This window comes from Pelodiscus sinensis, chromosome 22 (assembly GCF_052426305.1).
Source record: "Pelodiscus sinensis isolate ZL-2025 chromosome 22, ASM5242630v1, whole genome shotgun sequence".
In the NCBI taxonomy this organism is placed as follows: Eukaryota; Metazoa; Chordata; order Testudines; family Trionychidae; genus Pelodiscus; species Pelodiscus sinensis.
Window position 1 is genome coordinate 19,257,773 of NC_143073.1, and position 70,508 is coordinate 19,328,280.

Sequence of the window (70,508 nt, forward strand, 5' to 3'; positions counted from 1 at the left end):
TCTTCTGTAAGTAGGATAAAGTTGAGATAAATCTATTACGTTTTATTGTTTTATGGTTTGGGAAATGGGATCTGATGGCTGTGCATTTAAAATGGGTTTTGCTCTCCTTTGTAACTAAGCTGCACATAGGAGGCCAGAGAGGCCTCCCCACCACACACACCATGTTCCTGCTCCAATTGCTAGGAACCCCAAACAATGGGTGCTGCAGGGATGGCACCTGTGGGTGTGAGGGCAGCCCATGGAACCTCCCTGGTTTTTACCCCCTCCCACACAGCAACCCTTGCCCCAGCTTCGTATGAGTGGGCGTGTCGTTGTGAGGAGATGGAGCGAGTGGGAGCAGGGCTTTGGGGAAGGGATGGGGCGGGGTGATCGGGTTTGTGGGATTTACAAGCTGGAAGCCCTGTTGATAGTGCAGGAAGCGAGTTGACCTTGGGTTTTTCTTTTGATTGTTTTTCATTTTGATCGCTCTTTGGCGCCTTGAGACCTGGCATGGTTAAAACTGAGATCAGGGCCCTGTTGTGCTGTATCCTGGAAATCCCAGATACCATCTTGAAGCTCCCTTCCTGTTTCACCTCCTGGGGTTCCCTGGGGAAGGACAGAAACCGGCTTTAGGAACTCCATCAATTCCTGTAGCAGAAGAGATCCAGGTTCCCAGGCTCCCTAGGTCTGCTGACTCTGGGGGTATGTCTACACTACCCCGCTAGTTCGAACTAGCGGGGTAATGTATGCATACCGCACTTGCTAATGAAGCCCGGGATTTGAATTTCCCGGGCTTCATTAGCATAAGCGGGGAGCCGCCATTTTTAAATCCCCGCTGCTTCGAACCCCGTGTAGCGCGGCTACACGGGGCTCGAACTAGGTAGTTCGGACTAGGGTCCTATTCCGAACTACCGTTACTCCTCGTGAAACGAGGTGTACCGGTAGTTCGGAATAGGCACCCTAGTCCGAACTACCTAGTTCGAGCCCCGTGTAGCCGTGCTACACGGGGTTCGAAGCAGCGGGGATTTAAAAATGGCGGCTCCCCGCTTATGCTAATGAAGCCCGGGAAATTCAAATCCCGGGCTTCATTAGCAAGTGCGGTATGCATACATTACCCTCCTAGTTCGAACTAGGAGGGTAGTGTAGACATACCCTGGGTGAGGGCAGCCACTCCGCACAGGCTGGACAGAGCATTCGGGCACCCAAGGCTGATCTTAGGAAAAAGGCAAACTTAGATTACATGCCTCTGGCTCTTGCAGGTGTGGCACCTTTGCCCCTGGCCCAGTGGGATCCTCAGATGCCCAAAGCCATGTTCCCATGTTGGGCTAGTGACCTGGCTGCACAGAGCAGCTGCATTGCTGCCCCCACAACACAGCCCATGCATCCCTAGAGGCTGTCCTGAGGGGCATGAGCCGCAGCCAGGTCACTTGTCCTTCCTGGACTGCTTACAGGGTAGGCAGGAGAGCTGCGGCTAACAGCCCAGCCCAGATGGGGAAAGACCTTTGGCAGCCTCTTCCTCCCTTCCATGGTGCCCTTTGGTGCCATCACAGTGCAGTATCAGCCACATGGCTCCCAGGGAGAAATCCCCCTCTCCGTGTGACTCTCCCCACCAGCAGGAGCAGTTGCTCTACATCCACACAGCATTCCCTTGCACCATAAGCAGTGACTCAAAGGCTGGCACTGTTGAGCTGAAACCCCCTCCCCCCCCCCCAGCTTCCTTTTCTTTTCATTTGCTACCAAGCTCTTCCAACACAGCTCTGCCAGTGTCATCTGCTCCGGGCTCTTCTACTGGTTGCCTGGCCCCAGCTGGGTTCTGGGTAACCTACAAGGTTCCTTTTAATGTTCCAGTGCTGCTAACATGCCCCAGGGCCTATGGAAAAACACAATCACGTCTCTCTTTGCAGAGCCAGAAGTGTCATTAAGAACCCGCCAGGCCCTGCCCAGGATCTGACTGGTCCTAGACACTGTGCATCACCAAAGACATCTTGTGGTCATACTCTGTAATTCACGGTGTGCTTCCCATGGCACAGCACTGCCACCAGGTGGCAAGCCCTGGTAAAGCACAGTGTAGTGGTTTATTCTTAACATTTCTACCATCCGGGTTTACTGTCACTGTGCTAAGTTGGGGGTGGGCATGCGACAGGCAGTGGAACTGCTCTATTGCCTTCAGCACTTGGTAGGTTTTTGTATTTCTTTCTGCCTCTCCCCCAATGTAGGTTCTAATCATATAGAGTAGCCCACAGTGGCGCTCAGCTGACTTCTGCACCACTCAGCCGGGCCGCTGCATGGGAGCAAGTGGCGCAAGTGACCATTTAGGCTCTGTGGTCCCCCGAGTGAGAGACAGGAGGGGGAGGAGAACAGAAAGAGAAAGACAGAGAGAGAGGCAGGAGGCAGAGGAGAGCTGAGAGAGAGAGGGGGGAGGCAGTAGAAGGAGGGGAGGGAGAGAGACGAAGCGAGAGACTGGAGGCTCAGGAGAGAAGACCCACATGAAAGAGCGACCTTTAAATCCCATTTTATGACGGGCTAATTGGCTAGTCATATATATAGTAGCCCAATGTCTGTGAGTCTGGAATGCTGAAACGCTGGCTGTTCCCTCTGGGTGGTGGTGCTTGGCTGACTTTTGTGCTGCTCAGCCGAGCCGCCATGGGGGAGCAAGCGGAGCAAGCTGCTGTTTGGGATCCTCCGTGGTGGCCCCACTGAGCAGCGCAGAAGTCAACCAAGCATCATGGCGGGAGGCGAAGGGGGGGGGGCAGGGCGGTGACATGCAGCATGACAGCGGCTCCAGGCCTTGCCCCTGGCCATGAATGTCACTGCCTCGCCCCCCTTAGCCTCCCTCAGCAGCGGTCGGCTGACTTCTGCACTGCTCAGCTGGGCCGCCGCATGGGAGCAAGTAGCGCAAGCGACCATTTGGGCTCTGCGGTCCCCCAAGTGAGAGGAGGCAGGAGGGGGAGGTGAAGAGAAAGAGAGAGACACAGAGAGAGAGGCAGGAGGAGGAGAGCTGGGGCGGGGGGGGGGAGGAAGTAGGAGGAGGAGAGAGAGACTGAGCGAGAGACCAGAGGCTCAAGAGAGAAGACTGAGGTAGAGGAGAGACCTGAAAATCCCGTTTTATGACTGGCTAATTGGCTAGTATACTAATATTAGGCTCCATTGTATCCAACATTTTCGTCTAGTTGTAGATTTAACTTTAAGCTTTTTTAAACTGCCCCGAGTACTATGTTAGCACACAAAAGTTGAAGCCTTTGAAATAAGGCTATTTTCTCAATATTTCTTGTTTTCAGTCATATACTGTAGGAGTTGGAAAATCATTCCCTTCCTCACTCATCTGCTGATAAACTACATTGGCGCTGCTGGAGCAGAGAAATGGAGGCTCGTTACTATGTATCCTATTTCTTTTTAACAGTAATACTTAAACAGCAGCTGTACTGTGTGATTCATCCACCGGCACCAACAGTACTGGTTGGAGGAAGCTGCTAGACCAAATGTTGAAAATCACATTTTGAATGTCTTTCCTTTTCCTTTTGAAAGGGCCTTGGCATTTTATATTTCGTGTCACCTGATAGGTAGGTAATCCTAGAAACAGAAAGTGAATATATGACCCTAGATCTTATGACTGATTTTTATTTGGCCATATTTATCAATCACAAGCAAAAGAAAAACACACGAAGAAAACAAAACGTCTTTTTTCACTTTGTGGGACATTTTTGCAAACAACAATTCTTGAAGAAATACATGTGACAGCATTTTATATAACTTCAGTGTCTTCTCATAAACACCTTTGTTAGTCAATATTGTATAACTAGACAATTAGCCCGTCATAAGATGGGATTTTCAGGTCTCTCCTTCATGTTGGTCTTCTCTCCTGAGCCTCCGGTCTTTCTTGTCTCTCTCCTCCTCCTTCTACTGCCTTCCCCTCTCTCTCAGCTCTCCTCTGCCTGCTGCCTCTCTCTCTGTCTCTTTCTTTCTCTTCTCCTCCCCCTCCTGCCTCTCACTTGGGGGACCACAGAGCCCAAACAGCCATTTGGGCTCTGCACTCCCCGTGCTGCATGGGGATTGTGGAGCCCAAACGGTCGCTTGCGCCACTTGCTCCCATACAGCGGCCCGGCTGAGTGGCGCAGAAGTCAGCCAAGCACCACGGTGGGAGGTGAAGGGGGGCGGGGCGGAGACATTCACAGCCAGGGGGCAGGGCCTGGAGCCGCTGTCATGCCACACATCACTGCCCTGCCCCCCTTTGCCTCTCGCTGTGGCACTCGGCTGACTTCTGCACCGCTCAGCTGGGCTGCCGCGGGGGAGCAAGTGGCGCATGCAGTCATTTGGGCTCCCCCATGGCAGCCAAGCTGAGCGGTGCATTAGTCAGCCGAGCGCCACGGCGAGAGGCGAAGGGGGGCGGGGCGGTGATGTACATGGCCATGTCCCGCCCTCTTGCCATGTACGTCACCGCCCCGCCCCCCCTTTCCCCTCCTGCCGTGGCACTTGGCTGACTTCTGTGCCACTCAGCCAGGCCGCCACAGGGGAGCAAGCGGTGCAAGCAGCCATTTGGGCCCCGCACTCCCCATGCAGCACGGGCTGCCCAGAGGGAATGGGCAGCATTTTGGCATTACAGACACTGAGCTACTATATATATGATTGCAGGAAGTTCATATTAGTTTTAGTTGATAATTTCATGAAAAAAACTAGAAAGCGATTGCAGCATGTGCATTACAAAATTTGGAACGTTGCATGTCTACATTGGCGGAACTTATAGCAGTGGCGTCAATTTGGCGGGCAATACAAGCAGTCTTAAACGTTTTCAGGTAGCATTTTCCCCAGTTGCATCAACCACGTTAAAGCTTGTCATCACTGATGGTGCTAAATCATGCAAGGACGCAATTACATAGTTTAGAAAAAAACTGTAGCCTATGTACAACATTGGCGTTAATAGTGCATTTACATCATTGAAGACACGTTCTACACTAATGCACTGATCTCGTGTAACTTTCGATTCTGGGGCATTTTAAGCACTTTTCCACAAACCTAACTTGGTCCCATTGTGGAATCATCTACAGTATAAGACAGCCCACATGTCAATTTTTGGTAGTTGTAGTTAACAGGAATACTCCATATTCTTAAGAACGCAGTTAAAGCCTACACGTCTCTAGTCTTATGTACATTTTGGTGTTAGGGCACTTTTAGCGGAAAGAAAGAAATTTCTCACAGGACATTGCTTCCCCTCGGACTACACAAAATTCTGTTAGTCCTTAGGGATTTGTTTAAGAAGAACTATTTTTCCTCTGGAAACCTCATTTTAATTAGAATTTGTTAGCTGACATAAAATACCTGAAACTTTGTTCTGGGCAACTTTCAACAAAACATTCCGTTTGCCTCAAAAACTATTGAGCTTTTTGTACAATGCTACATTAAGCACACCTCCTTCATGTGACTTTAGGTTGATAACTCCAGTTGCTCTAAATTGCTGTTAAATCCGCTGTATGTCGCTGTCCTCTCATATGGATTTTGTTTGTCGGTATTTTGAAATAGAAACACGAGGTACCTCAAAAGGCAGGTAAATACACTGATTGCTTGATCCTCTGTCGTAATGAAACGCTACAAACATGTATATTTTAGTTAAAAATAATATATTTTGCCTCTTATCTCTAGTAAAGCTATTGTAACCATACTACAGTTAGGAACAGTTTCCTCTCAGAAAACATTCATTCAATTCTGGACAATTTTAGTGCGGTCTACATTAATCACAGTGTTTCCTGATACGTCAGTTTCAGTTATGACCTCTTTAATGAGAAACACTGAGTTAAACCTTTGATATTCAAGTCTTTGCGCAACTTTCTTCAGTAATCTACAAGTATCACAGGTGAAAGGCGAGTCTAGAATGCTTCAAACAGGAACAGGAAATTTTCCTCTAAACTGAGATAGCTACCTGTGACCGGGCGGCGGGGAACACGAGCCTCAACCCCGCGCCCCGCACTTGGGCGCCGCGGGGAACTGCCGCCAGGAAGCCGGAGCAGCTCTGCCGCGCCTGCTCTGCAGCGGCTGCGGGCGCAGGCGCGAGAGACTCCCCGGCGCCCGACCCCAGAGAGCTTCCGGCGGCCCAGGGCGCAGGCGTCCCAGGCCAGGGGCGCCGGATTCAAAAAGCCGGGCGGCCGTGAGCAGGAGGGGGAGCTGGAGCTCCGGCTGGGCGGCAGACGTTCCAGGATTGGCAGCGGAGGCCCCGTGGCCGGAGAGGGTGAGTCTCACCCGGCGTCCTGCCGAGCCAAGCGCGGCAGGGCGGAACCGAAGGGGTCGGAGGAAGCAGCCCAGGATGGGTTCGGAAATCCCCGGGGACCAGTGAGTTGCAGCCATAGCCCCCCTGGTCGGGCGGTGCGTTTCGGATGCCCACCCTTAGGGTCCTGGGATCTGGAGAGGGGGCGAGCCCAGGTCCCCCTGCGCCCAGGTCGGTAACCAAAGGACTAAGTGGGACCGAGACAGCTGAATGTGACTAAGCGCCCCTATCAAGCGGATCCGAACGTTACACTACCTTTTAGGGACTTTAACAGTAAATGACCCTGTTATACTGTGGTGTAGTGGGCTGTCTGCTCTGTGACCTGGGGTCCCCCTGCGCTGTGATGGGAGATTCTCACCCAGACACCCAGGCTCAGCCTCCCAGGGAGGGAGACAAAGAAAAGAGGGCAGAGACCAACACCTGGCTGGCAAAAGCTATACTGACTCACTGGGGGGAAAAAAGCAAGAGAATTTTAGTACAACATATGGTCACTCTATACACTAGTAAGGAGATTAGCATATTACAGTTGTTGGAGGGCTTTATTTAGTGGTAACAGGGCTATAGGAAAGCCAGTCAATATTTTTTGTGTCTCTGATTTAAAAACTGGCCCACTCCCTGCCCCAAGCCAAACTTGTCACAAATAATTGTCAACAACTTAATTTTCTGTTTTTGGCTAAGATATTGATTTTAAAAATACTGAAATTGGATTCAGGATTGTTAGCAAGCACTTTTAGCAAACAAAGTTATTAAATGACAATCTAAATGGCAACACAGTACTGCTTCTATGCCTGGCTTACCCCCCAGGTTGCTGGTCAAACAGCTGCAGTAGAGGAGGAGCTAGGTGGAAAGCTGCAGGATCCCAAAATTCACCTCGTGGGGAGCAGAGTGAAAACAGCAGCAGCAAATCCTTGGGTCCGATCACATACCACTGGGCATCGCCGCCAGCACCATGGACCATGGCGAAGTTAGCACAGCATCTGATCTCAGGGACGGGGCACCCACTCATCCTACCTTGCGCAGCTCCCCCCGGATGAGATGGATTCCTGCCAACCCAGGGCGAGAGAGACACGCTCCCCAGCTAGGGTGACCAGATGTCCTAATTTTATAGGGCCAGTTGCGATATTTGGAGCTTTGTCTTATATAGGCACCAATTACCCCCCACCTAGGGTGACCAGACAGCAAGTGTGAAAAATCAGACAGACAGGCGGGTGGGGGGTAATAGGAGCTTGTATAAGAAAAAGACCAAAAAATTGGGACTATCCCTATAAAAGTGGGACATCTGGTCACCCTACCCCAACTCCCGTCCTGATTTTCCACACATGCTATCTGGCACCTTATCCCCAGCCCAGCCAGCTGTGTGTGATAATTCCAGCCAGCCCCTGTTGCTTGAGCAGGCTGTGAAGTGTGAGTCACTTTAGCTTTCATTTCCTCAGCATGCAGCCAGCCAGCTCCACCCCCACCCAGCACCTCACCCAACCCAACCCAGCCCTGCTGGAGGGGAGGGGGAAAGACGGGGGTGCTCCGTCTGGCGGGGGAGAAGAATGTATGTTATGGGGGGCAACAAAGGATACTGCCAGAGCTGCCCCGCCTGCCTCACCTCATGCTGGGGGAAAGAGTCACACTCACAGGTGAGTTCCTTCCCCCCCACCCCCTTCCCAGAGACCCCAGCAGCCAATCCCTTCCCTTACACTGTGCTGCAGGCAGCGCATTCGGCTCTCTCTAGGATCCAGACCTGCTGTTACATGCTCCACTGCTTCCTGTCCATCCCAGCAGAGTGGTGCCCCAGAAATACTGGTGCCCTAGGCAACTGCCTATTCTGCCTATGGCTAAGGACAGCCCTGGGGACATAGTTTGAAGCCAGCAGGAGGGCTCAGGGATGCAGGGACAGGTATGCATATGCGATAGCAGGACAGCATGGGAAGGAATGAGTGACACACAGCTGCACTGACCCTAGGAGGAGCGCAATGAGCTGGGGCAGAGCAATCCCAGTCAGATGGCCTGAGCAGTCCTTAAGACCTTCATCTTGGGGGGGGTCTAGGAGAGGACTAGGGCTCAGGGGCTACCTTGGCTCAGGTCTGCTACAGTTACTCTGCTGAGGGTGTTTAGATCTTTCACATCAGCCGCTGTACAGTTTATAGGAGCCCACCAAAGACTGGAGCCAACAGAGCAGTTCCAGTGCCTGTCCAATGGATTGGGGAGCCCATGCCCAAATTAGCACAGTGACAGTGATGGCAGAAATGTTAAGAGGGAACCATTACACTGTGCACTGCCAGGACCTGCCACCTAGTGTCACTGCTGTTGCATGAGAAACAAACTGAATTACAGAGAATGGCCAGAAGATGTCCCTGGTGATGCACAGTGGCTAGGAGGTGTCAGACTCTGGGCAGTGCCTGGCGGGTTGTTAATGACACTTCCTGCTCTGCACAGAGCAACCTGATTGTGTCTTTCCATAGGCCCTGGGGCATGTTAGCAGCACTGGAACATTAAAAGGAAGACACTGGCAGAGCAAATAAAAAGAAGAGGGGCCTCAGTTTTACCCATGCCAGGTCTCATGGTGCCAAAGAGCAATCAAAATGGTTACACAATGGAAAGAAAAACAAAACCCAACCAGCTGGGCTTAGAGAAATCAGGGTCCCTGCGGGCTGAAATACAAACCTGCCTGCTGAGAATCATCATCAGCAACAGTTTGCACAAAGCTAACAAAGGTCAACTTGCTTCCCGCACTATCAACAGGCTGCCAACTTTCAAATCCCACAAACCTGATCATGCCTATCCTGCCCCTTCCTCAAAGCCCCGCTCCCACTCGCTCCATACCCCTGCATCTGATGCTCCCACTCATGAGAAGCTGGGGCAAGGGTTGCTGTGTAGGAGGGATAAGAGCCAGGGCAGCTCTGTGGTCTGCCCTCACACCCACAGGCACCATCCCCACAGAAACCATTGGTTGTGGTTCCTAGCAATTGGAGCAGAAACTGTGTGGCTATGTCTAGACGGGCATGATTTTCTGTTAAAAGCATTTGCGGAAAAGAGTGTCTAGATTGTCACAGATGCCAATTTTTTCTGTGTGGAAAAGTGTCCGTGCCAATCTAGATGCGGTTGTGCGCAAGAAAGCCCTGATTGCAGTTTTCACCATCAGGGCTTTTTTGCGCAAAACAATACCGCGTTGTCTCCACTGGCCCTCTTGTACAAAAGCATTTGCGCAAGAGGGCTTTTGCCCGAACAGGAGCAACATAGCATTTCCACAAGAAGCACTGATTTCAGACAGTAGGAAGTCAGTGTTCTTGCGGAAATTCAAGTGGCCAGTGTAGACAGCTGGTAAGTTGAAAAACTTGCCAGTCTAGACGCAGCCTGGGAGTGGGGAGGGAGGGGAGCCTCTCTGGCCTCTCATGTGCTATGGGGGGGGGGGGGGGGTTGCGGGAAACTGGGAGCTGCTTCTCAAAGTCACATGGAGCCCTGCCTTTGCCCTGGACCCCTGTTGTGGCACCAACCGGACTTTTAATGACACTGGAGCCTCCAGGATCCCTTTTAAACAGTGTATTGTGGTCAAAACAGGACATCTGGCCACTCTAGCACCTGGTGATCAATGTTCTCTTTAATCTTTTCCATCCGTATGCAGAATAAATGTTATGTGCACTGAGGCGAGTGTGAATGCACACCACCAGTAGCAACACAAAACTTTGCTGTGGGAGCTCTGCTAATCACAGCATTGGAATCTCTGCTGAGTGGGTGCATGAGCATCCAGCTTACAGAGAATCACCTAGGACCCTACACAGGGGTGAGGTGCCCCTCAGCCTAAGTAACAGGGTCAGGGTGTGACCAAGAGCTTGTAGGCTGACGAGACAAAAACTTCAGCATGGATCTCAGAGGTATTTAGTTCCAACCCTACTCATATACAATGTATGTAGCCCTGAAGGGCACCATGACACTTGTTGAGGTGCCCTTGTCACAGAGCATCGGGGAGTCCCCGACCCTGCACCGCCATCTGCAGCTAGATGTGAGACTCAGCCAGCAGGTAGAACAGAAGGTTAATTGGTTCATAGGGACACAACATAGCATAGGATTGATGGTCACACAGGGACCAAGAGCAGGCAGCCTTATTCCTCTTGGGGAGCAGGTGTCTGGGCCCAATACACATCTGCAATGAGTCATACCCAGTTTCTCCCACCTCATGCAGAGGGTGCTGCAGTGTGTGTGTGTGGGGGGGGGGAGGAGCAGAGCTGAGGTACATGTACATACAGCATAATACAGCAAAGAGTACCACCATGTGAACTCCTACTAGTGAATATAACAACCCGGCTGTGTCTAAACTGGCCAGTTTTTCTGGAAAATCAGCTGCTTTTGTGGAAAAACTTGCCAGCTGTCTACACTGGCCACTTGAATTTCCGCAAAAGCACTGACAATCTCATGTAAGATTGTCAGTGTTCTTGCGGAAATACTATGCTGCTCCCATTTGGGCAAAAGTCCTTTTGTGCAAAACTTTTGCACAAAAGGGCCAGTGTAGACAGCTCAGATTTGTTTTCCGTAAAAAAGCCCCAATTGCGAAAATGGCGATCGGGGCTTTTTTGTGGAAAAGCGCGTCTAGATTGGCCACGGACGCTTTTCCGCAAAAAGTGCTTTTGCGGAAAAGCGTCTGTACCAATGTAGACACTGTTCCGAAAACGCTTTAATGGAAAACTTTTCTGTTAAAAGCATTTCTGTAAAATCCTGCCAGTCTAAGCACAGCCCCCCAGTATGTCACATCTCTCCCCGCTTCCAGACCGAATGGAGCAGGGTCACTCTGTCAGTGTCCTGGGGAAGTTCAACCCCCTACTGCCAGGATAAAGCATCAGCTGTGACATTGGTGCTCCTCTTAGCATGGACCCTTCATGGCGGCAACCTGCAGGAGCAGGTTTCACCTTGTTTGGCTGCTTGGCAACCTTGAAGGGGCCTCCCCAGGCTGCCTGCCGCTTGTTCTTCTGCACAGGGATGAGACCCTCCTAAGGGGTGCCGGTGTGGGTCCATGCGCTGCTGTTGTACCAGCCCTTCCACTTCTCTTCGGGCACCTGTCTGTGAGCAAACAGCAGGTGGGGCAAGTACTTGTCCTGGGCTTGTGAGTGCTGGTGCATAAAGGTTTTTAGCATCTGCTTTAGTGTCCTGTGAACCTCCCCACATGTCCATTGGATTGGGGATGATATGCTGAGGTCCAGGAGAGCCCGCCCCTGTACTTCTCCCACAAGCACTAGAGCAGAGTGGACATGAAGTAGAACCCCTGGTTCTTGAGCACCCCCTTGGGGAATGCCACCCTGCTGAAAATGGCCAGCAGCACGTCTTCCACAATGTTTGCCTTGATAGAAGGGTGGAGCCATGGCCTCAGGGTGGTGAATAGTGAAATCCACCACCAGCAGGATGTATTTCTTCCCCGACCGGGTCGCCTTGACAAGGGGCCTCACTAGATCCATCTCCATCTTCTGGAAAGACTTCTCTATGATAGGAAGAAAGCTGCCTTGAGGCCACTGCCTATCTCGGGCATTCCCCACCCATTGGTAGGCGGTGCAGGACCTCCACCAGTAAAAGTTCTGCAGCAGCCTTTGCTGGGTGCCCCAGATCCCCTGGTGCCCCAAGAATGGGACGTCATGGGCCAGGTGCAGCAGCCTGTGGCGATACCTTTTGTGGAACTACCAGCTGCCGCTGGACCCCCGCCCCTGACTCCACTTTCCCTGCGGGGAGCCATTCCCAGTACAGGAATTCCCTCTCCCACAGGAACCTCTCCCGGCAGCCTCCTCCAGGGGCTGAGCTGCGCGGAGGCCAGCCCGGTCTCTCAGCATCTCCAAGGAGGGATCTGCCTGCACCTTGACCTGGAATCAAGCAGCTGGGGAAGGGACTGTTCCCTGCCACTGCCTGTGTCTGGGGTCCCAGCTCTGTTGAGCCTGGCCCCCTGGGGCTCCTTGTCTGCTGGGATGAGGACCTGTGCCCCCTGCAGGCTGCCCTCCCCTGGGGTCAGGGCCATGGGCCCTTCGGTGGCTCTGGCTACAGGTAGTGACCAGGGCACTGTGATGTCCTTCTGGTCAGTCCTCAAGGTCCCAGCCCATCAGCACCCCAGTAGGCAGGTGCTGGTGCAACCTCACTTCTTTGGGGCCCTCCTTAGCTCCCCCATTTCAGATGCACTTGCGCCACAGGCACCTTGAACAGCATCCTGCCTATGGCCATCAGGATCAGGTGGGTGCTGGGCACCATGCAGTCTGGGGCCACTAGCTTGGGCTGGGCCAACGTCATCTCTTCCCCTGTGTCCCAGTAACCAGAACCTTCCTGACATCCACCTTGAGGGGCATGAGGCACTCTCTCCACAGGGTGCCGCCCTGCTCCCACCCAGTACAGGGAGAAGCCTGCCTCGGGAATGTCAGGTCTCCCAGATGAGCTGCCCTGAGCAGCCTCCCCCACCTGAGCTGAGGGCAGCCTGCTAGCCCCTGCCACTGGGCGGCTTGCTTCTCCTCCAGCCCCACCCAGTTAACCCTGGAAAGTCTCAGGTTGTGGAGCTTGTCCTGGGGTTTGGGGCACTGAGTCTGCTTGTGGCCCTTTGCCCACAGAGATGGCAGGTCAGGGGCCCAATACACACCTGCAGTGAGTTGTGCCCAGCTTCTCCCTCCTCATGCAGCGAGGAGGGAGGAATTGAGGGGAGGAGGGAGGAACTGAGGTACACACACACATACAGCACAATACAGCAAAGAGTGAATGTAACAACTGAGTGAACACAGGACTAGAAGAGTGGATAATACCTCCACTCTTGTCACAGCCCTATGCAGCTGTGCGCTGCATATGTGGCACCTCTGGCTCAGGCAGCCAGCCCTATCCCCTGGCTGACCCCCAGTACGGGGTGTGTCCACCAGGCCATATGGGCCCAAAGACACCCCTGCTTAGCTCCCACCCCGTTTCTTCCCACCCTGCCCCCACTCCAGCCCATCCCTCAAATCCCCTCCTGTGAGCCACGAGGCCTGGGTGACTGGCATGAGTCCGGGCACTGGAAGCAGGGGCAGGAAGCAGAGAGACCCGGCCTCAACCTGGTCTGCTCTATGTTCTCTCAGTTGTGTTGCTCCACTTCCCACCACTGGTGGCCAGGGGAGGGGGGAGTTCCTCCTCTTCCCCCAACCTTCCCAAGTGATGTGCCTGGGAGCCAGAGGAGCCGCTTCCCAGGAGGTGCTCTGGGAGGCAGTATGGGTCAGTGTCTGGGGCACTGCCCTGGTAAACAGGCTGCTTGCAGTCCATTTCCCACCTTCATCTGCAGTCATTTCCCAGCTCCAAGCCTGTGATTCCCCTCCCAGCTTGTGCCTGTTTAGACTGGGAGCATGGGCACCCAGCAAAGCAGAGCTCTGATCTTGGTTGGTGGCTGGGCAGTGCCTGGTGCTGTTTGCTTACCTGCACTGGGAGCTGAAACAGCCTTGACAAGTCATGAAGGGGAAGTGTCGGGTTGGTCCTTGCACATCTCCAGCAACCGACCCTTGGTCATTTCCAACCAAAGTGCTCTGGGCTCACAGGGTTACAGTTTCTAGGGGTAGAGATTCCATCCCAGTGCTGTTTCCTAAGGAAGCAGTTCTTCCTAATATCCAGCCTAGCATCTCTGCCCCTGCCCACTGGAGCTTGAGGCCATTGCTCCTTGTTCTGCCACCTACCATCACTGAGAACAGCCTCTCTCCATCTTCTTTGGCATCCCACTTCAGGAAGCTGAAGTCTGCTATGAAATCCCCCCTCACTCTTTTCTTCTGTAGACTAAACAGACCCAACCCCCTCAGCCTCTGCTTATAGGTCATGTGCTCCAGCCCCGGGATCATTTTTATTGCCCTCCACTGGACTTTTTTGAATGCGACCACATTCTTTCTGTAATGGGGACCCAGAAATGGACACAATACTCCCGATGTGGCCTCATCAGTGCCGAGTAAAGATCTGCTGGCAATGGTCCTCCTAATGCACTCTAATATGCCATTAGCCTTCTTTGGGTATGTCTACACTACAAAGTTAATTTCAAACTACCAACTGTTAGTTTGAATTAACTTTCATAGGGGCTACACATGCAAAATTTAATTCGAAATAGCAGAGCGCTTAATTCGAACTAGGTAAACCTCATTCTACGAGGAGTACCGCCTAGTTCGAATTAAGTAGTTCGAATTAAGGGCTGTGTAGCCACTTAATTCAAACTAGTTGGAGGCTAGCCCTTCCCAGGTTGCCCTGGTGGCCACTCTGGGCCAAACCAGGGAAACTCTTCGGCCCCCCCCTCCCAGCCCCGGAGCCCTTAAAGGGGCATGGTCTGGCTTCAGTGCTTGTGCCAGTTGCAAGCCTGCCAGCACCCAGCCAGCAGACCCTGCACCTGGCACACCATGAGCCAGCCACCTGCTGCCACCCAGCCCTCCGCCTCTTCCCGGGACCAGGCTGGTGGCTCCCAGGAGCCTGCCCGGGGCTGCAAAAGGCGGGTGCCCGCCTGGTCTAATGCGGAGATCGTGGACCTCATTGAGGTTTGAGGGGAGGGCTCCAACGTCCACGATCTCCGCACTAGGCACAGGAATGCAGCCGTCTACAGCTGCATGGCTGCCAGCCTGGTCACCAGAGGCCACATGCGGACCCAGGAGCAGGTCCGCTGCAAGATCAAGGTCCTGCGCCAGGCCCACTTCAGGGCCTCCCAGTCAGGGGCCGACCCAGAGGTGTACCCACACTTGGATGCCCTGGACCTCATCCTGCGGGCTCATGGAGTCCATGCCTCCCGGGTGGTGATCGACCCCGGGGCAGAGGGACCCGTCCCTGACATTGAGGAGGAGGAGGAGGATGCAGAGAGCCAAGAGCCTGCAAGGAGCCTGCCCAGGACCCCTGAGGCATCCCACAGAGCGTGGGCGAGTGCTGTTTCAAGCCGGTCGTGTCGTCTGAGGCCGGGGAGGGCTCCACATGTGAGTGCCATTTTGCTCCACTTATGTGTATGGGAGGGGAAAGGGAGCCCAGGAACAGTGCGCCTGGGCCTTGCCAACCATGGAGCAGCAGCTGGGTGTCATGCAGGGGCCCTGGCCCGTTCCCCACACGCCGACCTCGCCTTGCAGAGGGGGCTGGGTTTCACCCACAATGTCCCCCTAGAGGCATCCCACAGAGCACATCGGCTGTGTCGTCCGAGGAAGGGGAGGGCTCCACATGTGAATACCATCATGCTCCCCTTATGTGTATGCGGGGGGTGGGAGGACAGGGAGCCCAGGGACTATGCGCCTGGGCCTTGCCCACAATGGAGCAGCAGCTGGATGTTATGCAGGGGCCCTGGCCGGTTCCCCACATGCTGACCTCGGTCTGGAGGGGAGGGCTGGGTTTCACCCACTGTGTTCCCAGGGAGAACTGACCACTGCTCCTGTTTCATTACAGCTGCAGCAGCTGGGCCTGCAGGGAGCACCACCCCGCCTGCAACAGCCACCCGCACCCGGGTCAGCAGGCACACCAGGAACCTGGAGGAATACCAGTGGCGGCACCTCCGGCTCCTGGAGCACCAGCTCTGCACCCAGGACCACTGGGTCCGGGAGGACCTGCAGCTGCGGCAGCGGAGCTTGGATGTGCTCGAGGAGCAGGGCCATGCCCTCCGCAGCCACTTCCAGACCCTGGTGAACAGGTTCCTGCCACCTCCTGCTCTAGCCCCTGCTGCCACCCCAGCTCTCGCTCCCCCTCCTGCTTCCTCTGCACCCCCCATCCCTCCTGCCCCATCCTCCACACCCACTCCCCCCCGACTCTCCTGCACCCGCAGTGCGGTGAGATGAAAGAGCCAGCAGGACCCCCAACTCTGAGCTTTCCCTTCCCTTTCTCCCCCTTCCAGCTCCCTCCACCCAGGTTTCCCCCTTCCCACTCCCACCCTCAGTCCTCCCTCTCTCCACCCCAGTTATGTAAAATAAAAAGAGATTTTTTTTGCCAAAACAGGTGTCTTTATTTGACATTAGGAAGGGGGGTTAAGGAGTGTGACGTAGTGGGGGGGGGGGTAACCTGCTAACTCTCTGGCTGCTGTCTGTAGTTCCACCAAGCAGACAAGCGATGAGTCACTATGCAAAGAGGGTATCCCAACTAGTTTGGCCAGCTGACCCCCATGGAGAGGAACACAGGAAGGTGGAATGCTGCCCTGGCTGGGGGGCAGGGCTGGAGGAGAGTGAGTGAGTTCCTGGCTGGAAAGCAGGGGAGAAGGGGCTGGGATTCCCCTATCTCAAGGGGGGCACTGAGGCCTCTTAGCCCCCAGTTCCCGTAACCAGATTACATCTGTGCTATGCTGTATCCTGGAGGAGCAATAAACCACCCTCAATTCTACTGGGTGGTGGAGTCTGTGCCATTTCGGGGTGCAGGAGATGGGGGACCCCAACGCGCCATCACAAGGAGGGGGAAGGAGGGGAGGGTGGAATAAGGCCCCAGTGGGGCATGCAGGGAGAATTCAGTCCTCCTCTACATGGAAGCTCTCCCGCAGGGTTTCCCGGATCTGGACAGCCCGGGTTGCAGGCTGGGCTGTGTGTACTGGCCAGCCACGCGGTCAGCCTCAGCCATCCAGGCTGGCAGGAAAGCCTCCCCATTCCGTTCGCATAAATTGTGCAGCACACAACATGCTGTGACAATGGGAGGCAGATTGTGCTCGATGAGGTTGAGGCGGGTGAGGAGGCACCTAAATCTGGCTTTCAGTCCGCCGAAGGCCCCCTCGACCACAATCCGGGCCCTGGTCAGCCTGGCATTGAAGGCCTGCTGGGAGGGGTTGAGGTGCCCCGTGTAGGGCTTCATCAGCCAGGGCTGTAGGGGGTAGGCCGCATCCCCCACCAGGCAGATGGGCATGTCCACGTCCCCGACCCCGATGTGGCAGTTGATGAAGAAGGTCCCAGCGTGCAGCCTCTGGCACACGGAGGAGTTGCAGACCACCCTGGTGACGTGTGCCTTGCCGGACCAGCCCACATTAATGTCTGTGAACTGGCCCCGGTGGTCAGACACAGCCTGCAGGATCACGGAGAAGTACCCCTTTCGGTTGATATACAGGGAGGCCTGGTCTGGAGCACGGATGGGGATGTGCGTCCTGTTGATGGGATGCCCCCCCCCCCCGCAGTTGGGGAAGCCGAGGGCGCCGAACCACTGGATGACTGCATCCAGGTCGGCAAGGCAGACCACCCTGCGGAGGAGCACACTGTTGATGGCCTTGACCACCTGCAGAGAGACACAGCAAAGCGTGAATCAGTGGGGTGTCTGGGAGTGTTAGTTCCCTGGCACTACCCCTCGCCCCACTCCCAGAAGCAACCCCCCCGGGTGGCGTGTAGTACAGGTGGGACAAACCGAATCCTCCCATGCAGGGCACTTTTGCCTCCTCCTGCTCTGTTTTCCCTGGGGTGGCCCATCCCCTCCTTGCATCCCCCCTCGTCCTCCGGCCAAGTGGCCGGTGAGTGCTGTACCTCCATGAGCACAGCTCTGACAGTAGATTTCCCCACGATAAACTGGTTCCTGACGGATCCGTAGCTGTCCGGCATGGAGAGCTTCCACAGGGCAATGGCCACACGCTTCTGGAGGGGTATGGCAGGCCTCATGCGAGTGTCCCTTCTGCGCAGGGCAGGGGCGAGCCACTCGCAGAGCTCCAGGAAGGTGTCCTTCATCCTGAAGTACTGGGTCCATTGTTGAATAGTGATAGAAATGTAGCCGTGTTAGGCTGGTGTAGCTGAAACAAAATACAGGGCTATGAGGACTTCCCATACCTCCAGGACAATACGGTCCCACCAGTCACTACTGGTGTCCAGACACCAGATGCGGCAGGGCACGCTGGTGTCCGGGCGGTGTTGCGGCTCCTCCACGGCCTCCAGGGAGGCCAGGGGGAGGGACAGGGGGCTGATGTGCACCAGATGGTGTCAGGCAGTCTCCAGCCATTGCTGGCAGGCTTGCAGCAGCAAGTCCAAAAACTGGAGCAGAATGCCCAGGGTGAGCTGTGGCTCCATGGTGCCAACTGCAGCGGCATCCCCAATGGTAACCACCGACACAGACAGACGGAGAGGAAAACGCTTCACTGTCCCTCGGTGAGGTAGGCAAGCAAGCGAAAAGCTGAGAACTGGCTGTCCAGGGGGGTCCCTTTAAGCACGAGCCTCAGATAGCCCCAGGCAGCAGCCACACAAAGCAACTACTGACCTGATGTTCTGCTGGAACCGGTTTTAGCTGCCCTTAAATGCAACCTAGCATCCAATCAGTTTGGACGCGCTATTTCAAATTAGGAAAACGCTAATTTGAATTAGTTTTTGGGTCTAGATGCGTTATTTCAAATTAGCTTATTTCAAATTAACTAGTTCGAAATAAGTTAGCTTGAATTAGCACTGTAGTATAGACATACCCTTGGCTACTAAGGCACACTCTTGACTCATATCCAGCTTCTCATCCACTGTAATCCCCAGGTCCTTTTCTGCTAATCTGCTTATCCAGTCGGTCCCCAGCCTATAATTCTGCACTTGTCCTTGTTGAACCTCATCAGATTTCTTTGTCCTCGTCCTCCAATGTGTCCAGGTCACTCTGGACCCTATCCCTGCCTTCCAACATATCTACCTCTCTCCCTAGCTTAGTGTAATTTGCAAACTTGCCGAGAATGCAACCCATCCCCTCGTCCAAGTCTCTAATGAAGATGTTGAACAAAACCAACTCCAGAACCGACCAGTGGACTAGAAACCAACTGCCAACCAGACATCAAGCTGTTGATCACTACTCGTTGAGCCCGACAATCTAGCCAGCTTCCTATCCACCTTCCAGTGCATTTATCCACTCCATAGTTCCTAACCTTGCTGGTAAGAATACCATGGAATCCAAAGTTTTGCTGTATCCAAAGTTTTGCTAAAGTCAAGATATATCATGTCCATTGCCTTCCCCATGTCCACAGAGCCTGTTACCTCCTCATAGAAGGCAAGCAGAGTGGTCAGGCAGGACTTGCCCTTGGTGAATCCATATTGACTATTCCTGATCACTTTCCTCTCTTCTAAGTGCTTCAAAATGGATTCCTTGAGGATCCGCTCCATGGTTGTGTCTAGACTGGCCAGTTTTTCCAGAAAATCAGCCACTTTTCCGGAAAAACTTGCCAGCTGTCTACACTAGCCAGCTGTCTACACCGGCCGCTTGAATTTCCACAAAAGCACTGACTTCCTACTGTAAGAAATCAGAGCTTTTTGCGGAAATACTATGCTGCTCCCGTTCAGGCAAAAGTCTTTTTTGTGCAAAAGGGCCAGTGTAGACAGCTGAGATTTGTTTTGTGCAAAAAAGCATTTCCAGAAAATCATGCCAGTATAGACGTAGCCCAGGATTTTTCCAGTGACTGAGGTGAGGCTGACTAGTCTGTAGTTGCCTGGATTGTCCTTCTTCCCTTTTTTAATGATGATCACTGCATTTGCCTTTTCCCAATCATCCAGGATCTCTCCTGATCTCTGAGTTTCCAAAGATAATGGCCAAAGGATCTGCAATGACATTTGCCAACTCCCTCAGCATTCTTGGCTCCATGGATTTGTGTATGTCCAGCTTTTCTAAATTTTCTTAACCTGTCTTTTCTCCACCATGGGCTGCTCACTTCTTTGTGAAGCTGCCTAGTGGAGCTGCCTGGGAGCAAACCCTTTAGTGTGAAAGGAGTGGGGGAAACATTGAGTATTTCAGCTTTTCCCACATTACGTCTAGACTGCAAGCCTCTTTCGAAAAAGAGCATCTAGACTACAACCAGTACTTTCAAAAAAGCAAGTCACTTTTACAAAAGAGAGCACTCGGGCTACATCTAGACTACATCCCTTTTTCGTAAAAGGGATGTAAATTAGACGTATCGCAATTGCTAATGAAACGGAGATTTAAATCTCCCCAGCTTCATTAGCATAAAAATGGCTGCCGCTTTTTTTCTGCGCGGAGCTTTGCCGGAAAAAAGCGCCAGTCTAGACGCTGATCTTTCGGAAAATAAAGCCTTTTCCGAAAGATCCCTTATCCCTCTTGAAATGCCTCATTTGCATAATTTATGCAAGGCATTTTTGCACAAAGGGTTTTTGTGGAAAAAAAATACTGTGGACATTTTCTTTTTGTGCAAAAACCCCTTTTCCCGCCAGATCGGCAAACCTCCTTTTTTGAGGCATAAGGATCTGGTGGGAAAAGGGGTTTTGCACAAAAATAAAATGTCCACAGAACTTTTTTTTCCACAAAAACGCATTGCATAAATCATGCAAATGAGGACGGTGATATGCTAATCTGCAACTCATTTGCATACTCGATGCCGGCAAAACCTGCAGGGTAGACTAGTGAGTGGAGAGTTCTTCCATGTGATTGCAGTGGGGTTATACCTGCTTTACACCAGAGTTACTGTGCCCTGAGACTTCAACGGGATCACTCCTGCTTCACACCAGGGTCAATGAGGTGGGATTTGGCCCCAGGGATTTCAGTAGGGTCACTACTGATTTACATCAGGCTGTCGATAAGATAGGTTGTAGTGCAGCCTTTCCAGGCCTGCAAATCATTCGCCTCAGCTGCCAGCGCCTCGGATGTAGGGATCTGGTGTTAGAGTAGAGAATGGGAGCCAAGACAGTGCCTCAGTTTCCCCTTTACTCTGGGTTGCGAGGACTGGAGCGGGACAATGGAGTGCGGCTCCTCCCAGCAGCTCGGGATTCAGCCCGGGCAGGTTTGCCCTCAGCCGCACTTCCTCTGCTCTCGGCTCGTGCGCAGGCGACAGGGAGCCCCCCAGGGGCACAGACACAATAGCCCCATTGAACGAAGGGAGGCGGCCGCGGGAAGCGACATTGCCGGGAAAAGGGAGGGGGCACGAGGGGAGGGACTTCCTGGCCAGGCTCTGCTCCCAGCGCGGGGATGGAATCCAAGCGTCCTGGCCCCAGGTTCCAGGTGGCCGGAGAACCGAGAAGTGCTGGCGCTCAGCCCGGCCCGCTCTAACCGTTAAACCCCACTCCCCTCGAGTTACCTCTTCCCTCCCACCGCTGCTGTAGCCTCCCCTCAGTGTCCAGCCCCTCCACAGGGGCAGCCCAGGGCGTGCCCAGGTGTTCTGCAGCTGCCGTTGCCATTGGGCAGCCCTGCCCGGCCCCTCCCCTCGCTCTGCGCTCCCCTCCTGGCCCGGCCCTGCCCGCTCCGCCCCAGGTGAACCATAGCACCACGGAGTTGCTGCCCTGGCCGGTGCCCTGCATGGTGGCCATTCCGTGCTCAGCCGCCTAGCTTCGGGAGCCCGGCCAATCGCATGCGGAGCCACCCGCTAGCCGGCAAGGAAGGGACGTATCACCGGTAAGGACCTTTCGCTCGGGCGCTGGGCGCCGCGCCCCAATAATCCCGGCCCGGCCCCTCCCCTGGCCCCGCCCCATGCACATTCTTCCTCCAAGCATCATGCTCAAATGCCTCAACACACACTTCACTGACCACCGCATCTCAAAACTCCTGGGCCCAGACCTCTCACAGCCCAATCTGCGCCAGATCCCTCCCACCCTGTCCCCCACTGTGCACCCTGCGCCAGATCCCTCCCACCCTGTCCCCCACTGTGCATCCTGCGCCAGATCCCTCCTACCCTGTCCCCCACTGTGCACCCTGCGTCAGATCCCTCCCATCCTGTCCCCCACTGTGCACCCTGCACCAGATCCCTCCCACCCTGTCCCCCACTGTGCATCCTGCGCCAGATCCCTCCCACCCTGTCCCCCACTGTGCATCCTGTGCCAGATCCCTCCCATCCTGTCCCCCACTGTGCACCCTGCGCCAGATCCCTCCCACCCTGTCCCCCACTGTGCACCCTGCGCCAGATCCCTCCCACCCTGTCCCCCACTGTGCACCCTGTGCCAGATCCCTCCCACCCTGTCCCCCACTGTGCATCCTGCGCCAGATCCCTCCCACCCTGTCCCCCACTGTGCACCCTGTGCCAGATCCCTCCCACCCTGTCCCCCACTGTGCATCCTGCGCCAGATCCCTCCCACCCTGTCCCCCACTGTGCACCCTGCGCCAGAACCCTCCCATCCTGTCCCCCACTGTGCACCCTGTTCCAGATCCCTCCCACCCTGTCCCCCACTGTGCATCCTGCGCCAGATCCCTCCCACCCTGTCCCCCACTGTGCATCCTGCGCCAGATCCCTCCCACCCTGTCCCCCACTGTGCATCCTGCGCCAGATCCCTCCCATCCTGTCCCCCACTGTGCACCCTGCGCCAGATCCCTCCCACCCTGTCCCCCACTGTGCACCCTGTGCCAGATCCCTCCCACCCTGTCCCCCACTGTGCACCCTGCGCCAGATCCCTCCCACCCTGTCCCCCACTGTGCACCCTGAGCCAGATCCCTCCCACCCTGTCCCCCACTGTGCACCCTGCGCCAGATCCCTCCCACCATGTCCCCCACTGTGCACCCTGCGCCAGATCTCTCCCACCCTGTCCCCCACTGTGCATCCTGCGCCAGATCCCTCCCACCCTGTCCCCCACTGTGCATCCTGCGCCAGATCCCTCCCACCCTGTCCCCCACTGTGCATCCTGCGCCAGATCTCTCCCACCCTGTCCCCCACTGTGCACCCTGCACCAGATCCCTCCCACTTTGTCCCCACTTTGAACCTTGAGCTAGATCCCTTCCACCCTGTCCCCCACTGTGCACCCTGCACCAGATCCCTCCCACCATGTCCCCCACTGTGCACCCTGTGCCAGATCCCTTCCACCCTGTCCCCCACTGTGCACCCTGCGCCATATCCCTCCCACCCAGTCCCCCACTGTGCATCCTGCACCAAATTCCTCCCACTCTCTCCCCACTGTGCACCCTGCGCCAAATCCCTCCCACCCAGTGCCCATTGTGCATTCGGGGGCCAGATCCCTCCCGCCTTGTTACCACTGGCACCATGTGCAAGATCTCTAACATCGTGTCCCCTAATGTGCACTGTGTTCCAGATGCCTCCCACCTTGTCCCCTAATGGGCACTATGTGCAAGATCCCTCCCATTCTGTCCCCCAATATGCACCGTGTGCCAGATCTCTCCCATTCTGTCCCCTAATGTGCAACATGTGCATTATCCTTCCCAACCTTTCCCCCACTGTGTACTGTGGGCAAAATCTCTACCACCTTGTCCCCACTGTGCACCCTGCACCAGATTCCTCCCAGCCTTTCCTCACTGTGCATGATGTGCAAGATCACTCCTACTCTGTCCCCCATTGTGCACTGTTACAGAGCCCTCCGACCCTGTCCCCCACTGTGCATCCTATGCCAGATCCCTCCCACCCTGTACCTCACTGGGCAACCTATGCCAGATCCCTCCCACCCTGTCCCAAGTGTGCACCCTGAGTCTGAACCCTCCCATTGTCTCCCCCACTCTGCAGCATACATCACATCCCTCCCACCTTGTTTCAACAGTACACCCAGTGCCAGATCCCTCTGACCCTGTCCCGCACTGTGCACCCTACACCAGATCCCACCCACCTTTTCCTCCATCGTGCACTGTGGGCCAGATCCCGCCCACTCTGTTCCCAACTGTGCATTGTGCACCAGATCTCTTGTACGCTGTTCCCCACTGTGCACTGTGTGCCAGATTCGTGCCACCTTGTTTCCTATGTGCACTGTGCAACAGATCCCTGCCACCTTGTCCCCATTGTGCACCCTGCCTCAGATCCCTCCCATTCTGGCCTCGACTGTGCACCATGCACCATGTCCCCACTGTGCACTCTGTGCCAGATCCTTCCCACCCCTTCTTCAACTGTTCACCATGCACTAGATCCCTCCCAGCTCATCTGCTACTATTCACCATGTAGATACTGCCCCTCATAGAATCATAGAGCTGGAAGAGATCTTAGGAGGTCATGAAGTCCAGCCCCCTGCCCAAAGCAGGACCAGTCCAACTAAATCAACCCAGCTAGGGCTTTGTTGAGCCAAGACTTAAAAACCTCTAAGGATGGAGATTCCACCCCCTCCCTAGGGAACCCATTCCAGTACTTGACCACCCACCTAGTGACATAGTTTTTCCTAATGTCCAACCTGGACCTCTCCCACTGTAACATGAGACCATTTCTCGTTGTTCTGCATCTGTCACTACTGAGAACAGCCTCTCTCCATCCTCTTTGGAACCCCCCTTCAAGAAATTGAAGGCTGCTATCAAATCCCCCCTCACTCTTCCCTTCTGCAGACTAAACAAACCCAAATCCCTCAGTCTCTCCTCTTAGGTAATGTGCTGCAGCCCCCTAATCATTTTGGTTGCCCTCCACTGGACCCTCTCCAATGCGTCCACATCCTTTCTGTAGTGGGGGAGCCAGAACTGGACATAATACTCCCACCCTGTCCCCCATTGTGCACTGTGCACCAGATCCCTTTCCCCTTTCTTTGACTATTCACTATGCACTAGATACCTTCCACCTCATCTACCACTGTTCACTATGCACTAGATACTGCCCCTCATCTCCACTGCACCATGCCCCATATGCCTCCTGAACTGTGCCTTGTTGTGCACCGTGCAACAGATCCCTCCAACCCTGTCCCTCAGTGTGCACCCTGCGCCAAATCCCTCCCATCCTGTCCCTCACTGTGCACTGTGCTCTATATCCCTGCCACCCTCTCTCACTGTGCATCATGCACCAGTCCTGTCCCACCCTTTTCTTCACTGTGCACCATGGGCCAGATCTCTCCCACCCTGTCACTCACTGTGCATGTCTAGCAGTGTATCGGTGAGTCTCTGACTCTGCACCCCCATCCAGAGCCAGATGTGACTCTCAGCCAGCAAGTAGAACTTCTGTCAGAAGGACACAGAGTAGCATAGGCTCGCTGTAACACAGGTCCTGAGAACAGGCAGCCTTATTCCTCTTGGGGTGGGGGGGGAGGGGGAAGGGGCTCTGGGGTCCTTCACCCCCCCTTTCATGCTCTAAGCCTCATCTTTCATCCTAGCCCAGCGGAGACTGACTTTTCTCATTGTCCCTACCCCCAGCCTGGTGCAGCCCCGCCTATCCTTTGTCTCTCTTTCCAGGTAAGAGTTATCACCTATGTCTGGCCCTCATGTGTCTGAGCCCAATACACATCTGCAGTGAATCATGCTCAGCCACACACACAACACCCCCACTATGTCACATCTCTCCCTCCTTTGAGACTGAACTGAGCAGGGTCACTCAGCCTGTGGCCAAGGGAAATTCAGGCCCCCTGCTACAGGATATCGCTTTGGCTATGACATTGGCATACCCCTTAACATGGATCCTCCATGTCATAATCCTGCAGGAGCAGGCTCCATCTCAGGAGCTTGGCATTGGTTCCCTTCATTTGGTGCAGCTAGGTCAGGAGGCAGTGGTCGGTGTACACTGTGAAATGCGGCTCAAACAGATACGGCTGTAGCTTTCGAAGGGCCCATACCATCGCCAGGCATTCCTTCTCTATGGCTGCATAGCTTTGCTCACGAGGCAGCAGCTTCCTGCTCAGGTACACGATGGGGTGTCACTCCCCCTTCTCATTCACCAGCATAAGCACCGTCCCACACCCCTTCCTGCACAGCTTCTTGATCGGGGCAGTGAGGGAGCTAAAGTGGGGCACAAACCTCCGGTAATACCCCGCCATCCCAATGAAAGCCTGGACCTGCTTCTTGGTCTGGGGGGCTGGCCAGTCTCTGATGGCCTCCACCTTGGCTGGTTCTGGCTTTAAGCAGCCACTCCCCACCTTATGGCCCAGGTAAAACAGCTTGGCCATCCCCACCTTGCACTTACCAGCCTTGACAGTCAGCCTAGCCCCCTGCAGCTGGTCCAGCACTTGACTGTCCTGGGACACATAGTCCTCCCAAGTCTGGCTGAAGATGCAAATATTGTCGATGTAAGCCAGGGAAAAGCTCTCCATCCCCTGCAGCAGCTGGTCCCAGGTGCTGGAAGGTGGCTGGTGCCCCCTTGAGGCTGAAGGGAAGGGCCAGGAACTCATAGAGGCCCACCGGGGTCATAAATGCCAATTTCAGCCTGGCCTTGGGGTCCAGCGGCACCTGCCAATAGCTCTTGGTGAGGTCCACAATGGTGAGGTAGCGAGCTCCACCCCAGCTTGTCCAGGAGCTCATCAGGCCTAGGCATGGGATAGGTGTCAGACACAGTGATGGCATTGAGCTTCCGATAGTCCATGCAGGACCAGATCAACCTGTCCTTCTTGGGGACCAGCACCACCAGAGAGGCCCAGGGGCTGGAGGATTGTCGAATCACCCGTAGAGCCAGCAGGTCCTGGACCTCTCTTTCTAGGTCCAGGGCCATCTTCCCTGTGATGCTGAATGGGGAGCAGTGCACCTGGGGGTGGGTGCCCATCTCTACCCGATGGACAGACAGGATGGTGAGACTGGGTTTGTCAAAGAACAGCTGCTGGTAGGAGCGCAGCACGTCTTGGATCTCTGCCTGCTGGGTGGGGGTGAGTTGGTCCGAGAGGGGAATTGACTCCAGCAAAGAGTCCACTCCAGTCCCAGGGAACAGGCCCACCAGAGGGTCCTCTCCCTGCTCCTGCCAGTGTTTGCACATGGCCAGCACCCAGTTCTTCCTGCCCCTTTATGGCTTCATTATATTGATGATACACCCGCTGGTCGTGTGTCTGGCTGGACAGCTCCACGGCATAGTTCACCTCATTCAGCTGCTTGAGGACCTTGAAGGGGCTATCCCAGGCTGCTTGCAGCTTGTTCTTCTGCACGGGAATGAGAACCATCACCTGGTCCCCAGTGGTGTAAGCGCAGGCCCATCCGTTGTGGTCGTACCAGACCTTCTACTTCCTTTAGGCCCTACCCAGGTTCTCTCTGGCCAGGCCCATGAGCTCAGCAGGCCTTTTCCAGAAAGCCAGAATGTATTCCACCACCCACTCTCTGTCAGAGGAGGCCTTCCCCTCCCATTCATCTCTCAGTAAGTCCAGGGGTCCCCTCGCCCTTCTCTCGTACATCAGCTTCAACGGGGAAAACCTATGGACTCTTGGGGCACTTCACTGTATGCGAACAGCAGGTGTGGCAAGTACTGGTCCCAATCCTGTGGGTGCTGATGCATAAAGGTCTTGAGCATCTGCTTTAGTGTCCCATTAAACCCCTCCACCTGTCCATTGGACTGGGGGTGATACTCTGAGGCCCAGGAGAGCCCGACCCCACACTTCTCACACAAGCCCTAGAGCAGGGTGGACATGAAGTTGGACTCCTGGTCCACGAGGACCTCCTTGGAGAACCCCACCCTGCTGAAAATGGCTAGCGGCATGTCTGCCACAGTGTCTGCCTCCATGGAGGCCAGAGCCATGGCCTCGGGGTAGTGGTTAGCAAAATCCACCACTACCAGGATGTATTTCTTCCCTGTCCGGGTCGCCTTGTGGGGGATGTGTGGGTAGATGCAGAGGTGCATGGGGATGGGAGGATGGATGAGGTGGGAGATGTTGTGGGATGTACGAGTGAGGGGGTGCTTGGGGGATGGGTGGGTGGGTGGATGGAGAGATGCATGGGGTGTAGGGATGCATGGTTGGATGGAGGACTGGCAGGAAGTTGTGAGATGGTGGGATGGCAGGATTTGTAGGGGGATGGGTGGATAGATGGCGCGGTGCATGGCACTGGGGGGAATGGGTGGGGTGGATGGTAGGATGGAGGGGCACATGGGGGTTGGGTGGGTAGATGGTGGGTGAAGGGATGTTGGGGTGAGGGTGTGCATGGGGAGGTGGGGTAGATGGAAGGGTGCATGGGGGTGAGGGGATGGATGGATGGGTTGGCGGATGTTAGGATGAAGGGGATCATGGGGGGATGGGTGGGTAGATGGTGGGGTGCCTGGGGAGGGAGAATGTTGCGGGGATGGAGAGGTGAGGGAGTGCATGGGGGGATGGGTGTGTAGATGGAGGGAGTACATGAGGGTTGAGGGATGGCGCAGTGGAGGATGTTGGGGGGAGGGTGGAATGGAATGGTTTGTGGGGAGTTGGGTGGGTAGATGTTGGGGTGAATGGGAGTGGGGGGAATGGATGAGATGGAGGAGTGGGGGATGTTGGGGGGATGGTGGAATGGAAGTGTTTGTGGGGGGATGGGTGGGTAGATAGTGGGGTGGGGGGAAATGGATGGGGTGGGGAGCTGTTGGGGAGGGATGGGGAGGTCCATAGGGGAACATTTTAACCAAAGCAACAGGGAAGGCTTGGCCATGGTTGACTGGATGCTGTGGTCATCTCCCCCCAAGGTGGCTCATAACAGATTGCAGCAGAGGGCAGAGTTGCTGGCCACCCCCACGCGGCATTGGGTGAGGCTGTTCCCCAGCTGCCCTGTCTGAGATGGCTGTCTCTCCGCTCTGGGGGAGGCAAGTGGTTTGGGTCTCTGGCAGAGCCTGGGAGCCCTGTGGTCACTGCCCTACTGTGCTCTCTGTCCCCAGAGTGCAGGCCGGCCCAGTGCCAAGGGAGCGGGGCCTTTCTGGCCCGGCCCAGCGCCCCAGTCAATCATTAACCGCAGCAAGGAGATGGCTGAGAAAGACGGTGAGTAGCAGGGGAGCTGGGCAGGGGGCTGCTTCTGCCTCAATCCCATATCTCACCACAACCTGTCCCAAGTCAGTGCCCTCGCCCAGTACCATACCCCCTGCAATCCCCTATGCCACACAGCCCCCCAATCCCTGATCCCACCCATGTCCATGCCCTCTCCCCAGTCCCTCCTTTCCCTGACCCAACTCTCCCATCTCTAGTATCTCACTCCTGCCCAGTCTCCAATTACCCTTCCCCTGTTCCATAGCCCCCACCCTCACCCCTCCCCAAACCCAGATCCCACCTCCTCCCTCTTCCCGGTCCCATAGCCCACACGCTTACCCCTCCCCAAACCCGGATCCCACCTCCTCCCTCTTCCTCGTCCCATAGCCCACACGCTTACCCCTCCCCAAACCCGGATCCCACCTCCTCCCTCTTCCTCGTCCCATAGCCCACACGCTCACCCCTCCCCAAACCTGGATCCCATCTCCTCCATCTCCCAGTCCCATAGCCCACACGCTCACCCCTCCCCAAACCCGGATCCCACCTCCTCCCTCTTCCCTGTCCCATAGCCCACACGCTTACCCCTCCCCAAACCCGGATCCCACCTCCTCCATCTCCCGGTCCCATAGCCCATACGCTCACCCCTCCCCAAACCTGGATCCCATCTCCTCCATCTCCCGGTCCCATAGCCCACACGCTCACCCCTCCCCAAACCCGGATCCCACCTCCTCCCTCTTCCCTGTCCCATAGCCCACACGCTTACCCCTCCCCAAACCCGGATCCCACCTCCTCCCTCTTCCTCGTCCCATAGCCCACACGCTCACCCCTCCCCAAACCTGGATCCCATCTCCTCCATCTCCCAGTCCCATAGCCCACACGCTCACCCCTCCCCAAACCCGGATCCCACCTCCTCCCTCTTCCTCGTCCCATAGCCCACACGCTCACCCCTCCCCAAACCTGGATCCCATCTCCTCCATCTCCCAGTCCCATAGCCCACACGCTCACCCCTCCCCAAACCTGGGTCCCACCTCCTCCATCTCCCGGTCCCATAGCCCATACGCTCACCCCTTCCCAAACCTGGGTCCCACCTCCTCCATCTCCCGGTCCCATAGCCCATATGCTCACCCCTCCCCAAACCTGGGTCCCACCTCCTCCCTCTCCCGGTCCCATAGCCCATACGCTCACCCCTCCCCAAACCCGGATCCCACCTCCTCCCTCTTTCTCGTCCCATAGCCCATACGCACACCCCTCCCCAAACCTGGGTCCCACCTCCTCCCTCTCCCGGTCCCATAGCCCATACGCTCACCCCTTCCCAAACCTGGGTCCCACCTCCTCCCTCTTTCTCGTCCCATAGCCCATACGCTCACCCCTTCCCAAACCTGGGTCCCACCTCCTCCCTCTCCCGGTCCCATAGCCCATACGCTCACCCCTTCCCAAACCTGGGTCCCACCTCCTCCCTCTCCTGGTCCCATAGCCCATACGCTCACCTCTCCCAGTCCCGGATCCCATCCTTCCCTCTGTTCTATATCCCACATCTCCACCCCTCCCCTCCCCAAACCCTCATCTCACACACCTCTACTCCTCCACCACTGCCTCCCTTAGTCCTATATCTTACACCCTGACCCCTTCTCAATCCCACCCCTCTCTCAGTCTTGCATACCACACCCCTCTGCCTCTTCCCAATCCTACACTGCCCTCCCCAAACCATGCCCCTTTTCTGACCCAGCCCTTCACTCCACAAACTGTAGCAGAAGTTGATCATTAACTGTGCCAGAGGCCTGGGCAGAGGATATGAGAGAGTCATGCTGGCTGAGCTGAGCTGCCTGTTGCCCCCCATTCTAGTCTCCTCCCCCAACCCACTTCAGAAGGGCAGTCTGGGGAGAAAGAACAGGCCCGGAGGGGGTGGGGAGGCTGGTGCCTGGCTAGAGAGGGAAGGGAGTTAGCTGGCAGAGATTGGAGCAGGGATTTAGCACATGGCTGGGGAATTGGGATAGAAATCACAGATTAGGGTTGGAAGAAACCTCAGGAGGCATCAAGTCCAGCACCAGGACCAACCCCAACCCCAACCAAATTATCCCAGCCTGGGTTTTGTCAAGCCGGGACTTAAACACCTCTAGGGATGGAAATTCCCCCCACTCTCTAGGGAACCCATCCCAGTGCTTCACCACCCTCCTAGGGAAATAGTTTTTCTACTATTCAACCTAGATCTCCCCCACTGTAACTTGAGACCACTGCTCCTCATTCTGTCATCTGTCACCACTAAGAACAGTCTCTTTCCATCCTCTTTGGACCTTCAAATAGTTGATAGCTGCTCTCAAATCCCCCCTCACTCTTCTCTTCTGCAGACTAAACAAGTCCAACTCCCTCAGCCTCTCGTAAGTCAGGTGCCCCAGCCCCCCCAATCATTTTTGTTGCCCCCTGCTGGACTCTCTGCAATGTGTCCACATCCTTTCTGTAATGGGCACAAACTGGACACAATTCTTCAGTCAAAGCAGGGAGTTGGTGCATAGCTGGCTGGGGAGGAACAGGTTCAGGCTCTTGGCAGACTCAGGCAGTGTTAATGTATAGGTCACATTCAGGACAGCTCTTCCCTGGCTCCAGCTCTTAGCAGACTCAGGGTATGTCTACACTACCCCGCTAGTTCGAACCCTGTGCCGCGTGTAGCCGTGCGGCACGGGGTTCGAAGTAGCCGGCATTTAAAAATGGCGCCGGCCGGCTTCATGCAAATGAAGCCCGGGAAATTCAAATCCCGGGCTTCATTTGCAATTGCGGATGACTACATTACCCCCGCTAGTTCGAACTAGCGGGGTAGTGTAGACATACCCTCAGGCAGTATCACTAGTGGCTATGTCTAGACTGCAAACCTCTTTCAAAAAAGAGCGACTAGACTACAACCAGTACTTTTGAAAAAGCAAGTCGCTTTTTCAAAAGAGAGCACCCAAGCAGTCTGGATGCTCTCTTCCGAAAAAGCACAGTTTGCATTATATAGCACCTTTCTTCGAAAGAGCACTTTTGAAAAAATGCATTTTTCCTCATAAAATGAGGTTTTCTGCAGTTGAAAAAACTGCTGCGTTCTTTCGATTTACTTTCGAAAGAATGTGGCAGCAGTCTAGATGCAGGTAAAGATTTTTTTTAAAAGGTCACTTTTTTTGAAAAATCCCTGTAGTCTAGACACACCCACTAGGTCAGTCACACTCAGGGCAGCTCCCCCTTCTTCCAGTGATGGGCGCATGCTCTTGGCAGACTAAGGCAGTGTCATTGCTTCTCTCTCTTGGACTCCCTCATATTTGGGGTTTGTCCAGGGAACTTCTCGTCTCCGTATTTTGGGCTCTCTTCAGCCCCATTGGATCCGCTGTTGGGCCCCGGACAGGCCCTGCTCAGACCCATTCCCAGTCTCATCTTGATTGTGCTGCTGAGGCTAGGCCTGGTGAGAGTTGGCCTTAGCTTTGTCCATATCTCTACTGGTCTCTGGTTTGTGTTTGTTCTGCCCCCAACTCACATGGCAAAGTTTTAGTCACTGCTCCTGCTTCCAGGGCATCTTCCTTCCAGTACCCAGTACTGTAGCGTAGAGTCTAGTGTAGTGACTCCACTACATTCGGATCTGTACAAGGGGGAGTGGCTAGTTTGATTAACTCAGGAACTGGACAGAGGAGTTCAGTGTTTGTCTCACCAGTGCTCTATGCAGAGGGGAAATCTGCTCATCGCTCTCCTCCATGTACAGCCCAGGGTTGTGTGGTCTTCTTGCCGAGGAACTTAGTGTGCCTGAGGGCTGGTTGCCAGAAACACAGAAACCTGCTGGGATTTTGTCCTCAGCTGTGCAGCTGGTGCTCAGAGCTGGGCCCTGAGATGTCTATGAGGATCGGAGCAGGCGATGCTATTGCATGGCTGAAGTTAATGGCAGTTTGAGATGGCTAGTTAAGAGACTCAGCTGGAATTTGCCGTTGGAGGTCGGTGTAGAAAGAACAGATTCAGCCCCATGCCAGGTAGAGGGGCAGAGCAGCTGTCTCCCTTCTCCACTGCAATTGGTAGGGTGTGCAGTTTCATGCTCTATCTTATGGGTATGGGGGTCTCTGTGGCTGTTAGACATAGAGACCTCCACCCCAAAGTCTGCTCAGAGCTAGGCATGCTGGGTGTGAAGCAGTTTCATTATATCCAGGGTTTAGTTTGCTTCAGTGGCTCTCAGCCCCCTGCTCTACACACTGTTTCAGCCACCTGGCCCAGAACCATCTGTTCTGATGGGATTTTTCTGTCTGAGCCATTCTCACTTGACCCGATTGATGTTTGAGGTTATGCACAGTGGAGAGGACCAAGGTGGTCCAGGACAATCTCCCATCCTCATTCTCCCTGAGTGACTCCCCTAGGAAACATCACATCCCCTCCCATCAATTATGGATTCATGTGTGCCTATGTTAGCCCGACCTCTATATTAAGGAAATATCTGGAGTTCTGTAGGCATGGAGTCACCACAGATTATGAGAGAGTCTAACACATAATTCCTGACTAGGGCTACTCAAAGGACAAGGCCTAGTGTCTATCAGACATCTCTTTTGTTAATATCATAAGCATAGTTGCTATAGAAATGAATCAAATATACAGAAAGTTAAGGGTGAAAAGGGTGAATATTTACTAACAGATACGATAATGTCAAATGGTCGCTGAAGTAGTGTTACTCACAGGTGTTATCAATTTAGGGTTTCTTCTTGGTGCCTGGAGATGTAGTGAGCTGATAGTTATATAATAAGTACATGTGCCCCTTTCTCCATCTCCACATGCATTCCTTGCATCCTCACATGTATCCATCCACCTCTTCCTACAAATACCTCTTCATCCATTGTTCTTCCATCTCCAGCTAGTCCTACATGCATCCATACATTCCTACATACAGCTCTCCATCATTCTGTCCACTCGTCTCCACATGCATCCCATCCATCCCCACATAGATCCATCTATCCATCCACCTCCACATACACCCACCTCCAGCCAGCCCACATAGAATCATAGAAGTATAGGATTAGAAGAGACATAGAGAGGTCTTCTACTCCAGTCTCCTTCACTCATGGCAGTACTTCATACTAACTAAACCATCCCTGGCAGGTCAAACCTCCTCTTAAAAACCTCCAATGGAGTAATTTTAACAGATTTACAACTTCCCTAGGCAATTTATTCCAGTGCTTAATCACTCTTACAGCACCGTCCTCTTGGTTTTCAGCCTTTTAGGTACTTGAAAGCTGTTATGTCTTCTATCAGTCTTCTCTTCCTGTGACTAAGCAAATCCATTTTTTTTTCAAAATTCCCTCACAGATCAGGTTTTCTAGACCTTTAATCATTTTTGTTGCTCTTTTCTGGACCTTTGTCAATCTCTCCATATCTTTGTGGAAATGTGGCACCAAGAATTGGACACAATATTCCAGTTGTGACCTAAACAGTGTGGAGTAGAGTGAAAGAATGACTTCTCATGTCTTGCTCACAACACTGCTGTAAATACATCCCAGAATCATGTTTACTCTTTTTGCAACAGTGTCACACTGTTGACTCGAATTTAGCTTGTGGTCCACTATGCCCCCTAGATCCCTTTCTGAAGTACTCCTTCCCATTCTGTATGGCTATGTCTAGACTACATAAAATGTAAAATAGTTTATTCGGGATAGGCAAATAATAAAATTAAAATGGCCACCATGCTGTGCTGATGATCAGCTGATCCGGCACAGTGGGGCAGTCTAGATGTGCCGCGGTCAACAAGGGAAGTCTTTGTCGACCGCTCCAGTATGCCTCATGAAACAAGGTTTACCGGAGCGGTCAACAAAGGCTTCTTGCGTCTAGACTGCCCTGCTGTGCCGGATCAGCTGATCGTCAGAACAGCACAGAAGCCATTTTTATTTTAATGAAGCGGGGATTATTTAAATTCCCTCTTCTTTGCCTGTGCTGAAGAAACTATTTTACATGGTTCTGTCGACGGAGCCATGTGGTCTAGAAATAGCCTATGTGTGAAACTGATTGTTCCTTCCTTCCTAAGTGGAGCACTCTGCATTTGTCCTTACTGAATTCATCCTGTTTGCCTCAGAACATGTTTCCAGTTTGTTCAGATTATTTTGAATTATGACCCTCTCCTCCAAGCACTTGCCACCTAAGTTCCTTCAAAGCTGAGCAGCTGCATGTCAGTCTAGGAAGCACCACACGGGCGCTCAGGGCTAAGGTGGGGAAGGATCTTCTCCCCCAGCCCTGGACCTGCTACTATTAGGCTGGTTTGAATTGACACATTTTGCTCTTGACAAATCCATGCTGACTATCACTTACTCATGACCACCTAGGTGTTTGCAAATTGCTTGATTATTTGTGCTATTATTTTTCTAGGTACAGAAGTTAAGCTTACTGGTTTGTAATTCCCAGGCTACCTTTATTTCCCTTTTTACAGATGGGCACTATATTTATTCTTTTCCAGTCATTTGGAATCTCTCCCATCTTCCATGACTTTTCAAAGATGATAGCTAAAGGTTCAGATACCTCCTCAGTCAGCTCCTTGATGTATTTTATCAGGCCCTGGTGACCTGAAGATATCTCACTTGACTAAGTTGATATCTCACTTGTCTAAGTAATTTTTAATTCATTCTTTCCCGATTTTAGCCTCTGATCTTACTTCATTTTAGCTGGCATTAGCTATGTTAGACCTACAATTGCTACTAACCTTTTTGGTAAAAACCAAAACAACAAAATCATTTAGCACTTCTGCCATTTCCACACTGTCTGTTATTGTTCCCCCTCTTCCCTCATTTTTTAATGGGACTACTCCATCCTTGGTCTTCCTGTTGTTTCTAATGTATTTGCAGAATGTTTTATTTTTTATTGTTTATGTGTCTAGTTAGTTTAATTTTGTTTTGTGCCTTGGCCTATCTAATTTTGCTCATCTATATTTGTAATCTACTATATATTTGATAGAATTTGTGCATCAGTTTGTCAGGGTGTCCATCCATCCATCCATTGGTGAGTCTGTTCAAGAACTCCTCCCAAATGGTAAGATCTAGGACCACCAAATCTGGTCTGCAGTTTCCTCTTATCATAACTTAAAGCAAGGTCAAGATTTGGTTGTGCCAGGATAATGAGATGTGCCTGGAATGCAATTGTTTCTCATCAAACAGAAAGGCATGAGTGATAGCAGGGACAGTTACATTCATTAATGACCACATTGGGGCAGTAAGCACAGGGGACAGTTATATCCCAAAATGACCACAGGGGAGCAGAGCCCCATTGTGCCTGGCACTGCCAAGACCTCAACCAAGATTAGGGCTGCGCTGTGCTGGGCACTCCTTAAATCCGTGTGTGTGAGCTTCTCCTCCCTCAAAGAGTTCACCAGAGCTAGATTAATTCTTCTGGGGAGCCAGGACTATTACATTTTCTGGGACCCTTTAGGCTCCAAGGTGAGGCCAAAAATGAGGGGTTCAGTGTGCAGGAGGGGGCTGCGGGTTGAGGTAGGAGGGGGAGTGAGGGCTCAGGATGGGGTGTAGGGTAAAGGATGAGGCATTTAGGGTACAGGAGGGTGTTCTAGGCTGGGGTCAAGGGTTTTGGAGTGTGGGAGAAAGCTCAGGGCAGGAGGTTGAGGCAGTGGAGGTCTGGGCAGGAGTTAGGATGCAGGAGAGCACTCAGGGCTGGGACTCTGGGTTGGGTTGTGGGGTCTGGGAGAGAGTTAGGGATATAGGGGCAGGAGGAGACTCAGGTTTGGGCAGAGGATTGGGGTGTAGGGTGCCTACCTGGGCAGCTCCTATTTTGGGGGTCAGGGAACAGGGGACTAAGTGTTCTCTACTCTGTGCACCACCTGTGCAAGTCCTATTGACCATGATTCCTGGCCAATAGGAGCTGTGGGGAGGGCAGCAGAGGACCAGAGCTTCCCAGCACTCATGGAAATGCAGTTTGAGACAAGCCGTGGGAAATAGCAGCCACCTCTGCCAAGAAGGAACATGGGCTTTACTGGGTACAACCAAGTGCCTGAGGCTCCCTGCCATGTCCACAGACTGGATCTAGAGATTCAGTGGGCTGGATGTGGCCCATGGGATGTATTTTGCCATCCCTGCCCTAGGGCGACTACGTGTACGCACATGGCCCTGCTGAGCCTCCACAGGGTGACTGTACATGTGCACACATGGCCCCGCCTAGCCCCAGACTCCCCACCTCAACCCTCAGCTCTCTCCCACAATCCAAATCTCTTGGCCCCAGCCAGAACACCCTCCTGTACCCCAAATGCCTCATTCCCTGCCCCACCCCCAGCCAGAGTCCTCACCCCTTCCTACTTTAACTCATAGCCCCCTCATTTTTGGCCCCAACTTGGAGCCTAAGGGGCCCAGAAAATGTAATAGCCCTGGGTCCCCAAAAGAGTTAGTCCAGCTGAGGTGTACAGTTACCCTGGGGCGGGGGAGGAGGAATCACACAAAGGGGTCGCCCTATCGGGTGACCCTAGGGTGACTGTACCCACGCGCGCACACAGAGACTATATGCATATGCACACATCCCCATCATGTGACCCTAGGGCAGGGCTGGGGGTCAGATCCAGCCTGCCAACCTACCAGATCCAGCTCATGGACCACCCTGCCAGGACCCTCAGGTACATGCAGCTGTGTGGTTTAAAGCACAGTCCATGGAGCTCTCTACTTTGCAGAGTGGGGGAAGCTTTGTGTGATCACCCTGCCTACAGCCCAATCCTTAGCTCCTATTGGTCAGAACGAGGTGTACCGGTAGTTCGGATTAGAGCACCTAATCCGAACTACCTATTCCGTGCCGCGTGTAGCTGCGGGCACAGAGTCTGAACTACTAGGGCTTTAAAAATGGCGGCGCCCAGCAATATGCAAATGAAGCCCGGGATATTTAAATCCCGGACTTCATTTGCAACTTCGGTTGCCTACATTAACCACCCTAGTTAGAACTAGGGTGGTAGTGTAGACATACGCTCTGGGTATGTCTACACTACAAAGTTAGTTCGAACTAACGGACGTTAGTTTGAATTAACTTTGATAGGCGCTACACTAGCGTTCCGTTAGTTCGAATTTAATTCGAACTAAGGGAGCGCTTAGTTCGAACTAGGTAATCCTCATTCCTTGAGGATTAAGCCTAGTTTGAACTAGCTAGTTCGAATTAAGGGGTGTGTAGCCCCTTAATTCGAACTAGTGGGAGGCTAGCCCTCCCCAGGTTTCCCTGGTGGCCACTCTGGCCAACACCAGGGAAACTCGTCTGCCCCCCTCCCGGCCCCGGACCCCTTAAAGGGGCACAGGCGGGCTACGGTGCCCGTGCCAGGTGCAAGTCTGCCAGCACCCAGCCACGAAGAGTAACGGTAGGAAGTAACTAGGAAGCCTAGTTCAAACTACTTAGTTCGTGCCGCGTGTAGCCGCGTGGCACGGGGTTCGAAAGAGCTGGGATTTAAAAATGGCGGCGCCCCGCTTATGCAAATGAAGCCCGGGAAATTCAAATCCCGGGCTTCATTTGCAAGTGCGGTATGCCTACATTACCCTCCTAGTTCGAACTAGGAGGGTAGTGTAGACATACCCTCTGTTACTAGTTTGAAGCCTGCTACCCATTCCTTTCCTTTGGTGTCCTCTAGTCCTTCTTTATGGGAACTAATGAAGAACTTTTCTGTATGCACCCTCTCCACCCAACCCCTGCTTTTAGAGACCTCTATCCTGTCCCCCCCTCCATCTCCTCTTTTAAGCTGAAAAGTCCCAGTCTCTTTAGCCTCTCTTCATATGGGACCTGTTCCCAACCCCTGATCATTTTAGTGGCCCTCCCCTCTCCCAGCCTCTCTCTTCCCCTCTCCCACCTCCTTTTCCCAGTCTCCCCCAGTTTTGTTCAATAAAGACAGATTCCATTTTGGAAGACACGTTATCTTTATTTTGTACATCAAGAAGAGGGGCTAGGGAAGGGTAAGTGGAAGGAGGTGAGGGAGGAATGGGACACGAGCCCCCGATGGGGAGGACTGGGCTGGCTCTGCGGGCTTCTGGGGGTGGAAGCTCTCCTGCAGCCCCCCAATTGCCCCCTCTCCCCAGATGGCAGCCTGCGGCAAGTGCAGCAGGGCTGATGGTCGAGTGCTGTGATGTGCCCAGTGTGGGTACTCTGGGCACTCCAAGCCAGGACTGCTTTGCAAGCGGGGCACCCCTGAGAACTGTCTGTCTGGGGTGGGGGTCGGGACCCTTTAAGCACTGCCCTCGGCTAGCCTGACACAGCATCTCCACGCTCTAAGTCCTCCTCTGATGCCCTGCCGGCACTGCTTCCGGCCATCCTTAACCCCGCTTCAGGGTCCACTTAATGTGGACGCGCTAGTTCGAATTAGCAAAATGCTAATTCGAACTAGTTTTTAGTTCTAGATGCGTTAGTTCGAATTAGCGCTGTAGTGTAAACATACCCTCAGAGATTAGTGCTCACCCTGTGGTGGAGCAGTCATGAGGCTGAGCCAGGTCCTGGACTACCCCACCCTTACTCACCACTGATTCCCATTTCCCAGTTGCAGGCTGGCAGCCCCTACCCCCACCTAAGCCAGGCTGCTGATCCTCCCAGGCCAGGAATGAGGAGATCCAAACACCCATCCTGTGCCCCTTCCCTGTCTGGCCCTGCACAGCATCCTCAGCCTCTCCCAGATGTCCCTGTGCTTGGAGCAAAGCCCAACACATGGCTGGCACTGCTACCCTTCAGCCCTACACTGGGCATGGGCTAGATTGAACTGCACACCCCCAGAACCTCCATGCATCACCAGGACTCCTGGTTTCTGTCCCAGCTCAGAGAGTGTGGGTGAGGGATCTAGTGATTAGAGCAGGGGGGCTGGGAGTCAGTAAACTAAACTGAATGGTGCTGCCAGGAATACAGTTATCTCCAGAGCCACACTGGGATGTGTGAGGGCAAAACAACTCCTGCTCCCTGCAACATGGAACCCCATTCAGGGTATGTCTACACTACCCTCCTAGTTCGAACTAGCGGGGTAATGTAGGCATACCGCACTTGCAAATGAAGCCCGGGATTTGAATTTCCTGGGCTTCATTTGCATAAGCAGGGCGCCGCCATTTTTAAATCCCCGCTCGTTCGAACCCTGTGCCACGCGGCTACACGCGGCACGAACTAGGTAGTTCGAACTAGGAAGCCTAGTTCGAACTACCTAGTTTGTGCTGCGTGTAGCCACACGGCACAGGGTTCGAACCAGAGGGGATTTAAAAATGGCGGCGCCCTGCTTATGCAAATGAAGCCCAGGAAATTCAAATCCCGGGCTTCATTTGCAAGTGCGGTATGCCTACATTACCCCGCTAGTTCGAACTAGGAGGGTAGTGTAGACATACTCTCAGAGCTCCCAGCTCCAGAGCATGGAGCCCCCTACAAAACCTGCCACCGGAACACAGTGCCTCGTGTAGGGGCACACAGGGAACTCAGGGTGTCTACACTACAGAGTTAGTTCGAACTAACTTAGTTCGAATTAGTTAATTCGAACTAAGCTAATTTGAACTAACGCATCTGGAACTAAAAACTAGTTCGAATTAGCGTTTTGCTAATTCGAACTAGCATGTCCACATTAAGTGGACCCTGAGCAGGGCTTAAGGATGGCCGGAAGCAGTGCCGGCAGGGCATCAGAGGAGGACTTAGAGCATGGAGATGCTGTCTCAGGCTAGCCGAGGGCTGTGCTTAAAGGGACCCGACCCCCACCCCGGACAGACAGTTCTCAGGGGTGCCCCGCTTTAAAACCAGTCCTGGCTTGGAGTGCCCGGAGTGCCCACACTGGGCACATCACAGCACTCGGCCATCAGCCCTGCTGCACTTGCCGCAGGCTGCCATCTGGGGAGAGGGGGCAATTGGGGAGCTGCAGGAGAGCTTCCCCCCCCCCCGAAGTCCACAGAGCCAGCCCAGTCCTCCCCATCGGGGGCTCGTGCCCCATTCCTCCCTCACCTCCTTCCACTTACCCTTCCCTAGCCCCTTTTCTTGATGTACAAAATAAAGGACAATTGTGTTAAAAAATGGAATCTGTCTTTATTGAACAAAACTGGGGGAGACTGGGAAAAGAAGGTGGGAGAGGGGAAGAGAGAGGCTGGGAGAGGGGAGGGCAACTAAAATGATCAGGGGTTGGGAACAGGTCCCATATGAAGAGAGGCTAAAGAGACTGGGACTTCTCAGCTTAGAAAAGAGGAGACGGAGGGGGGACAGGATAGAGGTCTCTAAAAGCAGGAATTGGGTGGAGAGGGTGCATACAGAAAAGTTCTTCAATAGTTCCCATAAAGAAGGACTAGAGGACACCAAAGGAAAGGAATGGGTAGCAGGCTTCAAACTAGTAACAGAAAGTTGTTCTTCACAAAGCAAAGAGTCAACCTGTGGAACTCCTTGCTGCAGGAGGCTGTGAAGGCTAGAACTAGAACAGAGTTTAAAGGGAAGTGAGATCAAGTCATGGACGTTGGGTCCATGGAGTGCTATTAGCCAGGGAGTAGGAGAGGTGTCCCTGCCCAAGGTTTGTGGAAGGCTGGAGAGGGATGGCACAAGATAAATGGCTTGGTCACTGTCTTCGGTCCATCCCCTCCAGGGTTCCTAGGGTTGGCCGCTGTCGGCAGACAGGCTACTGGGCTAGATGGACCTTTGGTCTGACCCAGGACGGCCATTGTAAGCTCAGGGCTCAGGGTCGGGGGTCTCAGTGGACCCCCTTGATTTTCATGCACACCTGCTCCTGGGTGGCCAGGCCGGCAGCTCTCCTGCCCAAGCCGGCCACTTTCCTGTGCCTAGTGCGGAGATCGTGGACAAGGTCCACGATGTCCGCACTAGCCCAGGCAGGTGCCCACCTCTTGCGGTCCCGGGCAAGCTCCCGGGAGCCGCCAGCCTGGTCCCGGGAAGAGGGAGAGGGCTGGGGGGCATCGGGTGGCTGGCTCGATCCGTGCCAGGTGCAGGGTCTGCTGGCTGGGTGCTGGCAGGCTTGCACCTGGCACCGTAGCCAGCCCGTGCCCCTTTAAGGGGTCCGGGGCCGGGAGGGGGGCAGACGAATTTCCCTGGTGTTGGCCAGAGTGGCCACCAGGGAAACCTGGGGAGGGCTAGCCTCCCACTAGTTCGAATTAAGGGGCTACACACCCCTTAATTCAAACTAGCTAGTTCGAACTAGGCTTAATCCTCGTAAAATGAGGTTTACCTAGTTCGAACTAAGCGCTCCGCTATTTCGAATTAAATTCGAACTAGCAGAGCGCTAGTGTAGCGCCTATTAAAGTTAGTTCGAACTAACATCCATTAGTTCGAACTAACTTTGTAGTGTAGACATACCCTCAGTCTCTAAGAGTCCATTTGCTGGGCTGCGGGGCAGGCTGTGCCTGTCAGTGGCACTGTCCTACTGGGTCTCTCCCTGTGACCATGCTGTGCCCAGGGGATGGAGGGTGGGGGTGGGGAATCCAATGATGGGAAAAGTCGCTTCAGGCACTTGCTGGCGTTGTGTCCGTGTAGGTCACTGCACCCGGCCTAAGGGCAAAGTCTCTCTGGACCAACCCCCACTCTGCTATGCTCAGTCTGCAGTATACAGAATTCACATTAACTCTTCACCACAGGGTTGGGAGCCAGGACTCCTGAATTCTGTGCCAGGCACTGGGCAGGTGGGGATGGTGGTGGGGTGGTTTTAGTGGGTAGAGCAGGAGGCGCTGGGAACAAGGACTGCAGGGTTCTGTGCCTGGCTCTGTGTAGGTGGTGGTGGTGGTGGTGGTGGGAGGTTTGTGGGTAGAGCAGAGAGAAAGGACTCCTAGGTTCTGGTGACCAGCTCTGGGAGAGGAGAAGGGCCTAGGAGTTAGGACACCAGGGTTCTAGTGTGTGTTTGGAGGGGGGAAGGGAGTGTTCCACTGGCTACAGGGATAGGTACTTGGAGCTTCCCTCTAGTCTACAGGCCTCTGTTTCATCTGCCTGTCTCCCCTCCCCTCTCTCCGTCCCTCTGTCACCACAGCACTCCTGGAGCTGGCTGAATGGGTGAGGGGGAGGCAGGGGGCCACAGGCAGGCAGGTTCCCAGGCTGAGGCTGCAGGATACTGGGGTCAGCCCCAGAGCCATGTGCTGAGATGAGGGTCCTGACCAGTTAGGGGGCTCAATGCAACAGCCTGTGCTAAGGACCAGGAAAAGGGGTTGTTCCCAACCCCATTAACCCCCCTCCTGTTTCAGGGGGCCCTACGGTACCATGCTGGTCGCTGCCCAAGGTTGTGGCTGTTGTGACTGGTGGCTTCCTGCTTTTAGCCGGCATCGGAGCCAGCGTGTGGGCCATAGGTAAGAGCCTGGTCCCTTAGGACCTCTAAACCCCTGCTGTCCCAACCCTGGGCTCCCTACACCCAGCTGTCCAGTGCCCCTCACTCCTAACCTGCAGCCCCTCTGCTAACATTCCCTGATGCCATCTCCCCATTCCTCCCAGTCGCCAATCCATGAGTGCACCTGAAGCTCCCCATCCTGCTGCCCCCTGCTGGGCATGATGTGCTCTGCATGTAGGCTAAGGTTCTCTTCTCTCTTGCAGTGACAGCTGTGCTGGGGAGCAACAGTGAAGGGCTGTATGGTGGTAAGTGGGGTAGCCCACAGCTCAGGTCCATATGACTGGGAACTTAGGCCCCTTCATGATGAGGACTTGACGGTCTTCCCCCCTATCCCAATGCATACCAGAACTGGACCCAAATCCCTCTTTTCAACCCCCACCCCTGAGAGACAGGAATAGAACCCAGGAGTCCACGGTTCCAGTGGAGAGCCCTCATTCCCTGGATCCCCTGCCACTCTGCAGGTGTTGGCAGGAAACTGGCTGCTCTGGGAACAGCCCAGACCCCTGTTTGGTGCTGGGAGCCCTGGGATAGCTGCTGTAGTTCTGAGAGTGACCACTGGCAGGAGACATGGACATAGGCTGACCCGGGGCACTAGTGGCAGGGGGTGGTGGCAGGTGAGATTCTTTGATCATTGTTCAGAGTTGCCTCCTCCCATGCCACAGTCCAGGTTAGTTCGGGTGACCTCCGGGTCACATTGTATGACGAGAGTGAGGGAAAATGGCGCCTCATCTGCTCCACCCCCTCCAACGCCCTGGTGGCTGCGCTGAGCTGTGAAGAGATGGGCTTCGTCAGGTACCAGCCTGCGCTGGCAGCAGCTGCGGGGTGGGAGTGAGGGGCACTGGCAAAGCTGGGGGAGTAGAGCTTGACTGGTAGGGGCTGTGGGGTGGGAGTGAGGGGCCCTGGCAGAACGGGAGGGGCCAAGGCTGGGCTTGCAGGGGTGAGAGTGAGGAGCACTGATGGAGCAGGGGGAATAGGGCTGGGCTGGCAAGGGATGAGGGGCACTGGCAGGGTGGGGAGGCAAGGGCTGGGTTAGCTGGGGCTGCAGGGTGGGATTGAGGGACACTATGTGGGGGCAGTTCTCTGTGGGGGCTGGCTGCACGGGACTGACACTGTCTCCTCATCAGGTCTCTCTGGCACTCAGAGCTGGATGTGGAGCTTGCAGGTGCCAATGGGACATCAGGATATTTCTGTGTGGATGAGTCTCGCCTGCCCTTGGCCCAGAGACTCAGTGAGGTGGTCTCCATTTGGTGCGTGGAACAGGGCGGGTGTTTCAGCAGAGGGCACCATGCTGCTAGGAGGGGGCGAGGAGGAACTCTGTGGGCAGCCCAGCTGTGCTGCTGTATGCCTGGGACCCTGTTACTCTTATATTGGCTCAGGTGCATTTTGTGGGACCAGTGCATGTGTGTGTCTGTCCTGCTATGCGTGTGCGTGTGTCCTGTTCCCCTGCTGGAGGCACTGCTGTCTGTCTGTCTGTGTTCTTCCATGCCTGAGTGAGTGAGTGTTCCCTCTAAGATTTCCCATCGGTGAGTGGAGTGAGATTTCTTTTGTGCACCAGTATTAGGGATGTAAGAGACTAGTCAATTATCCAATAAACAGAAGCTTATCAGATAGTTGACTAGTGATGCAACTAGTCGCTTCCCCCCTCTTGCTGCCTCTACTAGAGAGGCAGCAAGGGAGGAGGAGCAGAAATTGGTGCTGTGGGAAGCCAGCTTAAAAGCTGTTTCCCCCCAGCACCATCTCCGCGGCAGGCAGGGGAGGTAGAGGTACAGGGGAAAGGATGTGAGTGAGGACGGAAGCAGTCTCCGCTCATGCCGCTTCTGTTTCAGTTCTGCTTTTGAAATGTACAAGAGCCTCAGTGGGGGTATGTCTACACTAGCTCGTTAGTTTGAGCTAGGTAGGCAAATGAGGGCAACTGGAGTTGCAAATGAAGCCTGGGATTTAAATATCCCAGACTTCATTTGTCTCTTCTTGGGCACTGCCATTTTTAAATCCCCCTTAGTCTGAACTCCGTGCCTGCAGCTACACGCAGCACGGAGTAGGTAGTTTGAATTGGGATCTTCCACGAGGAGTACCGATAGTTCGAATTAGAGATCCTAATTCGAACTACCTACTCCGTGCCGCGTGTAGCTGCAGGCACGGAGTTCGGACTAAGGAGGGTTTAAAAATGGCGGCGCCCGGTAAGATGCAAATGAAGCCTGGGATATTTAAATCCTGGGCTTCATTTGCAACTCCGGTTGCCCTCATTTGCCTACCTAGCTCGAACTAACGAGCTAGTGTAGACATACCTTACGTCTTTTGTACATTTCAAAAGCTGAAGCCCCACAGGGAGCACGGGATCTGAGGGGGACTCCTCACTGGCCCCGCAGACCCTGGGGGCTTCTGCTTTTGAAATGTACAAGAACTCTTGCTACAGTTGAGAGGCGGAGGCGTCCTTATAGGCTAATTGAATAGCCAATAGAAATCCCGTTGACTGTTCAATTAGTTAATTCATCTAAATTTAATATCCCTAACCAATATTGAGGTCATGTGTGCTTGTTCAGATGTGTGCCACCATGGCCCCCACCAGTTACTGACAAAAAACATATACGTTAAATTGATATGGAAGAAAAAATTCTAAAAAATGGATAGTTAACAAGGTGCAGGACCCTGCAAGTACCCACCCTGAAAACCACCCACCCACCATTCCTGCATCCATGGGCTCCCCAGCCCCTGCACCCCCATCCTGTGCACCCTTTACCACTAACCCTCCATTGTGCCCCTTTGTCCCTAACTTCCGCAAGGTCCCCCTGTCATCCCAACCCCTGTACTTTCCTCCCAGCTGTGCCCCAACCTCCACCCTGCACTTCCAGTATGTCCTGCCAAACTGCCCCTCTGGCCAGTACCCTCCATCCCCTTTGCCCAGCAACACCCATGCCCAGTTGCCCCTCACCCTCTGGCTACTGTGCCCTAGGCATGGGCCCAGTTTGCTCAGCTCTAAGGCCGGCCCTTCCCCTGGTCACTGTGGGCTGCTCCACTGCAGAGCGGTAGCTCTGAGAGGTCACACTGGCTTTGAGCTCAGGGACTGTGACTTCCCTTCTTACCAAGCATATGGACCCCACAGCAGGAAACTGACTTGGATGTCACTGAACTCTAAAACCTAGTGAAGCAGGTGGAACTTGGAGACACTGAAGGGAAATTATAGGCAAACATTTTATATAGATCTGCACCCTCTCTGGCTTTATTTTCCTTGCCATTTTTGGGGTAGGCAGGTTGTCTTGTCTTGCCAGTGAGTCCCAAAATCCCTTAGAAGGGGGCCATTTGTTTGAGAGTTTTTCAGAAATGAAATGGGTTTGGGTCACAAATGTAGAGTGACAGTTATGAGTTTAGAGTGGGTGATTCAATATTGTAGAGGTGATGGCTTTTTCTTCCTCAACCAAGAAAATAATCCAAAATAACCCTTCAGTAGAACAAAACAAGCATGAGGTTGAATAAACAAATTAAACAAAATAAAAATAGTAGAAGCACTAAATGCAGAATGGCAGAGAAAGCAAGATGCAGCAGCATGTTACCCCCTCTCCTCCAAATCAGGCACCAGCTCCTTGTAAAGTGTCAGGACTCCTATTATGAACAATCATGGAATCGTAAAGCTGGAAGAGACCTCAGGAAGCATTGAGTCCAGCCCCCTTCCCAAAGGAGTACCAGCCCCAATTAAATCATCCCAGCCAGGGCTTTGTCAAACCAGGACTTAAAATAGTTTAGTGATGGAGAGTCTACCAGTTCTCAAGGTAAATCCTGTTTTAGCTTCATCTTGGACAAATACAGTCTCACACGCAGCTCCTCTGCTCATCTGCCAAGGGTGTCTGCTTGCAGATCTCTGATCCCAAGGCCATGGAGAAATGGGGGATGGGGGAGGGCTTTCTCTGAGTGAGCCCCCAACACATGCTTCATCAGGCCACCGGATGGTCTTCAGGGACATGAGGTCATCTCATTTCTCCTGTTGGTCAGAGTATCCTGAGGATCCCACCGCCCAGGCTCTGCACAGCCCATATGGGGAGGGACCATTTGATATTCCTCCCTATGACTGAGTGTAAAACAGTGCACGAGTGTGTGTCTCATAATGGGTGGGCCATGCTAATGGGGAGAGAAGTTCCTAGTTAAATCTCTCCTTCTCTCTGCCCAGGCAGCATCCACAGAGACAATCCACAGCCCCCTGTGTCTGGACAGCGATCAGCCAATCTCCTGAGAACTTTTGCAACTGTATGCCACACGGCCCTGCCAGCTGGACCACATGGCAGCCACTGGAGCTGAAACTGGGGCCGCAGTGGGGCTTCAGTAGGGACATGGGGCTCCATGTGGCCCAGCCAGATGGGACCGGAGCTGTGTGGCAGCTGCTGGGGCCATGGTACTGAAAATAGCCCTGGGGCCCCGGGCTCTAGTCCAGGCACATAGACTCATAGAATACTAGAACTGGAAGGGACCTTAAGAGGTCATCGAGTTTAGTCGCCTGCCCTCATGGCAGGATCAAGTACCATCTAGACCAGGGCTACTCATCTTTGGAAGCCCCAGGGGCTACAGTGAAACAGCACATGCCGAAGGCCACAACTTAAGTGTAGTTGCATATACATGAAAATTTATATGCAAATAACTTCTTTCACACTAACGATCATGAATACAAAGATTAATGCAAGATTACACAACATGCAGGCCCAATTTAAGACAGTTCTGCTGATATTAATAAAATGCAATATTTACCCATTTTCCACTCATATGGCAGCACTTTTAATGAGCAATGAAAGTCCAGGAATTTAACTACTAAAAAGCATATCAACAGAAGATCATTATATTGACTTGCCATTGTGGACTGTGTTCCCATTGGAGGCCATGTTCAAAGGATCCCGCTCATGGGCTGCTTGTTGAGCCCTGCGTAAACCCAAACTGCACCATGGGCCAGAAACAAATGGGCTGTGGGCCGCAGGCTATGTGTTGAGGAGCCCTGGTCTAGACTATGCCTGATAGATGTCTATCTAACCTGCTCTTAAATATCTCCAGGGACAGAAATTCCACAACCTCCCCAGGCAAATTATTCCAGTGTCTAACAACCCTGACAGGAAGTTTTTCCTAATGTCCAACCTAAACTTCCCTTGCTACAGTTTAAGCCCATTGCTTCTTGGCCTAGTCTCAGAGGCCAAGGAGAACAATTTTTCTCCCTCCTCCTTGTGACACCCTTTTAGATACTTGAAAACCGCTATCATGTCCCCTCTCGGTCTTCTCCTTTCCAAACTAAACAAGTTGAATTCATTCAGGCTTCCCTCATAGCTCATGTTTTCGAGACCTTTATTTATTCTTGTTGCTCTTTTCTGGACCTTCTCCAATTTCTCCACATCTTTCTTGAAATGTGGTGCCCAGAACTGGACACAGTATTCCAATTGAGTGGAAGAATGACTTCTCATGTCTTTCTCACTTCTTTCTCACAACACTCCTGTTAATGCAGCCCAGAATCATGTTTGCTTCTTTTGCAACAGTGTCACACTGTTGACTCATGGTTAACTTGTGGTCCACTCTGACCCCTAGATCCCTTTCTGCAGTACTTCTTCCTAAGCAGTCACTTCCCATTCTGTAGGGCTAGGTCTACACTTGCCCTTGAATGCAAATGTAGACATTCGAAATTGCAAATTAAGCGTGGATTTAAATATCCCATGCTTCATTTGCATAATCGCGGACTGCCGCTTTTCCGCAATAGTGCTATTTCGGGACATCAAACTCTGTCCCCACAGGGTTATTTTGAGAAAAAATCCTTCCCTCAAAATAACCCTTAAACCTCATTTTTTGAGGAGGAAGGGTTATTTCGAGGGAAGGGTTTTCTCTTGAAATAACCCCGCAGGGACCGAGTTTGTTGTCCCGAAATAGGGCTATTGTGGAAAAGGGGCAGTCCACGATTATGCAAATGAAGTGTGGGATATTTAAATCCCCTCTTCATTGCAATTTCAGATGTCTACATTTGTATTCCTCCCTTAAAGGAGGAATCAAGTGTAGACATACCCTAGGTGTGAAATGGTTTGTTCCTTCCTAAGTGGAGCACTTTGCATTTGTCCTTATTTAACTTCATCCTATTTACCTCAGACCATTTCTCCAGTTTGTTCAGATCATTTTGAATTATGACCCTATCCTCCAAAGCAGTTGCAACCCCTCCCAGCTTGCTATCATCTGCAAACTTAATGGCTGTGTCTACATTGGCATCCCTTTCCGGAAAAGGAATGCTAATGAGACGAGTCGCAATTGCAAATCCACGGGGGATTTAAATATCCCCCGCGGCATTTGCATTTACATGGCTGCCGCTTTTTTCCGGCTTGGGGATATGCCGGAGAAAAGCGCCAGTCTAGATGTGATTCTCCGGAAAATAAGCCCTTTTACGGAGGATCTCTTATTCCTACTTTCAAGCCAGAAAAAAGCGGCAGCCATGTAAATGCAAATGCCGCGGGGGATATTTAAATCCCCCGCGGATTTGCAATTGCGACTCGTCTCATTAGCATCCCTTTTCCGGAAAGGGATGCCAATGTAGACGTAGCCAATATCTCCTGCCAAGATCTCCTGGTTAAGCCAAGGTGGTCTTTTGCCATGCTCTCTATCTTTCCTACCCAGAAGACTAGCTTGCTTTTGGGCCCTTAATAATTACCTTTTGAAAAACTGCCAACTCTCTTCAGTTGTTTTTCCTCTTAGTCTTGCTTCCCGTGGGACCTTACCTACCAGCTCTGAGTTTACCAAAATCTGCCCTTCTGAAATCCATTGTCTCTATTTTGCTGTTCTCCCTTCTATCATGCCTTAGCTTAGAATCATGAACCCTAGGATTTCATGGTCACTTTCACCCAAGCGGCCTTCCATTTTCAAATTCTCAACTGGTTCCTCTCTATTTGTTAAAATCAAATCTAGAACAGCTTCCCCCCCCCCCCCCCCATCGCTTTTTCAGCCTTCGGAAATAAAAACATTGTCTTCAATGCAGTCCAAGAACTTATTGGATAGTCTGGGGCAGGGTTGCATGGTGGGCGACTGCCCTGTGTGCTGGGACAGGAGCTGGGGCCACTGTGCAGCTGCTCCTGGGCTGGGGCCGTGGTGCTATTTTTAGTACCGAGGCCCCGGCTCCAGCTCCACCAGTCACCATACATCCTGCCCTGGCCACAGCTCCAGTACTGGTGAAGGGTTGGAATTAGGGCCAGGGCTGTATGGTGGCTGCCCAGCTGCTCCTGAGGAGGACCAGCTGCCTGCCATGGAGCAGCTGAACAGCCACTGTGTGGCTCTGCTGAGGAGGAGGGCAGGTTTTGAATTCTTTGCGTGGGCCTGCGCAAGCACAAACCCTACAGGGAACTATGGTGTGTGTGCCTGTGCCTGTACCCTCCCCCCCTCCGCCCGCTGGAAGGGCTGCTGTTTGTCGATCTGTATCTTTCCACCCCCTGCTGTGTGTGTGTCTGTGCCTATCCTGCCCAGTGCTGAAAGGGCATCCCCTGACCATCCATCACACCCTACTGTGTGTGTGTGTGTGTGTGTGTGTGTGTATCTGTCCCTCTGCTGCCCCGCCTCACACCCTCATTCTATCTAGCCTTGTCTCTTGTCAGTGAATACACATGGGTTGGAAGTGTGCATACAGAGCTGTGTCTGGGACAGTGGAACCTTCCCTACATGTTCAGGAGGGGTAAAGATGCACTTCACACCCCACACATATCCCCTGCTGTCCCACCCCCAAGCTGATCCCTCACATTTCTGTCTTACAGTGACTGCCCGATGGGCCAGTTCCTTGCAACGCTCTGCCAAGGTATGAAGTCCTCAGCCCTGGTAATAACCAAACCACCTTTCAGTCCATAGGCACACCTACTTCCCCACCCAGACACCTACTGACCCATCCCTCTCTGCAATGACACCCCTGTCTGTCCTTCCTTCTCCACCCAGTCCATCTGCCTCCATTCCCAGACAGCCACCTACCAGTGCATCCTGTTTGCAACAATACCCCCATCCGTCCTTCCTTCTTTACTCCTTTCTATCTGCCTCCATCTCCAGCCTGACACCTACTGACCTATTCCTCTCTGCAATGACTATTCCCATCCATCCTTCCATCTCCACTCTCCCTTCCCACCCTACATCCCCAGGCAGCCACCCACCATTCCATCCTCTCTGCAATGACACCCTCCATCTCTTCCCTTCATCCATCTCCGTTCCATTCACCCACCTTTATACTCACCTTACGAATCATGTACTGATCGATTCATCTGCATCGTTACACATACCCTGCATTCCTCCATCTTCACCCCACTTCCATCCATCTTTATGCCATATGCCCTGTCCTTCTATGCCCCTACCTCCATGCCCATTCACCCATCATTTCCATACCTCTACACCCTTATTTATCCTTCCACCTTTACACATCAATCTCCATTCCAGAAACTCCTGTCTATCCATCCATCAAACTCCATCCACCCACCTCTTTCCACACTCAGTAGCCACCCATCCACCCATCTCCATACCCACCCAGCCACTATCCATCCACCCGTCCATCTCCACACTCAGTATCCACCACCCACCTGCATACCCAACCAGTCAGTCATGTACCCACCTATCCATCTGTATACCTCACATCCATCCTTCTCCCCAGACTCCCTGTTTACTCCCCTTGTACACACACATATCTATTTGTGAGTTTATCCCCATGCATTCCCCTTTCTCTCTGGTCAGTGCCCAGCACAATCAGCCCATTAACAGAGGTGGTTATAATATTTATTCTTTCATTTCCAATGAAAAATAACATTTTTAGTGAAGTTTCAAACTCTATTAAGTATTTGAATTCTGAAGCACAGTCAAAGCGCTGATCAGCTGTTTGTCCACTCAGTGCGCTAGTCTGGACGCTCCCCTGCCGACATCAAAGCCCTTTGTCGGCAGCCCCAGTAAACCTCATCCCACGAGGAATAACGGGACTGCCGACAAAAGGCTTTGATGTCGGCAGGGGAGCGTCCAGACTAGCGCGCTGAGTGGACAAACAGCTGATCAGCTGTTTGTCAGCTCAGCGCGACAGCCATGTAAATGTAAATGAAGCCGCGATCATTTAAATCGCGGCTTCATTTGCCTTTGCCTATGTGTCTAATCTACATGCCTCTGATGACAGAGGCATGTAGTCTAGACACAGCCTCAGTTGCACTTTGGTCTCTCCTCTTGGGACAGGGGTGTTGTTTTTTCAACTAGGGCAGAGAATTCTCCCAAGAAATTTCATTTTGTCAGAAACCCAGTTTTCCATTGACATCAGTGGAGCTACAGCCAATGGACCCCAGTTGAATTCTGGCCCTGTTGGCTCCAGTAGAGCTACAGCCCATTGACCTCAGCTGGGAATTGCCCCATTGACTCTAGTGGAGCAATGGCCCATGGAGCCCGGCTGATATGGGCCATTGACCCCATCTGGGAATTGCCCCGTTGATTCCAGTGGAGCTACAGCCCATGGAGCCCAGCGTAGGTCTGGTGGAGTGAGTTCTGGGCCCCATTGTGCCAGTTGCTGCACCGACACTTCCTGGCTCCTGGAGAATTTAGCTGAAACAGAAGCTACAAGATAAAATGTGGCATCCAAAGTAACCTGGAAACTTCCCTTGGTGTCAAGGTGCAAGGGGAGTTGCTCATTGGTGCTGCCTCATTGGTTAGCCTGGTACCAGACTCCGGGAGTGTCAAGGCCCCAGGGTTGGCTATGGAGGGGTTCGGCGGAGTGTGGCTAGCACTGATTGATGTGTCCCCTGCAGACTGTGGGCGCAGGAAGCTGTCTGTTGACCGGATCGTGGGGGGCCAGGATGCCAGCCTGGGCAAGTGGCCATGGCAGGTCAGCCTGCGCTATGACGGCACCCACCTCTGTGGTGGCTCCATTATCTCCAGCGAGTGGGTTATCACCGCCGCGCACTGCTTCCCTGAGTGAGTGCCGGCATGAAGCATGGACAGTATCCTGGAGTCCCGTCTCCAACCCTGCCCCCCCCACCTCTAATCACTTAGACCCCTCTTCCCTCCCAGAGCTGTGGATAGATTCCAGGAGTTCTGGTTCCCAGCCCTCCCCATATTCCATCCACTAGACTCCATTGTCCAGAGAGAGAACATGGGAGTCCTGACTCCCAGCCCTCTGCCCATCCCTGGTGGGGGAAGGGTTGGCAGCCCCATCTTACCCCCTGATGCTCTGTCTCTGTTCATCCATCCCTGCAGAAGGAACCGGGTGGTGAGCCGCTGGCGGGTTTTCTCAGGCGCCATCTCTCAGGTCTCCAGCAGAGGGCAGCAGGTGGGGGTGACAGGTGTAGTGTACCACGCAGGCTACCTGCCCTTCCTGGATCCCAACAGCGAGGAGAACAGCAACGACATTGCACTGGTGCACCTGGCTACACCCCTCAGCTTCACTGGTGCGTGTGGGCGAGTGGTGACACTGGGAGTGTGGGGCATCCACCTGAGAGATTGGGGGGCACCCCACTCACTGCAAGAGGACACCATTGGGGCTTTGTGAGTGGATCTGTGGTATGAGTGTGTGTGTTAGTGAGTCTGGGCGTGCATAGCAGTTATGTGTGTGAGGGGTGTCTGTAGTATGTGCACATTGTACGTGTATCTACCATCTGTGTGCGTGTGATTGTGTGTGCATGTGATATGTACCCCTTGTGTCTGCCTCATGCCCGGACTCTGTCTCCTCAGAGGATGTCCAGCCTGTCTGCCTCCCAGCACTGGGGCAGCCCCTCTTGGACGGGAAGGTGTGCACTGTGACTGGCTGGGGTAACACCCAGTACTATGGTGAGTGTGCAACAGCCTCCACTGACATGGCTCTGCCCAGGCACACAGTACAAGGCCCTGCCTCTCCCTGTGAGTGACCAGGGGAAGGGCCCTCATCAGGGTCACACAGCTGGGAGTCCAGGGATGGAGGAATTGGGCCATTTGGAACAGACCTGTATGGTCAAAGTTTGACCATAGGCTTCAAACTTTGGGGGGTTCTGCAGCAGCTACTTCAGCTATTCTGGCCTGGGGGATTATCGGGGGTGAGGCCTGGCATGGGGCAGTAGCTGGGTCAGGTTCCCCCCCTCTGCACTCACCACAGTGGCAGGAACCAGAGCAACTTGGGAGCCTGCTCTGCCCTGCCAAGCTGCCCTCTTCCAGCCTGCTGTGTTGCACTCCACCACAGCAACAGGGGTTTCCTCAGGCCCTGCCCCTGGGTACTGGTGCGGGGTTGCCTCAGACCCTGTGTCCACCTAGGGATGGCTCTGCTGGGGTTGCCATCTTTCTAATTCCTGGAAACTGAACCTCTGAGGCCCCACCCACTGCCCCGTTTCTCCCTCCAAAGCCCCCCAACGTTTACTGCTTCCCCAAGCTCTGCCCCCATTGCCCATTCTTTCCCCAACCCTACGGTGCTGGCTGGATCATCTTGAGGATCCTGGTTGCAGGTAGGGGCAGCCCAGCTGTGCAGGGTTAATGACCTGGCACCTCCCGCCATCTCGCAGTAATGGGGCTTTTGGTCTGGGTGCCATTTACAGTTGCCAGATCCCTAAAAACCAAGCACCTGGCCACCCTAAATGGCTCTTGGACACACAACCCAAAACCCGGTAAAACCTGGATGGGTAGCAAGCCTGGGCTCCACCCTCAGCTTCCCCCCCCCCCCCCACCCCCTAAGAGCCAACTTCAGGAAAGTCTGCCCCATGGGGGCACAGCACACCAGGAGGTCGCTCCCTGTGGGAGCAGGTGCCAGTGTTTGGGTGGCGGGGTGGATGCCAGATAGGTGAGACACCAGGGCTTGGCGAGGGTGCGGGGTGGGGAACAGTGGATTCCAGGCAGATGTGGGCTGGAGTTTGGGAATGGGACAGGACAGGTGCTGGAGTTCAGGCAGGGACCAGAAGTCCTGACCTCTAGGGGCATGTTGAATATGGGCCACGGGAGGGTGGCCACTGGAGAAGTGGGGATTGGTTCTGGGGGGGAGGTGGATGCCAGGAGGGCAGGGTCTGGGTATAGGTCGGGTGGGCCAAGTACAGGGGTGGGTGGACATTGGGTGCAGGGCTGGATGTGGGGCTGGTATGGGACAGGAATGGGCAGGTGGATGCTGGAAGGATGGGGGTGAGGGGTAGTGGACACCAGGAGCACAGAGAGTATTTGGATGGAAGGCAGATGCCCAGTGTGGGAAGCTCAGTGCCAAGGGGAGTGGATGCTGGGCAGTCAGGGGCTGAGTGTGGGGGGCATCAATTCTGAGTGGGCAGGAGTGGAGGGGAGTACACCAGGTGAATAAGGGCTGGATTCAGGTAGGGGACAGATGCTAGGCAGGCTGAGGCCAGGTCTGGAGGGGCAGAATCAGGGTGGTCAGGACAGTTTTTTGGGGAGGGGGGTTGATGCTAAGCAGGCAGTACAGGATGGGACTGGTTTTGGAGTGGGGACAGAAGTCAGATGTGCAAGGTCTGGGGGTGGGCCTGGCTGGTGAGGACTGATGTGGGGTAAGCAGGGGCTGGGCTATGGGGTTGGGGGGGCAATAGCCAGGTGGGCAGAAGCTGGATGGGGGGGTGCAAGGCAGGTAGAGTTTGGGGGCTGGGTTTGGAGGGGAACAGAGCTGGGTTTGAGTGGATGTTAGGAGGTAGGAGGGGGGACAGATAGGGGGATAGAAGGACTAGGTTGGTGGGACAGGAGCCAGGGGGAAGGAGTTGGGTTGAGGGAGTGGATACTGAGCAGGTGAGGAAAGGGGGAACAGATGTGGAGCAGGGGTTCTGATTTGGGGGGGGCAATAGCCGGGGGGCCAGGAGCTGGGTTGGAGGAGTGGATGCCAGGCAATTGAAGACATGGGGCAGATGTGGCCTGATTTGGGGGTGGATGCAGGGCAGGGGCTTGGGCACAGGGGGCAGGGGCTAGATTGAGGGATGGTGCAGGTAGGGGGCTGGTTTGGAGGGTGGATATAGGGTAGGGGGCTGGGCTCAGGGGCCAGGGGCTGGTTTGGGGCATAGTGCAGGGTAGGGGGCTGGGATCAAGGGGCAGAGGCTGGTTTGGAGGGTGGATACAGGGCAGGGATGGTTGGGGGTGGTGGTACAGGGTAGGAGGCTGGGCTCGGGACCAAGGGCTGGTTTAAGGTGGGGATCTTGGTCGGGCAGCAGGACCCCTTGCTCATTCTCACCCCCTCTCCAGGGCAGCAATCCAGCATTCTGCAGGAGGCCTCCGTGCCAATCATCAGCACCGCGCTGTGCAACTCACCTGAGTATTACGGAAACCAGATCTACCCCCGCATGTTCTGCGCTGGCTATGCCGAGGGTGGCACTGATGCCTGTCAGGTGGGGCTGCTGGGGCGGGTGAGATGGGAGGGAATTCAGGTGCGTGGCAGGTCACTGAACTCTTTCTTGTCTCCCTCTTGGCAGGGCGACAGTGGGGGGCCCTTTGTATGTGAGGACGGCATCTCCCGCACCCCGCGCTGGCGGCTCTGCGGCGTGGTCAGCTGGGGCACTGGCTGTGCCCTGCCCCACAAGCCGGGGGTCTACACCAGGGTGGGTGCCTTCCATGACTGGATCCACCAGGCCATGAAGGTTTGTGGGGAAGAGGGCTGGGATGGTCCCCCAGTTACTGTCCCTTTCAGTCTGTTCCTCCGGGGACAGGGTGCGGGCAGTGGGAGGGATCATTGGTGGGGCAGGGTTCCGTTTCTCCCAGTCTGCTGGGCCAGCCCTTGATGCCCATCTCTCTCTCTCTGCAGACTCACTCCCTGGCCAGCGGGATCGTTTCCCAGCACTGACCCCTGCTGCCTATGTTCTGCACCATTCCACTGGTGCCAGCCCTCCCCTCCCCTCAACCCTGCCTAACAGATGCTGCCCCCTCCATTCTGGCCACAAGGGGAAGATCTTCCTACGTGACCCATTGGGCTTTGCGACCTGATGACCTTCGACTTCTGACCTTTACAACGCCTTACTGGAATGCGAGTGTGGGTGGAAGAATGGTCCAGATCTACCTATCACAACGCAGTGCTGGCCCTTTAAGCTTCCCCCCACGAGTGGTGGACTTGCACCAGCTCTGTAAGAGCCTATCGGCTGATTGGGGGTTTCTAGCTCCACCAATCGCAATGCAGTGCTAGCTCATTTACTCTCCAACAGGTTCTGCTAGAAGCACAGGGCTAATCCATGGCCTGCTAGAGTCTTCCGTGCTGTGACAAGGGGGAAGGGGTCTGGAGAAGAGTATCTGTGAATGGTTAACAGTAAGGCATGTGACTGCATACACCACACCCTCTGCCATTCACAAGCCAAACAGGTTAGAGTTGTCTGTTTTTAATCCCTGCTGTTCTGAGTGAGACCAGACCCACCAGTAGCTCTGCCCCAGTGGCATGGGGGACTAGATTCTGTCCCACAGCCCTAGAAGGAACTGGGACTCAGCCTGGGGATGGGACCAGGGCACAGCCCTTAGGGGTTGGGAGCTGTGAGGGTGGAGTAGACTGACCCACAGCCTGAAGAGAGTCCCAATACACAGCTATGGGGCTGTTGAACACCTGGGTCCAGTGCTGATGCTCCAAACCAGCAGGGCCCCAGAAGGAGGGAGCAGTGCCTCCACTCCTGCCAGGCTTCCCCTTTCCCAGGAGACACACAAACCTCGGGGAGCCTGAGAGCTTTCTTCACAGACAGTCCAGGACTGCAACAGGCCATCCTTCCTTCCATAGTATCCCCAGCCTGGGGTGCTTAGAAGAACCAGAGCTCTCCTTGTGTCTATGATGGGACTCAGGTTGATTCCAATATATTGGGGGCAGATTGTGGAAGGTCATGTCCCAGCTAGCACTGTGATAACTAGTGCAACACCTGCTCAGCGTAGCATTACTCAGAGGAGGGCATGTGGAATGGGAGCCCCATGCTGGGACTGGGGAAGGCAGGGAGGTCAGCTTGGCTTACAGCAGGGGTGGGCAATTTTTGATAGAGGGGTGGCACTCCCAAGATTTTGGAAAGCAGTCGAGGGCCGCACTTTTCCAGGATATTAATGGAGGAGATACGGGGTCTGGGATGGAGGTTAGGTGCAGCAGGGAGCTTGGGGTAAGGGATTGGGCTGCAGGAGGGAGAGTGCAGTTTGGGAGGGAGTTTGCGTGAAGGAAGCTTTTGTAACCTAGAGCAGGAGACTGGGATGCAGGGTTTTGGAATATGACCTAGGACAGGGGACTAGGTTGCAGGGGTTTCGTTTGTGACCTAGGGTGAAAGGGGATTGTGATCTGGGCAGAGGATTTGAGTGACAGATCTGGGAGGGGGTATGGGTGCAAGAGGGGGCCAGAGGGTTGGGGAAGGGCCAATGGCCAGGTCTGGCCAGTATACTTAGCAGCAGCCCAACCAGCCTGCCTCCCTGCAGAGGTAAGGGCTTAAAAAGTTTCTCAGCCAGTAGCCACCCTCTCTGCCTGCCCTGCTCCTGCACAGGCTGCCCAGCCATGTGCTTGTGTGAATAACTGAGCAGGGAGCTAGTGCTTCATGGCTGCCTATTATTCAAAAAGGCAGCTTCCATTGACCAGTTTCTGGCCAGAAGCCAGCCAATGGGATTATGCTGGGGATGGGAGTTACACCCAAAGCCTTTACTTCTCAGTTTTATAGAGAAATGGCCCTACAGCCACTTTTCTGAGCAGTGTGCTGGGCTGTTTGACAAGCAAGGTAGCCTGCCTGGGGCTCCCCACAGTGTCCGCGAGCTGGATCCAGTGAGTTGGGGGGGGGGGGGGGCCAAATGCGGCCTGCAGGCCATATTTTGCCCAAGCCTGGTTTAGAGAGGCGAACTGCACACACTCAGACACACACAGCAGGGCCGTCCCTGGCAGCAGGGACACATCCTAACCCAGCTAGAGCAATCAACCACTCAGTGTCCATCCCTGCCTCCATCCTTGGCACACAATGGCTCACAGATTCACAGCCCATTGCTAATCCCCAGCCCTGCCCTGTGGGGGGATCCCTGAGAATTGCAGTCCCCGTGGCAGAGACCAAGCTGTGATTTTGCAGGGGGAGGGGTTGCCTGTATGAGTTATTTGCATTAGTGTCTCTCCCCGTGTACATCTGTGCACAGTGATCACTGCAATGAGAAATAAACACCAGTCTGGTTAGAGACCTGCCTGGGACTCATAAGAACGTAAGAATGGCTGTACTGGGTCAGACCAAAGGTCCATCTAGCTCAGTAGCCTGTCTGCCGACAGTGGCTAGTGCCAGGTGCCCCAGAGGGGGTAGACCAAGGACAATGATCAAGCAATTTGTCTCCTGCCATCCTTCTCCAGCCTCTGACAAACAGAGGCCAGGGACACCATTTCTATCCCCTGGCTAATAGCCTTTTATGGACCTAACCTCCATGAAATTATCTAGCTTCTCTTTATAGTCCTAGCTTTCACAGCCTCCTGTGGCAAGGAGTTCCACAGGTTGACTACGCGTTGTGTGAAGAAGAACTTTCTTTTATTAGTTTTAAACCTGCTACCCATTATTCCATAATTCTCCCTCCCCCATACCTTTGCTTAACTCGTTAGCAGGCAGTTAAGGAGACCACCCCCCTAAGAGCTGAGCCCTTGGCCAGTGGGGGCCCAGTTTGTTGTTGGGCATGGAGAGGAGGCAGCTGGGCCATGTTCCCATGACACCCATGGCTCTATTGCAGTTTGCTAACTCTGTGTCCTGGGCTCTGCCTAAAACAGCTTGCTCAGTTTACTACATCTGTCTTCACAGAGTGCAAGGCCAGCTGGAATCAGCTAGTCTGGCTACTCTGCCTCTTGCAGGCTATGGAAGGGCCTCACAATCAGGAGTGCCATTTAGGAGGGCTGGTGGGGGAGGAGTTTCAGATCAGAGGCATATGTGTGACATGTCAGTCCTGCAAAGGAGCAGTGCCCTAGGGCAGGGAGTCAGGGCTCTGTTTGACAGCAGAAGCAGGGTGGAGAGAAGAAAGGGCTGGTGAACCAATTTAGGACCTGGAAGTCTAGTCTGTAAAGCAGGAATCCAGGAGGAGGGGTGTTTTAGGGATAATACACCCCTCACAGCCAAAGTTACATTCAGAAAAGGGGGAGTTTTGGAGGTGAAACAAATATATTTGTTGTATTCAAGAGTTAGTAACAAAGCAAGAAAATACATTATAATTTTAAGTCTAACCAATAACAAGATGTGAGAACATGATAGTATTAGAGTGGGCCTAACATTAATTTTTTTTTAAAATTAAGGAATTTGATACAGTGCCCCTATCAGCTAATTTCTAAGTCATCTGCAAAACCTCTAGCATTTTCAGGTGCTTAAGTAGCCCCAGGAATCATGATTAAAGTTGCTCTAATCCAGCAAAACCAAGCACCTGGCCACAATCATTCCTAGAGTGGAGCAGTTAGAAAAACACCCTATCTTGATTGAGAATTAGCCTTTGCTGTAGAGCCCTCAGGTTAATCATTCTCACTGCTGTAGCAGTCTCGCCCATACAAAGGTCCATCTTACTCCTGTTTGGATTTGTCTAGTGTCAAGTGACCTGAACTTTCTAAAATTCACTGGGCAGGGGTCTCAGAGGGGAGCCGGTTTAGTCTGTAACTTTAAAAACAAGGAGTGGTCTTGTGGCACCTTAGAGACTAACTATATATTATGTGCTCTCATGGGCACAACCCACTTCCTCAGATGAGCAGAGTGGAGAGAAAAGGGATCCTCACAATTTATCACAGAAGAGAGAGGGAAGAAGTGCCAGCCCCTGTACAGGGGGAAGGGGCCATGGCCACCTCACTCTCCCTAACCTTCCATGGCCTTCTTGGCAGAAGTTTTAGGTGGCAAAGCCTTAACCCCTCAGTTCCTGCTCTTCCAGGGGAAGGGGCTGCAAGCTCAGCCATCTGGAAGGGCACAGGGTCCCCTGGGCACCCTTTGCTCTATGTCAACTCAGCCAGCTGCCAGAGAACTATATCTTCCTATAGTCTCTGACTCATGTTGTGCCGCGCTTACCTGGGCCAGCCTTATTCTCACTCTCCAGACTCTAGCAGCAGCCTCATTGTATGGAGTGAACCTGAGGGACAGACATAAGCAACATCCTTTGACATTCAGGCCCGGAGGCCTAGTCCTTTAGCTCCCAAGCCTGGAGGCCTAGTCCTGCTCTTTCTCCGGGATTGGGGAAGAAGGGGTAGGGGGACCTGGGCCCGCCCTCTCCACTGGGCCCCAACCCAGGGCCCTATCAGTGGTGAGTGCTTCCCACCACTGGCTTGGTGGGGAGTCCTCCCTGAAACATACCAAGCCTGCTGGGGTTTTTTCTGCTCCCTGCCCTGGGTTGCTTCCTACCCCAGTCCACGGGCCGGCGGAGATCCCACCCGGCGGAGGTCCCACCTGCAGCATTGGCCAGCACGGCATCTAGTGCCTCAGTGTCTGGTGTGGTAGCAGCACGTAGGTGGGCTGCACGTCGTGGCCGGCGTTGCGGTCGAGCCCGGCAGGGGACAGTAGCAGCGGAGGCGGCTGGTCCGGCGGTTCTTGTTCCAGCAACAGCAGCTGTGGCTCCAGTGGTTGGGCGGTAGCTCCTTCCCCTCCAGAGGTCAGCTCTGACTGAGCTGCCTCCCAGGCTTTTGTACCTGGGCCGCTGTTGGAGCAGGCCAGTTTGTTCTCCCGTTGGGGTGTGGGGCTGGCCTGCCTCGTCACAGATAGGGACTTGTTGTCTGTCCGCTTTAGTATCTGGAGCAAACTGGCTCAGAGACAAAGGAGGGAAAAACCAAAAATTCCTTTGTCTCAGATCTGCATTTCTATGGGTTGACTGCTACCTGGCTAGGTACAGTTGACCCCTTAGTCCCCAAGCTGCTGGCCATTCTTCATGACCATGACAGGCCTGTAGATCTGGCCTCCCTCAGCCCAGCACGTCTGAGTCTGCCCTGCTACCAGGTGGGCTCTGCCTGCTCTTTCCCTGTCCCTTCTGTCACATTACTGGATTTTAAGGGGAGCAGCCAGGTCACTGCAGCACTCATGGGGTGGTGTTACCCCAAAGTCTGTAAAAAGGGGGCCATGTGAGGTGTCAAATGAAAGCTTATGTTCTACTGATTCTATATGTGCTACTCATATAATTGTGTGATGTCTGCATGTGGAGTTATGAATATGGGCTCTGTGCTGGTGCTGGAATGGTCTCTGACTGAGACAGAGATGGGCCTGACCTGAAGAAGGAATGTCCAATGAATCACTATGCTAATTAGCACAGTTCCAGGGACAATGGCTCTCAAGGTGTTCAATACATACCTGAGGAATGCATCTGGAACCTGCAAACCAGTCAGTATCTGATATCTGCTTACATGGGACACAGAGAGTGTGTCTAGACTACAGGGTTTTGTCGACAAAAGTGGACTTTTGTCGAAAAAAACTATACCTGCGTCTACACTGCTGCTGAGTTCTGTCGACATAATGTTGACAGAACTCAGCAGTTTTGTCGACAGCTGTAAACCTCATTCTACGAGGAATAACTCTTTTTGTTGACAGAGATCTGTTGACAGAACTGCATCTATTCTATCCTTTGCATCTACACTGACATGTCGACAAAGTGGCTTGCTTTGTCAACAGAACTGGATGTAGTCTAGATGCTCTTTGTCTACAGAAACTTCTGTCAGCAAAAGCCTGTAGTCTAGACGTACCCAGAGATAGGTAACGGCCATGTGACCTGCTCTAGCTTGGAAGGTACCAGGGATGGATATAAACTGCATGTGGCAAACTTCATCTTGTCTTCAATTTTGCTCCTGATCCCAGAGGCAGCCTTGTGAGGGACAGAGAGCCAGGAATAATTGTGGACTCATCGTGACATGAGAAGGATACCAGAGACTTTTAAGATAGCAGTTTATAACATCTCTGCTGAGAGCCTGCATCAAGAACTTGGTGATTGGTGCATGTAATGTATTTTCTTTAACAACCTTACACTCCACCTTTCTTTTTCTTTTATCTATAAACCTTTAGATTATAGATTCTAAAGGATTGGCCCAGTGTGATCATAGAACCATAGAACCTCAGAAGGTCATCAAGCCCAGCCCCCTGCTCTAGGCAGGATCAATCCCAACTAAATCAACCCGGCCAGGGCTTTGTCAAGCCGAGACTTAAACGCCTCTAGGGATGGAGACTCCACTACTTCCATAGGTAACCCATTCCAGTGCTTCAAAACCCTCCTAGTGAAATAGTTTTTCCTAATATCCAACCTGGACCTCTCCCATCACAACTTGAGACCATTGCTCCTTGTTCTGCCATCTGTCACTACTGAGAACAGCCTCTCTCCATCCTCTTTGGAACCTCTCTTCAGGAAGTTGAAGGCTGCTATCAAGTCCCCCCTCACTCTTCGCTTCTGCAGACTAAACAGACCCAAGTCCCTCAGCCTCTCCTCATAAGTCATATGCTCCAGCCCCCTAATCATTTTGGTTGCCCTCTGCTGGACCCTCTCCAATGCGTCCACATCCTTTTTGTAGTGGGGGGCCCAGAACTGGACACAATACTCCAGATGTGGCCTCACCAAAGCCGAATAAAGGGGAATAATGACATCTCTGGATCTGCTGGCAATGCTCCTCTTAATGAAACCTAATATGCTATTAGCCTTCTTGGCTATAAGGGCACATTGTTGACTCATATCCAGCTTCTCATCCACTGTAACCCCCAGGTCCTTTTCTGCAGAACTACTACTTAGCTGGTTGGTCCCCAGCTAATAACTATGCTTGGGATTTTTCCATCCCAAGTGCAGGACTCTACACTTGTCCTTGTTGAACCTCATCAGATTTCTTGTGGCCCAAGCCTCCAATTTGTCTAAGTCACTCTGGACCATATCTCTGCCCTTAAGCGTATCTACCTCTCCCCGTAGCTTAGTGTCATCCACAAACTTGCTGAGGGTGCAATCCATCCCCTCATCCAGGTCATTAATAAAGATCAATAGATCAAAACTGGTCCTAGAACCGAACCATGGGGCACTCCGCTAGAAACCAACCGCCATCCTGACATCGAGCCGTTGATCAATATCCGCTGGGCCCGGCCTTCAAGCCATCTTTCTATCCATCTTACCGTCCATTTATCTAATCCACATTCCCTTAACTTGCTGGCAAGAATATTGTGGGAGACCGTATCAAAAGCCTTGCTAAAGTCAAGGTATATGACACCCACTGACTTTCCCATGTCCACAGAGCCAGTTACCTCATCATAGAAGCTAATCAGATTGGTCAAGCACGACTTGCCCTTTGTGAATCCATGCTGACTATTCCTGATCACTTTCCTCTCATCCAAGTGCCTCAAAATGGATTCCTTAAGGATCCCTTCCATGATTTTTCCAGGAACCGAGGTAAGACTGACTGGCCTATAGTTCCCTGGATCGTCCTTCTTCCCTTTTTTGAAGATGGGCACTACATTTGCCTTTTTCCAATCATCCAGGATTTCTCCCGATCTCCACGACTTTTCAAAGATAATAGCCAAAGGCTCCTCAATGACATTTGCCAACTCCCTCAGTACCCTCAGATGCATTAAGTCCAGACCCATGGATTTGTGTACGTTTTGCTTTTCTAAATAGTTCCTAACCTGTTCTTTACTCACCACAGGCTGTCCATCTTCATCCCATCTTGCGTCACTTAGCACAGAAGTCCAGGAGCCGACCTTGTCCGTGAATACAGAGGCAAAGAAAGCATTGAGTACTTCAGCTTTCCCCACATCGTCTGTCACTAGGTTACCTCCTTCATCCTTTAGGGGCCACACACCCTCTCTGATCACCTTCTTCTTGTTAACATGCCTGTAGAAACCTTTCTTGTTATCCTTCACATCCTTAGCCAGTCGCAATTCCATTTGCGCTTTCGCCTTCCTGATAACCCCCCGGCATTCTCGAGCTATACATTTAAACCCCTCCCTGGTCATTTGTCCAAGTTTCCACTTTTTGTAAGCTTCCTTTTTGTGCTTAAGTTCACCAAGGATTTCCCCTGTAAGCCAATCCGGTCTCCTACCATGTTTGCCTCTCTTGCTACCTATTGAGATGGTTTCTTTCTGTGCCTTCAATAAGGCTTCTTTAAAATACTGCCAGCTCTCCTGGACTCCTTTCCCCTTCATGTTAACATCCCATGGGTTTCTGCCCATCAGATCTCGGAGGGAGTCAAAATCTGCTTTTTTGAAGTCCAAGGTGTGTATTTTACTAGTCTCTTTTCTTCCTTTGGTCAGGATCCTGAAATCTACCATCTCATGATCACTGCTTCCCAGGTTGTCACCCACCTCCACTTCCCCTATTAGTTCCTCCCTGTTTGTGAGCAGAAGGTCAAGCTGCGCACAGCCCCTGGTCGGATCCTTCAGCACTTGTGTCAAGAAGTTATCCCCAACATTCTTCAAAAACTTCCTGGATTGCCTGTGTATTGATGTATTGGTTTCCCAACAGATGTCAGAGTGATTAAAGTCCCCCATGAGAACCAGGGGCCTGCAATTTGGAAGCTTTGCTCAGTTGTCTGAAGAAAGCCTCATCTACCTCATTCACCTGATTCGGTGGCCTGTAGCAGACACCAACCACAATATCACTGCTGTTGTTTGCTCCTTTAATCTTAACCCATAGACTCTCAACAGGTTTTTCTCCCTCTTCATATTGGAGTTCAGAGCAATCATAGTGCTCTCTTACATATAGTGCAACTCCTCCTCCTTTTCTCCCCGCCTGTTCTTCCTGAACAGTCTATATCCTTCCATGACAGCACTCCAGTCATGCGAGTCATCCCACCAAGTCTCTGTTATCCCAATTATATCATATTTCTTGGACTGGGCCAGGGCCTCCACTTCTTCCTGTTTGTTGTTCAGGCTTCTCACATTAGTGTACAAACACTTCAGGTAACCAGTTGATTGCCCTATCTTCTCCATTCGAAACATGGGTTCTCCTTTCTTTCTCCTTCCTCTCTGCATTTCTTTCCGGTATCCGACTTTCCCACTCCCCTCAGGGTTTTGGTCACCATCCCCCGACAAACCTAGTTTAAAGCCCTGTTCACTAGTTTTGCAAGCCTGCCCGCGAAGATACTCCTTTCTCTCTTCATTAGGTAGATCCCATCTCTTCCTAACGATCCTTGTGCCCGGAACAGAGTCCCATGGTTGAAGAAACCAAAGTCCTCTATGTGACACCACCTGCGCATCCACGCATTTACGTCCTCAATTCGATGATCCCTGCCCAGTCCTTTCCCTTCAACAGGGAGGATGGATGAGAACACCACTTGCGCTCTGAATTCTTGGATTCTTCTTCCCAGCGCTACATAATCTGCAGTAATCCGCTCAAGGTCATTCTTGGCCGTATCATTAGTTCCACAGGGATCTTGTGGGTAAAATCCAAAGTGTAAACTGACCAGGAATCTGTGGCTGGTTCTCTGGAACCCGAAAGACCCGTTTGGGGTAGGTGAGATGGAGTGCTATAACCCCTCACCTGTGTATAAGGCCCAGAGCTGATTCAGACACTCTAGCTCTCCTTGTGTCACAGGTGTTTTGCTCATGAGGCTTTCTGCTGGCCGGATTGGAAGCTTAAGTGCTCAGTGTGACTGGTTTGTGGCCTATTTGGGAAAGGTCTCCAGTCAGGGGCTGTAAGCAGCCCTGGTTTTGAGCCATTCATCCTGAGCAGATGCCCTCAGCGGTGCCCAGACCCAGCCCAGTCCATCACACCTTCTTCCAGCCAAGCCTCCAATATCTACGCTGACCATACATTCTGGCTTTTTCAGAACAGTCCTTATTTTTAATACTCTGTTCCGGTGTCCCCCTCAAGTAATAAAATGTCCTGGATGTTACAGGCCCATACAAGGAGGGGAGGGGTGTGGTGTGAACACTTCTCCTCCCCCCCGCTATGGTTCTCCTGTCCCACATGAGCAGTGTCATCCACGCTCCCTGTGGCCAGAGCATGCCCTGCACAGCTCTCGCCAGTGCTTCGGCCTCCTGCACCAGCCACTCGAACTCTAGGGATTCTGTGGACACAATAGGAACCACTCCTTACTGTGGGGGACATGGAGCATCGTGACGTCAGTATGTTTGAATGAGTGTAACGCACCTGTCAAGGGGCCAAGCTGCTTGTGACTCGGGCATGCAAGTGCGTATGCTGCAGTGCCCTCCAGCTAGGAACAGGGACCAGCTGCGGGGCATTTGGTGCTTGTGGGGTCGGTGCTGGAGCCAGTTCCCTGTGCTAACGTGGTGGGTGCTGTATGATGTTAGGCTCATGGGCATTTAACACTGGGCTTGTGGTGAGGGTGGTTGTTTCCCACCCTGGGCCGGATGTGACTTTTCATTTCCTTTTTATTAAATATGGGTGTTGGGGCTTGAAAACACCCCCCAGATGCACACTGCCAGACACCCAAGCCCCCTCCTGCACCCTCCCTCCTAGCCAGACACCATCCCACAAGTCCATTCCTGCACCCTTCCTCCTAGCCAGACATCCTACCCCTAGCCTGCTCCTGCATCCATTATTGCTCCTGCTTCCTCCCCCTGGCCAGACACCATACTCCCAGCCTGCTTCTGCATCCCACCTCCCTCTAGACCTCACAACCTCTTCCACTTCTGCCCTCCACCTCTCTCCCACATCCTACACCCCATTCCAATCCCACTTGCTGGTAGCCCATCCTGCTAACTGAACCCCTCATTTTTTGTCTTCACCCCAAAGCCTAGGCGGGTCCATAAAATTCACTAACTTGGGAACCCCAGAAAAGTAAATGTGGTCTATGGGAAGCCCTGAACCTCAGTTCTCCTCATCCCTTGCCCTGTCCTGTGGGGCTGGAGCACCAGAGTGAGGTGTCTCAGTTGGGGGGCCACATCAGTGAGGGCTGGGGGTTCTGGGAGTAGTTGGGTGGAATATTTTTGTTATTTTGCTTTTCACTTGTGTAGTCTGCACCTGATTTTTCTGTGGGTCAGTGGCCCGTGACCAAAAAAAAAAAAAAAAATGCCCCACTCCTGCCATAAAGAAAATGTTGAAACCTTTTGTATTGGACACTAATATTTTACTTTATTTAAATTAAGGTTGATAAACTAAAGGGAGAGTTAAAACACTTAATCTGCTTAATTTAAGTTAAACTGTTCGCCCTAGCTGCAGCACTAGCAAAATGGCTCGGGCATAGTTATGTAATTAGCAGTGTGTTTCCATTGGCAACTGGTGGTATTCGGAAAGGTATTGAGCCAGGTGGGCCATGGGCCAAAAAGGTTGTGAACCACTGAAATAGAGGCACCCCTAGCCTCTCCCATTGAGAAACTGCCCCGAGTGCCCTGCTGTTCCACATGACCCCACAGATAGATGGGGGACTATTACCACAGCGGTGAAATCACCCTGTCAGTCTCTGCTGCCCTTTCCCTGGGCAGGTGTGGATGATACAGACTTTGTGAGTCTTCCTCCAAGGAGTTGATGATTTAAACAGCTTATTAAGATGCTATGTGAAAACACTTGGTGCATCCACAGAGAGGCAGGAAGTACTGTTTCTCTCCAGAGAGAGTTGTCATGACTTGTGTCTGGGTAAACAAGCCTGTTGTGAGCTCTGTAAACTGGTGAGATGTTTTGACTTCCAGTTTTAAGGGATTTGTTCTGTCTTTGGGCTGCACATTGTCTAAACCTGAATGGAGTTAGCTGTGACAATGTATTTCTGAATAGTAATAGAGAGGTAGCCCTGTTGGTTTGATCTTGCAAAAACAAAAGGAAAAACTATGTAGCACTTTAAAGACTAACAAGATGGTTTAATAAATGGAGATTGCCTATCCTGTAGAACTGGAAGGGACCTTGAAAGGTCATTAAGTCCAGTACCCTACTTTCCCAGCAGGACCAAATACCATCCCTGACAAATTTTTGCCCCAAATGGCCTCCACAAGGATTGAATTTACAACCCTGGGTTTAGCAGGCTAATGCTCAAACCACTGAGCTATCCTTCCCCCTGAGCTTCCTTGGGCCAGACCACTTCCTCAGATCAAAGGACTACAATGAAAAAAGTGAACACATTATTAAACTAATAAATCAGATTTAGTACAGAAGGCGGAGTGAGGGAGAGGAAAGGAGGGAATAGCTATTTAGCCATTCATTGACTCATAATCAGAGATGATAAGTGAGGAAGCTATCTTTGTAATAGTTAAGGTAATTAGCATCTTTGTTAAGGTAATTAGCATCGTGCCAGGGTGAGGAAGGAGCCCTGACAAGGCCCATTTGTAAAGTGTCAATTTTAAGCATAAAAAGTTCTGATGCGTCTCTCTGTAAACACCAGATTACAGAGGGAAACTTCAGAACTTTCTTTTATGCTTAAATTTGACACTTTATGAATGGGCCTTATCATGCCAGAGTGGGGAAGGAACCATGACAAATGCAGAAGTGGGGGCCAGCAAAAGTATCCCAAAACCTTATCTACGAGGCTTTGGTATAAAACTTCCCCCCCCAAATCTTAACCTAGATTTTTGGGAATAAAATCTCCTTTGCCACCACTCAAATATGCTAAAGAAATCAGAGAGAGACTACTTGGGAAATCTTGCCCCTAAAGTACAAACCAGGACACACAAATTAACCAATAACAAGTTAATAAAAAGAAAAGACAGAACTTATTATCATCACAATATTCCTGTTGCAAGCATAATGACTAGATGGAGAAGTAACAAAATAATATACTCATGGGCTACGTCTGGATTACATCCCTTTTTCGTAAAAGGGATGTAAATTAGACATATCGCAATTGCTAATGAAGCGGGGATTTAAATCTCCCCCATTTCATTAGCATAAAAATGGCTGCCGCTTTTTTTCCTCACAGACCTTTGTTGGAAAAAAGCGCCAGTCTAGATGCTGATCTTGCGGAAAATAAAGCCTTTTCCGAAAGATCCCTTATCCCTCTAGGCTTTATTTTCTGCAAGATCAGCATCTAGATTGGCGCTTTTTTCCGACAAAGCTCCGTGCGGAAAAAAAGTGGCAGCCATTTTTATGCGAACGAAGCGGGGGAGATTTAAATCCCGCTTCATTAGCAATTGCAATACGTCTAATTTACATCCCTTTTACGAAAAAGGGATGTAGTCTAGACGTAGCCATGGAGAAACTCCATGGGCCTAGAATTTAGTTACAAAAGAAAGCCAAAACATCAGATAATAAAACCTAATGGATTTATCTGAACTTTACCCTACTTACAGAAAAGTGAAGAATTGTTTCTTGGAGAGAGAGAGAGAGAGAAACATGTCTGTCTCCCTCAGTAGCTGGAGGGAACTCTCCAGAGACAAAGAAGAGGGAAAAATCAAAAATTCCTTTGTCCCAGTTTGAACTTCCTACCTACATTCCTATTGGCCACTCCACCTGGCTAGGTGTAGTTAACCCCTTAGTTCCCAGGCTTTATTTTCTGAAAGATCCACGTCTAGACTGGTGCTTTTTTCCGGCAAAGCTCCGAGCGGAAAAAACGCGGCAGCCATTTTTATGCTAATGAAACGGGGGAGATTTAAATCCCTGCTTCATTAGCAATTGCGATATGTCTAATTTGCATCCCTTTTATGAAAAAGGGATGCAATCTAGACGTAGCCCATGTGTAGTGAGTCATTGTGCCCTCCGCTGACTCAGAGGAGGGAACTCCCCTCCAAACTCCTTGGTGGATGGTGCCAGAACCACCTGGTGCTGCCCACGGGAAGCCAGGGCTGGGAGTATAAGAAGGGCAGCTCCCAGCTCAGTTAGGTCTCAGCCATCGAGCAGGGCAGAGGCTTTCCCGCAGCCCCAGTGAGGGAGGGCTTTGCTATGCTGCTCTCCAGCGGATGACTGGGTTGGGCCGCCTGGGCCATTAACAGGCCCTGAGCTGAGGCCTGGACTGCGCTGACTGCAGCTGGAGTGGGATCCC

The 70,508-nt window shown here is 53.0% G+C and overlaps 1 protein-coding gene and 1 long non-coding RNA gene across 3 annotated transcripts; both read left to right on the forward strand.

Annotated features, from left to right (window-relative positions):
• Positions 1-4,514: 4,514 nt before the first annotated feature.
• LOC149521842 (uncharacterized) lies at positions 4,515-16,091 on the forward strand. The gene is made up of 3 exons (XR_016347692.1): positions 4,515-6,196; positions 7,037-7,860; positions 15,593-16,091. It is a non-coding gene; the product is annotated as an uncharacterized LOC149521842 (long non-coding RNA).
• Positions 16,092-21,036: 4,945 nt separating this feature from the next.
• Positions 21,037-58,867, forward strand: HPN (hepsin). 2 transcript variants are annotated; one of them, XM_075907516.2, is made up of 13 exons: positions 21,037-21,454; positions 25,054-25,132; positions 28,488-28,587; positions 42,696-42,797; positions 43,039-43,080; positions 43,498-43,627; positions 43,960-44,082; positions 50,578-50,618; positions 52,579-52,744; positions 53,027-53,217; positions 53,501-53,596; positions 55,955-56,097; positions 56,511-58,867. In XM_075907516.2, the coding sequence occupies exons 1-13, from the start codon at positions 21,411-21,413 to the stop codon at positions 56,547-56,549; spliced, it is 1,296 nt and encodes a 431-aa protein (XP_075763631.2). In that variant the 5' UTR covers positions 21,037-21,410; the 3' UTR covers positions 56,550-58,867. The 2 variants fall into 2 exon arrangements, with proteins under 2 accessions (XP_075763631.2, XP_025036301.2); XM_025180516.3 differs by lacking the exon at positions 25,054-25,132 and adding an exon at positions 56,182-56,346 and having other exon boundaries at positions 21,298-21,454.
• Positions 58,868-70,508: the final 11,641 nt, after the last annotated feature.

Coding starts and splice junctions, on each gene's coding strand:
- HPN (XM_075907516.2), top strand. CDS start 21,411: ATGCGGAGCCACCCGCTAGCCGGCAAGGAAGGGACGTATCACCG. Junction 21,455..25,053: donor AAGGAAGGGACGTATCACCG/GTAAGGACCTTT, acceptor CTTTCATCCTAG/CCCAGCGGAGACTGACTTTT. Junction 43,081..43,497: donor CAGTGAAGGGCTGTATGGTG/GTAAGTGGGGTA, acceptor CCCATGCCACAG/TCCAGGTTAGTTCGGGTGAC.